Here is a 62,154-nt window from a genome sequence, read left to right on the forward strand (position 1 = left end):
TCACCCAGGAGATTGCAATCACAGAGATAAGAGCACGTTTCCGAGCACAATTCAAAGTGTTGGTGCTGACCTTTAAAGCCCTAAAAGGCCTCGGCCCAGAATACCTGAAGGAGTGTCTCCACCCCCATCATTCAGCCCAGACACTGAGGTCCAGCACCGAGGGCCTTCTGGCGGTTCCCTTCCTGCAAAAAGTGAGGTTACAGGGAACCAGGAAGAGGGCCTTCTCACCAGTGGCACCCGCCCTCCAATCAGATGTCAAAGAAATAAACAACTATCTGACTTTTATAAGACATCTGAAGGCAGTCATGTTTAGAGAAGCTTTTAATGTTTAATGTTTAATTGTGTTTTTAATATTCCATTCGGAGCCACCAACAGAATTACTACTACTACTACTACTACTACTACTACTACTAAGTATACAACTACTGGAATCTCACAGCTGTATTGAGGCAGCACAGGGTGTTGAAATTTTGCACCCCTAAAGATTTTGTACCCAGGGAACTGCACCTGTATTCCCCCACCCCACTCTATGTCACTGGCTGCAAACAATCAGGTCTATGTAGACTGAGGTTTTTTTTTTTTTTTAATGTAACAGGTTCCCCCCAATGTAAAGAACAAATCTGGCTAAAACTCCTAGTGTAGCATGGCCATAGTTTGATTTTAATCAGTTGTTTTTCTTTCTGTTAAAACCATACACAGCCATTCAAGCAGACTGAGAGTTGACAGCTTTACAACAACTTATGGTGAATGTTCCTGCTACAACAAAGGGTGTAGTATCACAAGCTCATCCGAAAAAAAAAGAGTCTGGGAGAGAGAGAGATCCCAGCAGACTTTAGTTAAAGGTAAAGGTACCCCTGACTGTTAGCTCCAGTCGCGGACGACTCTGGGGTTCTGGCGCTCATCTTGCTCTATAGGCCGAGGGAGCTACGAGTGGCTACGAGTGGTCGCCAAAGAAGAAGTATCAACCATATTTTAAAAATGTTACTTGAGGTAGAATTTGGCCATTTTATGGTCACAAAAATTCCTTGGGAAACAGAGTTTGAAGTAATAATCTCTAATGAAAAGCAGAACGCGCTTGTGGGGAGGGAAACATTTCAAAACATTTTTGGTGCAACTAATGGAATCCTCTTTGAAACTCTTACATAGCTGGTCTCTGACCCTTTTCTGTATTTTCCACATGATACCAGGGGTGACATCAATCTTAGTACTGGACATACAGGTGAAACTCGAAAAATTAGAATATCGTTGAAAAGTCCATTTATGTAAGCAATTGTTTTCATTAGCTACTGGAGTTTAATATGTGAGATAGACTCATGACATGCAAAGCGAGATATGTCAAGCCTTTGTTTATTATAATTGTGATGATTATGGCGTCCAGCTGATGAAAACCCCAAAGTTGAGATTGTTAATTTGGGGTTCTCATCAGCTGTACACCATAATCATCACAATTATAACAAATAAAGGCTTGACATATCTCGCTTTGCATGTCATGAGTCTATCTCATATATTAGTTTCACCTTTTAAGTTGAATTACTGAAAGAAATGAACCTTTGCATGATATTCTAATTTTTCGAGTTTCACCTGTATGTAGGGGTTTTGCAAATCTGCTTGTCCATTTTGGAATCTGGTATTTAAAGAACTGAGTTTAATATGCAAAATGAAGCTACCCATCAACTTGCTTTGCTTGGAATAAAGGAAGGGCATGTCTACTCCACCAATTGCTCCTAAAGTACTTTTTATGTTTCCCCTCATAGTGGCACACATGGAAACAGTCATGTGATGGCACACTGCCTTGCGCTTGAACATTAAAGCATGGTATTCTAGAGCTTGGGCAATTGCCATGGCTGAAAATCTGAAGTGCCAGATTGTGAGACCATGGAGAATTCTAACCCTCATCTTTTCTATAATGTGTGACAACCATGTTTTGGATTATATGTGTCAAGGAGGTTGTGTTGTTGTTCAGCGTCTTTATAAATGACTTGGATGAAGGAACTGATGGGATGCTCATCAGATGTGCAAATGGCACCAAACAGGGAGCAGCAGTAGGTAACGCCACTGAAGACAGAATCAGGATTCAAAATGACCTTAACAGATTGGAGAGCTGGGCTCAAGCTAGCAAAATGAGTTTCAATAGGGACAAATGTATGGTCCTGCATTTATCAAATAATTCAGGGTCTCCCTAGGCCAGCATACTCCAAGAATATGCCAGTGTGAGGGGCTACCATTCTACTTATCTCAAATCAAAGCCCATCTATCACTCTAAGCATTGAAATGTATTGTGCTGCAGCAAGCAAAATTCACCAAGAACTGACATTTGACATTCTGGAATTTTCCTCTTTGGAGTTTGTGCTATGATTTAGATGTTTCAAATGTTGATGCCCATTTTATTTCATCCTATGCTGCTTGCATTTACTTTGTTTCACACTTCTTGTATTTATTTTATGTTATTCGTCCCCCGTCCCTGTCCCCCCATTTATTAAACACACCTGGACAATGTGTTCTTAATGCTGATCAATGACCATGATATTATAGATGAAAATGAAGATTTTCCTCCTGGAGAAATTGTTGCCAAAAGGTGCCAAATGAAGAGAGAGCCATATTAGAATAAAGAATGAGCTTTAATGAAAAGGTGGAAAGTATCAAGTTGACAATCTCACAAGAAGAAGAAGGTGAGGAAGGCAAAGGAACACAGAGCACAATGTGGCTCTGAACTCGTTCATGGATTAAATACTTTCAAGGGGGAAAGCAGGAGAAATGAAACATGGCTAGAATTCATGCAAAAGATGTTGGCTTCTATGATGGTCCCAGAAGCTCAGAATTCAGGACAAGACACTGAATAATAATAGATTTGCATCATCTTCACCCATTCAGGGTCATTGCTATAATCATCAGACAGATTTTTTCTTAACAAGTTCAGTAGGCTTAAACGCACACACTACCACGACGTCCCAGCAGGGTTTTCCTTCCAAAGAGCCCACCCCTCCTCAGACCAAAATTGGAACCTCCAAGGAAGCCACCGAAATTGCTTCCAAGGAGACCTGACCCATAGCCATAGCCTCCTACTAGCCCAGAACCACCAACGGCACATGGAGTGTTGCCTCCAACAGCCACAGGCTCACAGCTGGCAGAGAGGATGGGCCCTGGGATGGTTACGACACAGGCAGGTGGCTGGATCACGACCTCTGCTGGTGGGATCTGGTTGATGCATGATGGGGCTACTCCTGACAGGACTCCAAGGTTGGCTGCTCTTTCAGCACCTCCATATCCATAACCGAGACCACCATATCCTTGGCCGAATCCTCCAAATCCAGAGCCGAGTCCTCCAAAACCGTAGCCGAGACCACCATAGCCAAGACCTCCTGCTGAGCCGAACCCAACAGTGGGGGTGGAAGCCCAGGATGGGACAGCACAGGATGGACCACAGTCAACCATTGTTGGATGGAGGTGAGTCTGGAAAAAAAAAAAAAAAAACAAGGGAGAAAATAAGTGTAGGGTACATCTCTTCAATGGGGAGTGCAGGGTTTTTGCCTGATGTATTAGGATATTTCTCCCATTCCCATTTCACCCAATTTAAACCATCTTCCTTGAATGAAAATCAGCTGTCTTGCATTATTCATCAAACATTAACTCCTAATTTATGGATTCTGTATTGTCCTCTATGTCATCACTACAGCCCTTCTCTTCCTTGTGGGTCCTAAATCCGACCCCTCATGGTTCCAGGAAGGTCAGAGCCATGAGGTTTGAGCTCTTTCTTTCTAGGGAAAGGACCGTCACTTTCTGGGGGAAGGACACATGGTTTGCATGCAGAAAGTCTCAGGTTCAGTCCCAGGAATCTCCAGGTTGAGCTGGAAAATGCTCCCTTCTTGAAACTCGGCCTGGAGAGTCACAGCTGGTCATTGCAGACATTACCAAGCTATACAGACCAAGAGTCTGACTAAGTACAAGGCAGCTAAATACTTGATTTCATAAAATACTCAAGATATACTGTACACAATACTGAGTTAGATGGACCAATACCCTGCTTTTTAATCACTGATCTTCCATGAAAATTTGTTGCATGAAAAACACATTAATATTAGTCTGTGCTGCCCTCTGCTGTCAGTCCTCGTGGAGGTTACATGGCTGGTGAAATATGAAAAGCACTGACACATGTACCATATCCAACCATATAGTGCTAGTTTTTGTTGGTTCAGTGAAAAAAGTAGGTATAAAAGGGAATTTCTGAAAATAAATCTTGGACATAAAAACTGTTATACCTTTAAAACATGCCCTTGCAAGTTCTAAAACTCCCCTCCTTGCTGAGCATAGGAAAAGAGCACACGGTTGTTAATATTAAAATTGGTTTACTTACAAACCCTTCAAAGGTCAGTTTCATGTGCTTTTCCACACATCAGTCAGAAAAGTTGCACAGGCAGTACTGGGCTTAATTGCAGCATGATGAAAGTTTCTAAATTATTGGTATGGGAACTCAAGAGTGGCTTGTGAGAGCCATGCGGTGAAGCTGAATCAACCAGCCTAGCTTCTTCGCTTGCTGAACTTCTCAGTTAGACTGGGAGAGAACAAAACCTTGATTATCTAACCTAGGCATAGGCAAACTCGGGCCCTCCAGATGTTTCGGACTACAATTCCTATCATCCCTAGCTAACAGGACCAGTGGTCAGAGGTGATGGGAATTGTAGTCCCAAATATCTGGAGGGTCAGAGTTTGCCTAGGCCTGATCTAACCCCTCTCACGATGAGCTAACCCTGGCAAGACAGCTTACTGTATGGTCTTAAACGCTTCGTGAATTAAAAAGACTTATGAAGCTAGTTATCCGACAGTTTTGCTCATGGTGATGACGAACGCTGGATTTGCACAGTGTGTGGTAGAATGGGACCCAGAATCCCAACTTCCCAAGAAAACAGAGATACCTACTTCTGAAAGCACGTTTCAAATACTATAAGATGGGTGGGGGGGTGGAGAGAGATAGAGGCTGTAGTTAATTGGGAGAACATCTGCTCTGCATGCAGAATGTCATGGGCTGGGTGCAGGTGGGCAAGGAGAGAATCCGATCAGAAATCCTTGATCTTTACTTGTGGCCATTGTAGGTAATACTGAGCTCAACAGGCTAACACTGCAATCTAGGAGAAGGCAACTTCCATTTTTTTCAAAAGACTGTGTACACAAGTACAAACATAAAGAAACCAGCCAATGACATTAAGTAATTTAATTTCTTGGTGCAACATCTACACATCTCACACATTAGGTAATAGAATTTTGGTGTTCTCTTGGAGTTCAGATATCCGAACCACTTGAAAGTGCAAGAATCATTTAAAGATAACATTCTAACATATGTATACACGTAGACTTGACTTACCAAAGTTTCCAAGGAGTAGAAATGGAGAGAAGGGGATCAAGCCAAGGGAAGCTGTTGGGATATCTCAGCCCAAGGAGCCCTTTTATACTCTTTTGGCTGTGTCCCCTAATGGCCCCACAGCTAGCTGGGATACACCCCCTTCACCCCGAGGCTTTAATTAGCAAACTGTTTCTGAAACGTCTCATGCCCCCTAATTACTTTAATAAGAAAGAAAAGCGATGCAAAATAGTTAGCATTTCCTCAGCTCCGCACAATGCGCCTTGCCCTTTCTGACACTTTTGATCTTTGCATTTTCATTCTTCTGCTAAACAAGTTTAATGAAAAAAATAAAATTGCTTGTATGTTCCTTGCTTTCAGACAGATCAGCAGATACCCTGTCCCTATTCAATCTCTCTAAAGTAGCTGAAGTAGCTGGCTATTTTCTCAGCAGCTTATGTTACTGTCAGACATAGGATTTCAGTTGATCATTCCATGCGCAGAACAAAACTCCATTAAATTTTCTGATTTACAATTTAAAGTACTCAGTTTTTACATCCTTAAGGTATCAACGACTTCCATTCTTCTCTTTCCATGGTTCATTTTACATATCATAAATCCCTGCATATTTTACAGAAACTATACCATTCGGTATTCCATTATTGAATCCATCATAACTTATTTACACTGCTGAATTTATCTTAATGCTGCCAGCATTTTCAGCTGTCCACTGTTATTTCCCATATATTCAATAAACGTTTTCCAATCTTCTCTAAACATATGCTCTTCTTGTTCTCTTATTCTATATGTTAAGTCTGCAAGCTGCATGTATTCTGTCAACTTAAGTTGCCATTCTTCTTTGGTTGGGACCTTGCTCGTTTTCCATTTTTGGGCTAACAAAACATGGGCAGCAGTAGTGGCATACACAAATAACCTTTTTTGACACCTGGGAATTTCAGTCTGAATTAACTCTGGTTTTTTTTTGGGGGGGGGAAGTACTTTTAAATATGTTTTTCCATTCACTATGGATCATTTCCCAATACTCTTTTACCCTTTTACAAGCCCACCACATATGAAAGACCGTTTCCTCAACCTCTTTGCATCCCCAGCACTTATCTGATTCAGTCTTATACATCTTAGCCTACTCAGAGTTAAATACTACCTGCAAATCAATTTCAAGTTGTTCTCCTTCAAAGAATAACATGCTGTGGACTTCAAATCACCTTCCCAGAGTTTTTCCCCAGAAGTTAAAATCCTTATTGTGAACAAAACTCTTGTTTTCTACCTCCACTGTAAGAGGAAGGAATGGAGAACAGCAACAACAATAGGCTTCTGTGTGTTTCATACTGATTGATAGGTCAACAGATACCCTGCTCCATTCATTCTCTTAAAAGATGCCGGAGTAGCTGGAAAGAATCTCAGTAGGCTATTTGACTTCCATACTTAGGATTTCAGCTGAACATCCTGTGCACGAAATATTGCAATTGTTTTCTGCTTCCACTGCCAGGGACAACATGCCTCTGTTCACCAGTTGCTGGGAATCAAAGTTGGGGGAGTGCTAGTGAAATCATGACCGTCTTGTGGGCTTCCCAGTTGATTGGCAAGAGTTTGCAAATGTTCACAATTCACCTGAAGTCCCCTCTCCTGAAAATGAGGTAATGAAGGTATTGAAGGCAAGGATGATGAGACTTATGATCCAGAAACATCTAACAATGGAGATTTTAAATAATCAAATAAGGAAAGAAAAGAATATTAAAGGAATTCCTTTGGGGAACAATTGTTATAAACTAAAGGCCTTCGCTGACGATCTTATAATAACTACAGAAGAGCCAATAGAGAGTCTAGTAAAAGCTTTAGAGACCATGCAAGAATTTGGTAGAGTTTCTGGTTTCAAACTGAATCATAATAAAACCAAATTATTAGTTTAAAACATTTCACCAAAGGATAAAGACAAGATTCTGTAACATTTTTTTGTTAACTATTCTGCATATGATAAATAAAAAGACTTAATAATAATAATTTAAAAAAAAATCTGGAGGGCTACAGATTCCACACCAGAAACCCAGACACCTGTCCCAACCAATTAGAGATCACATATCAAATTCACTTACATTACTAGATGCCTGTGATTTTGTGAATTTCTAAACTGCTGTAATGTCAAAGCAGCTAACACAATGCAAGAGTAAGAAAAGCCCTCAATAGTCATCTGTTTCCATATTCAACTTCGAGATCTCCCTATCCTCTGTCCCATCAATATGCAAGAGCAAATGGACACATAAATGAAATGGTGCCTTCAGTAAAGATCTGCAGGTATCCATCTACCTCCCTTGTTATCAATCAATCAGTTTATTTCAGCTTTAAGCTCATAGCAAGACAAGACAAAAAACAACAACGCAGGAACAGCAATTACACTCACACAATTGAATTTAAAAGGAAATTGGCGACAATAAAATTAGCGGCAATAAAAAGACGTAATAAATATACAAAATAATGTGCATGTTACTTCCAAGCAATTTCGATTTCAAATTCCCACCAACAATCCTTTACGTCTCTTGAATGTCAGAACGGAAGTTACATTTTTTGCCATTTGTAAGGTTACAGACTGGTCGGTATCTTGCAATAGAAAAGCAAGAAGAAAGTCAGTCGGGTGCCCAGACAATTTTTGTATCAATGGTAGCACTAAATTCTTCTGGCCAGCCTCATATAGAGGGCAATTAAACACTATATGGAAAAGTGATTCTATCGTTCTGTTATCACAGGAGCATAAAACCGAAATTTGACCCCTAGAAAATCTATGAAGAAGGCAATTTGAAGGGAATACATTAAAACACGCTTTGATAAAAGCAAAACGATGACTGGCGATAGAGAGGGATGATAGATAGGTTGGCACATGAGATGGCGGAGCAATTCCCAACTGTTTAGGGGAACATGTCCCCCCACCAAGCATATAATTATGTTGCCACTCTATATCGTACAATCTTTGATTAATATATTTTTTGGCTGTAGTAAAGTCATAATTCAAGACTTCTATGGGCGAAATTCCAATAGATGGAAGTTTAGCATGAATCATACTGGCCCATGGGCTGGAAAACTCATCTCGCCAAAGGCACTGGGCTAGGTAATAATTAGATAGTCTCAACCAAAGTGTTAGCCAGTAATTGAAGACACGTTTCCACAGCAGAGTCTCTAGGGAAGGCATCCTTATTTCAACACGAATAGCCGCCTTACTCACACAGTTTGGGACTTTCAGAAGACAGCGTAGAAATTGATCTTGAATGACCTCAAGAGAGGAGAGATTTGCCAAGGCAGCCCAAAGTGGGGCTGCAAGTGTGGCCATTGCCCTAGTTTTAAACACCTTCAACCCCGAGGGCACATGCAGAGCGCCATCCGTAAAATAGAATTGAAGAAGTGCATATGATGCGGCTTTCGCTTTAGTAAGGAGATATTCCTCCCTTGATAGATTTTTGCAGAAGTACTACCAGTAGTTATTCCCAACTAAAGTCATACTGATAGTAGACCTGCTGAAAGCAATCAGCAAGTCATTCATCGCAATTGATTTTGATGGATGTAACCTGAGAATGACTTTCTTAGGTAAAACCCACCAACCTGTCACCACCATCCAGCTATGTTTGTGTGTGATTTTCTGCCATTAAATGAATTTGTTTTCAGTTGCAGCCACTGAATACATTTCATGGCTTCCCAATATGAAAGTTTTAATTCCTTTTAAAGGCCACTTTAAAAAAAGAAGAAGAATGTCACCATTTTCTTTTGATTTCAAATCTTTACTGATTTTATATTTTTGGCTGGGGCTTGGTTCCAAGAAGCAAATTTCGTAACAGTGTCTGGGATCTGCAATGGAACCAATTCCCAGAGGAATCTGCCCCTCGCCTCCGCCTGAGCCGGAAATAGCAAAGCGTGCGCCGAGCAGGTTTGCGAGCCCCGCCACCGAGTGTGACCTTTTCCCAGTGTCCGCGGGGCTCGGCTTAGGTGTCGCGCCGGGGGGGGGGCAGCCCAGAGTGTCACCCCCTCCATCCCGGAGCCCGGGGTGACCCGCCCCCCTTTGCTCCCCTTCCTACGCCACTGCAAGTGAAGAAGATAAGTATATAAAGAGCATTGCGGTTGGCTCAAACCCTAGCATCTTGTTTCCTACAGTGGCCAACCAGATGCTTCTTGGTTATCCCAGAAGGAAAGCATGTGGGACATAGCTCTTTCCAAATCTTTCCCTCCAACTGGTGTTGGTGTTGCTGGACTCAGGTCCTGCTTGCTAGCTTTTTGGTAAGGGATCTGGTGGGCAAATGAAAGAAAGGGATGTCGTATTTGATGGGCGTTTTGGCCTTGTTCAGCAAGACTCTTCTGATGTACCTATGGCATTCAAAGACACTGTTCTCCACTGTTACTGGAGATGTCTCAGAATCTTGTATGCATATGCAAAAAGTTTTGATGATGTCCTACAGACCCCTGTGCTGATGAAAGAGCTTTGATGATCTCCATCTTCCTCCCTCTGGGTGTTTATGCTTCAAATCATCAGACAAACTGGAGCTATTTGACTCGAGGTCAGCAAAATTCAAAGGAAGGGAGGGAGAAAAAAATAGGTGTCATAATTATTTATGTTGCTCTGTTACCGCAGTTTAATTTTGTGGCCTCACTCTTTGTGCTTCGTAAACTGATTTTTTTTATTTATTTTTTGCACATGAAAGAACAATGATTAGTTGCAAAGAGGCACCACCTTAGGCACTGGGGAGGCTGGCTGAACTGTATAAAAGCTCAGACTTCCTTCATTTCCTCCAACAACTCCATCTGACTCTTCCATCTTTACTTCATCTTCTCAAAGAAGCAGGTAAGTCTGTTTTCCCAAGGCTTGTCAAAAGATAGGCTAGATGGATTCTCCAGTTAGGACAAAATCAAATAAAAAAATAAAAAATAAAATCCTTCTGGGAGCACCTTAGAGACCCACTAAGTTTGTTCTTGGTATGAACTTTCGTGTGCATGGACACTTCTTCAGATACACACGAAAGCTCATACCAAGAACAAACTTAGTTGGTCTCTAAGGTGCTCCCAGAAGGATTTATTTTTTATTTTTTATTTTGTTTTGACTATGGTAGACCAACACGGCTACCTACCTGTAACCAGTTAGGACAGGGATGGCTATCCTGTGGTCCTTGAGATGTTGCTTACATCATCCCTGACCATTGGGAATGATGCCTGAAATGACTTGGGATATTGAACAAATGGAGGGCCACAGGTTACCCAACCCTACATTACCCTCTGTAAGTACTGTATATTTAATATGTGATCCCTGGCTGGTTGGGACACGTGTCTAGGGGGAAAGAGGAGAAAGTGGGGTCTTCCACATGTTGTTGAGCCGTAAGTCCCACCATCCTTCACCATTTGACATGCTGGCTGAGGTGGATGGGAGTTGGAGGCTGGCTCCGCCATCTTACATTTAGGAAGCCTGGGGTGGGAAATGCATATTAATGAACTCTAAATTTGTTCGGGAGAATTGTGATATTTGGAAGGCACCATCAGCTTTCCATTCTCTCCCTGAATGTAATTTAGACACAGTCAGGGATAAATAGACAGGTGCTCACATGCACACAGGCACACATCTCTATTTTATGGCACAAAACACCTGCATTTAACTGATAAGTAAGCACTGTTGTGTTCACAGATGCCAGTGTGGTGTAGTGGTTAAGAGCGGTAGACTCGTAATCCGGGGAACCAGGTTCAATTCTCCGTTCCTCCACATGCAGCTGCTGGGTGACCTTGGGCTAGTCACACTTCTTTGAAGTCTCTCAGCCCCACTCACCTCACTGAGTGTTTGTTGTGGGGGAAGAAGGGAAAGGAGAATGTTAGCAGCTTTGAGAGTCCTTCGGGTAGTGATAAAGCGGGATATCAAATCCAAAGCCTCCTCCTCTTCCTCCTCCTCCTCCTCCTTCATCCAAGGTAAATAGATAAAGGATTGCAGCTTTCCTTCCTTCCTTCCTTCCTTCCTTCCTTCCTTCCTTCCTTCCTTCCTTCCTTCCTTCCTTCCTTCCTTCCTCCCTCCCTCCCTCCCTCCCTCCCTCCCTCCCTCCCTCCCTCCTCCTCCTCCTCCTCTCTCTCTCTCTCTCTCTCTCTCTCTCTCTCTCTCTCTTCCTTACTTTTCTCATTCCTACCTTGCTAGAAAATGAATTATTGTGGTCCAGCCTGTTAAAGAATTGTTTTTGATAGTATTGTAGACATAGCATGCTTTAAAAATAAATAAATTCAGAGCACCATCACTGAATCATCCTGCTAATGTATATGAGTATTTTCTTGTTTTTCTACAGCGTCTACCACAGGGATGTAGTTCTCACTCAGTAGTTATAGTTCCTATAGTTCCTCAGTAGTCTATAGTTCCTATAGTCTCGTAACCCTTCTCTGTTGTTCATGCTGGCTGGGTCTGATGGGAGTTGAAGCAACATCAGAAAAGACTACACACTGACTCCCCCTGATGTACCTTATATTTGAGCTTTTATAATTATTTGGTCCTCTTTGGTTTTCATGCTCCATATTCAACTCAGTTCTTCAATTGTATACTTTAGATTCTTCTTCAGCCATGGTTGGCTGTGGCCCATCCCCATTGAAGTGATGTACCCTGTGCTGATTCTGTCCCTTGGTGTTTTTGGTTTCAGACTCACCTCCATCCAACAATGGTTGACTGTGGTCCATCCTGTGCTGTCCCATCCTGGGCTTCCACCCCCACTGTTGGGTTTGGCTCAGCAGGAGGTCTTGGCTATGGTGGTCTCGGCTACGGTTTTGGAGGACTCGGCTCTGGATTTGGAGGATTTGGACAAGGATATGGTGGTCTTGGCTATGGATATGGAGGTGCTGAAAGAGCAGCCAACCTTGGAGTCCTGTCAGGAGTAGCCCCATCATGTATCAACCAGATCCCACCAGCAGAGGTTGTGATCCAGCCACCTGCCTCTGTCCTGACCATCCCAGGGCCCATCCTCTCTGCCAGCTGTGAGCCTGTGGCTGTTGGAGGCAACACTCCATGTGCTGTTGGTGGCTCTGGGATTGTAGGAGGCTTGGGCTATGGGTCTGGCCTCCTTGGAAGCTCTGGGGGCTTGGGCTTTGGTTTGGGCTACGGGAAGGGAGCACTCCTTGGAAGGAGATTTGGGCGTCGTGGTAGCATCTGTTTGTAGGCCAATTAAACCCAAGAAGCATATCCTGAACTGATATCCAGGGAGCTTGATACAGATCATTTGAGGTTGCTTCAGAAGAGCTGAATCTAAATAACCATCGCTGAAAAATCACCCGCCCCCCTTTATTTTAAACTATAGAAGAATAAGATTATTCCACACTGTGTGTCTTCCTTGCTTCTTGTACAACTTCTTGTGCTATTTCCTTGAACTTTTAATTAAAGCTTCTTCGTTCTTATAATGTCTCTGTGTGTGTTGGTTTTTGAACACCTAGCCTCAGTTCCTCATCGCAAGCTGCTCGGGACCTCTGGTATGTGAAGCACCCTTTGGCCATATTAAAACTGGGGGGGGGGACGACTGTGTTTGGGGGAAGCCCTCCACTCTAGCACCCTCAATGCTTTACTTATATGGGTAAATAAATCAAGATAAATTCATCTTGATAAAATTCACATTTCCCACTTTTTCAACATGAGTGCAGTGTCTTCCTTTAGTGTCATGAATGGTTATTAATTCAGGGAAAGAACTTGCCTTGAAACTGGGGCTGAATGCAAGTTTTGCTAACTGTTAAGGGACCAAGAATGAGCTTTAAATTTGCCTGTGGGCCAGCTTGATACAAGAAAAAACCCCTCATTACTCTGTGCTGTCATTTTGGGGAGGTGGGTTATAATTAGTGTGTCTGATTAGGTAGCGAGATTACTCATAACATCCGGACAGGTCCTATGGTTCAGGAAGAGTAATTGGCAATGCAATTTTTTCGGCAATAAATTTTACTGGGATTTTTATGAGTGCAATACAAAGGCTGACTAGAGTCCAGAAACTTCAGGGGAGACAAAGCTTCCACACCCCAGACCTAGAAGCATGGATGGGATTTACAAATATTGTCCTAATGGCTGCAAGACCTATTGGCATAGGGGGCATTTAAATAGCCATGTTGGATCTAGAGAAAGGTCTATTTAGTCCAACATCCTGTTCTCACAGTGGCTAGCCTTTTGCCTATGGGATGCCTGCAAACAAGGCATGAGTCTAATATCATTCTCCCACTTGTTATGTCCAGCAACAGGAATTCAGAGTCATGCCACCTCTGGTATGAAATGTAATATCTAGCCTTTGTAGGTTGTTGCCACTGGTAGCCTTGTCCTCCATGTTGTTGTTGTTGTTCAGTCGTTCAGTCGTGTCCAGCTCTTCGTGACCCCATGGACCAGAGCACGCCAGGCACGCCTATCTTTCATTGCCTCCCGCAGTGTGGCCAAACTCATGCTAGCAGCTAGTCGCTTCGAGAACAATGTCCAACCATCTCATCCTCTGTCATCCCCTTCTCCTTGTGCCCTCCATCTTTCCCAACATCAGTGTTTTTTTTCTAGGGAGTCTTCTCTTCTCATGAGGTGGCCAAAGTACTGGAGCCTCAACTTCAGGATCTGTCCTTCCAGTGAGCACTCAGGGCTGATTTCTTTAAGGATGGATAAGTTTGATCTTCTTGCAGTCCATTTGACTCTCAAGAGTCTCCTTCAGCACCACTTGTCCTCCATAAATCCATCTAATTCTCCTTTAAAGAAAACAAAACCTGGAGAGTGTAATCCCTGACCAAACACTAAATATAATAGAATGAAGTAACAGTTCAAATGCACTTCTTCTTCTTCTTCTTCTTCTTCTTCTTCTTCTTCTTCTTCTTCTTCTTCTTCTTCTTTCTACACATGTATGAAAGAATTTTAAATTATCTCAAAACAGAATCTCTGGCTGATAGGCGATATGATATGCAATAATATGTGAATGGGTTTACATTTCCATATATCCACAGTGTAGATTTTGTAATTATTGTGCTGCAAGCTTCGGACAATAATATTTTTGCTCATGTTACATAATGCACTGTGAATGTATGGGAATGTTAAACTATACCATATTATCTAGCAATGGTGGCATTTAATGTTGGCTACCAGACAGAGATTGCATTTTTCATATAGATCAATGATGTCTGTCAGCACTTAGCAAAGAAAGCTATGATTACTATGACCCAGCGCAGGTTTCTCAAAAACAAGCCATGCCAGGTGAATATCATTATTTTTATATATAGAGAGTCTTACAAGTTTGGCAGACCAGGGGAATGCAGTGGACATAGTGTATCTTGATTTCAGTAAGGCTTTTCATCATCATCATCATCATCAACCTTTTATTGGCATCAAACAAACAAACATACATACAAAACAGAAGCGGATTAATACTTTCACAGTTGCACAAACTATGTTAGAAGAGAAAAGAGACAAGACTCCGCTATCCACGATCACATCTCTGGGACTCCTGATAAGGCTTTTCACAAAGTCCCCCATTTGATTTCCTTGTGAGGAAGCTGGTAAAATGTGGGCTGAACAAGGTAATTGTTAGGTGGATTTGTAGGCTGCTGACTGACTGAACCCAAAGAATACTCATTAATGATTCCTCATCATCCTGGGGGGGGGAAGTTACAAGTGGGGTGCCACAGGGTTCAATCCTGGGCCCATTGTTGTTCAACATCTTTATAAATGACTTGGATGAAGTGAATGAACAGACTGGCAGGAATGTCTAATGCTGCAGAAGACAGAATTAGGATTCAAAATGACCTTAACAGATTGGAGAACTGGGTCCAAACTAACAAAATGAATTTTATTTGGGACAAATGTAAGTTTCTGCACTTAGGTAGGAAGAACTAGCTGCACAAATATAAGACGGGGGACATCTGGCTTAGTAGTAGAACAGTGGTATCTCTGGTTACAAAAACTACGGGTTACAGCCTCCACTAACCCAGAAATAGTACCTTGGGTTAAGAACTTTGCCCCAGGAAGAGAACAGAAATAGCGCAGTGGAGGCGCGGCAGCAGCGGGAGGCCCTATTAGCTAAAGTGGTACCTCAGGTTAAGAACGGTTTCAGGTTAGAAAATTATAGACTTCATGGAACTTGCCGAGATGACAGCGAGACTGCGTGACCAGAGGGAGGAGACGGTGCAGGAAGATTGGAACAAATTTAAAGTTTATTTAAATAAATATTGTAATGTTTGATACTGCTGAAATTCCAGGGAAGTTCTTAGAGGTTCCTAGCAGAAATACAGAAGAGGTAGGGGGAAGTCCACCCCACAAAGTTTATGGAAAAAGTGAAAACGATATAAGAATTGTGTGTATTTTGTTTGTTCTTTTGTATGTGTTTTATGTTTGTATTTTTTAAAAATGATATATATATATATATATATATATATATATATATATATATATATATATATAGTTGTTGTTGTTCAGTCGTTCAGTCGTGTCCGACTCTTTGCAACCCCATGGACCAGAGCTCACAGGAAGGACAGATGCTGAAGCTGAGGCTCCAATACTTTGGCCACCTCATGAGAAGAGAAGACTCCCTGGAAAAGACCCTGATGTTGGGGAAGATGGAGGGCACAAGGAGAAGGGGACGACAGAGGATGAGATGGTTGGACAGTGTTCTTGAAGCTACCAACATGAGTCTGACCAAATTGCGGGAGGCAGTGGAAGACAGGAGTGCCTGGCGTGCTCTGGTCCATGGGGTCACGAAGAGTTGGACACGACTAAACGACACTGTTGCAGCCAATAAGCCTCTGAATACCGGTGACTGAGAATCACAAATGAGGAGAGGTGTGGGTGTACATATTCATAAAATTATAGAGTTGTAGAGTTGGAAGTCAGAAGTGGAACTGAAAGGATTACCAAATAAGGAGGAATGGTTTATGAAACTGATGCAATGTGCTGAAATGGCAAAATCAGCTGCCAAATTAAGAGGACATTTCAAGTGGTTAAGGAGGAATGGAGACCACCGATGGTTTATCTATCAAATTATCACCAATACAAGAAGTTGTGGGCAGAATTTGAAATATAATCAGTGGATTACTGAAAGATTTAGTGGTAGAGGGGTTTAGATAATAATAATAAAAATATGTGTTATAAAACAGCTAATAAAAATGAGGGGGGGGGAAACAAACATCAGGAAATGAGAGGTGGGAATTCAAGAAGAAACTTTGTTTATTAAAAATGTATATGATGTATATGATGTAAATGCTATATATGTTAAATGTTGAGTTGGAAGAGTGGTGGACTCATAATCTGGTGAACCGGGTTCACTTCCCTGCTCCTCCACATGCAGCTGCTGTGTGACCTTGGGCTACTCATACTTCTCCATACTCTCTTAGCCTCACACACCTCACAGAGTGTTTATTGTGGAAGAGGAATGGAAAGGAGATTGTTAGCCACTTTGAGACTCCTTAAGGGGAGTGGAAGGCAGGATATCAAGTCCTCCTCCTCCTCCTCCTTCTCCTCCTCCTCCTCCTCCTCCTCTTCTTCTTCTTCTTCTTTTCATCATCTCCTGCAATGCAGGAATCTCAGCTAAAGCATCCATCGCAGGTGGCCATCCAACCTCTGCTTACAAACCTCCAAGGAAGGAGAGTTCAATAACCTCCCAAAGGAGTCCACTCCACAGTTGAACAGCTTTTACTGTCAGATCCCTCCCCCCTTCAATGTTTAGTCAGAATCTCCTTTCTTGTAACTTGAAGCCATTGGTCCCTACTTCTGGACTTCCCAATGGGACAACTCGTTGGGTACTGTGAGAGCAGAGTCTTTGAGCAAATGGACCTTTGGCTTATCCAGAAGGGCTGCTCTAATGTCATGGTAAGGGCAGTGCCCCCAAATTCAACATGTGAATAAGTGTGTGCTTGTGTAGATAAAAAGGCAGTAGCTGCTATCTGTTTAAATTCCATCAAGCCACACCTTTAAGAAGTCAAGAGAGACCAAATTGAGTCATTGAGAGCCAGTGTGGTGTAGTGGTTAAGATCGGTAAACTCGTAATCTGGTGAACCGGGTTCGCGTCTCCGCTCCTCCACATGCAGCTGCTGGGTGACCTTGGGCTAGTCACACTTCTTTGAAGTCTCTCAGCCCCACTCACCTCACAGAGTGTTTGTTGTGGGGGAGGAAGGGAAAGGAGAATGTTAGCTGTTTTGAGACTCCTTCGGGTAGTGAAAAGCGGGATATCAAATCCAAACTCCTCCTCTTCTTCTTCTTCTTCTTCTTCTTCTTCTTCTTCTTCTTCTTCTTCTTCTTCTTCTTCTTCCTCACCCACAACCACCACCACAAAGCCCAGTACAGGTATGTAATCTAGATGTATAACCCAGAGATGTTCCAAAGGGAATGAATGCCAGATATTGGAAGACTCGGCACAGACAAAAGGATAGATTTATTTGTGGAATTCTACCACAGTAGAGGCAGTGATGGCCACCAGTTTGAATGGCTTTAAAAAAGGAATAGAGGAATTCATGGAGGAGAAATGTTATCAGTGGAACATGTGAAACTCTTGATGGTCTGACTCAGTATAAAGCAGAATCCTATATTCCCACTCCTCAATATTTTAAAAAATATCTATTTGACCAAAATTAACGGTCTTTTCTAGGCCAGGTTACACACTGAGCATCTCACTTTAAAAATGTTCAACCTAGTCCTAGTAACACTTTAAGAAATAGTGATTATGAGGTCTGAAACAAAGTATACCTAATAGCAGGTATGGTGGGGTTTTCCCCACTTTTGTTTTCCCACTTTTGCACTGCTTTCTGAACCTATTAAGTGCCCTTTAGGTTCTCAGTCAGCTCAGGGTCTTCTAGACCTACATATCGCAGGATTCTTCAAACATGGGAGATTAGCCTGGTATTCTCTTTTCGATGAATTTTCACCATAAGATGCCAAATCAAACAAGAGAGATAGGGAGAGTAGAATACAGAATGATCTTTAATGCAAATGTGGACAGTGTCAAGTAGGCAAGTGTACAGATAGCAGAAATGAACAGGGCAAAGGCACATACTGTATAGTACAATGTAGCTCTGAACTCATTCATAGATTAAATACTTTCAAGGGAGAAAGAAGGAGGAAGGAAAAACGGCTGGAATTTATGCAATAGATGTTGGCTTTTATCATGGTCCTCGAGGCTTAAATTTTCAGAATCCAGGAGAAGACGCTGCATCACCTTCACCCATTCAGGGTCATTCCTGTCAGCATCACACATAGGTTCTTCAAGAGTTCAATATATCTAAAGGCAAACACTACCACGATGTTGGATTCTATGATGGTCCCAGAAGCTCAGAATTCAGGACAAGACACAGAATAATAATAGATTTGCATCATCTTCACCCATTCAGGGTCATTGCTATCATCATCAGACAGATTTTTTTTTCGTAACAAGTTCAGTAGGCTTAAACGCACACACTACCACGACGTCCCAGCAGGGTTTTCCTTCCAAAGAGCTCACCCCTCCTCAGACCAAAATTGGAACCTCCAAGGAAGCCACCGAAATTGCTTCCAAGGAGACCTGACCCATAGCCATAGCCTCCTACCAGCCCAGAACCACCAACGGCACATGGAGTGTTGCCTCCAACAGCCACAGGCTCACAGCTGGCAGAGAGGATGGGCCCTGGGATGGTCAGGACAGAGGCAGGTGGCTGGATCACGACCTCTGCTGGTGGGATTTGGTTGATGCATGATGGGACAACTCCTGACAGGACTCCAAGGTTGGCTGCTCTTTCAGCACCTCCATATCCATAACCGAGACCACCATATCCTTGGCCGAATCCTCCAAATCCAGAGCCGAGACCTCCCAATCCATAGCCGAGACCACCATAGCCAAGACCTCCTGCTGAGCCGAACCCAACAGTGGGGGTGGAAGCCCAGGATGGGACAGCACAGGATGGACCACAGTCAACCATTGTTGGATGGAGGTGAGTCTGGAAAACAAAAAAACAAGGGAGAAAATAAGTGTAGGGTACATCTCTTCAATGGGGAGTGCAAGGTTTTTGCCTGATGTATTAGGATATTTCCCCCATTCCCATTTCACCCAATTTAAACCATCTTCCTTGAATGAAAATCAGCTGTCTTCCATTATTCATCAAACATTAACTCCTAATTTATGGATTCTGTATTGTCCTCTATGTCATCACTACAGCCCTTCTCTTCCTTGTGGGTCCTAAATCCGATCCCTCATGGTTCCAGGAAGGTGAGGGGATGTCCCTTGCCTGAAGTCCTGCTTCTAGTCAGTGTAAACAATACTGAAGTAGGGGTCCAGTGGTCTGACATGGTACAGGTCAACTCCATATGCTTCCACTTAAGTCAGCGCTTTAGACAGAGCCTTGAAGTCTAGGCTTTTCCCTTTTTTCTATGGGAAGCGTCATAGGGTCATTGCTCAGTGGCAGGATGTGTGGTTTGCATGCAGAAATTCCCAGGTTCAGTCCCAGGAATCTGCAGGTTGAGCTGGTTAATGTTCCCTCCTTGAAGCTTTGGAGAGTCACAGCTGGTCATTGTAGATGATGCCAATTTGGATGGGCCAAGAGTCTAACTCAGTATAGGACAGCTAAATACATGATTTCATGAGATAGATACAGAAAAGAAGCCAGCCAGCAACAAGAAGGGTTGAGATTCCTGGTTGTTGGTCCCTTTGGCGCACCCATAAAATATTTGAGTGTGCTGTCATCCCCCCCCCCCAAGCTGATAAGCATCGCCATTCAAATGGTGTTGGCATGTCACATTTTGTGATTAATTACCTGCCCCCATATTTTATTCAATTTGGCACCCCTGGGGGGGATCTATCCATCTCACAGAATAATAGAGCTGGAATTCAGTTAGTTGAACCAACTGATCAGTGCAAGAATCATGCAAATACAAGATCCCAGCGTAGGCTCATAGAATGGTAGAGTTGAAAGGGACCAAGAGGGTAATCTAGCTCAACCAATACAGGAATCTTTTTGCCCAGTGTGGGGCTCGAATCCATGACCCTGAGGTTAAGAGCCTCACGCTCTACCGAGTGAACATGTGACTTACCAAAGTCTCGGAGGAGTCGAAATGGAGAGAAGGAGATCAAGTCCAGGGAAGCTGTTGAAATATCTCAGCCAAGGGAAACCCTTTTATACTCATTTGACTGGATCCCCTGATGGCCCCACAGCTGGCTTGGATACACCCCCTGTTCCTCTGAAGCTTGAATTAGCAAATAATTTGAGATATGCCTCGGGCCCCCTAATTATTTTAATAAGAACGAAAAATGAGAAAAAAAGTGTTAGCATTTCCTCAACTTCCCACAATGCGTCTCTCCCACTCTGACACTTTTGATCTTGGCTTCTTAATTCTACTGCAAAACAAAGTTAAAAGAAATGATTGTATGTTCCTTTTCTGTCAGACAGATCAACAGATATGTTGTCCCCATTTTTTCCTCTTCAAAATAGCTAAAGTAGCTGTGGGTGTTCAGAGTGGGCTACTTGACTTTCATATCCAGGATTTCAGTTGATCTTTCCAGCCACAACACATTGCCACCGTTCTAAGCCTCCACTGCAGTGGGAACCATTGGAAAGAGGGGTATCGAAACCCCATCCTTCTTGTGGGCTTTTCATTGAATCTGGCTGGGCACAGTGAGAATAGGATGCTGGACGAGATGCGGTTTTTCTTTTTATTTCTTTTTCTGATTTATTTTTTTTAAAAAACAAACAATCCTCTTGTACCCCCACCCTCCAAGAAACATCCCACTTATTAGCAATGCAAACAGTGCTGTTAAATATTAAGCAGGTTAGTCTTATCGTTTAGAGTTGGTTTTTATCGCTTGTGTCTTCCACTTTGCCTTAACTGATTGTTCCAGAATCAGTTCCTTAACTGATTGTATCTGAAGAAGTGTGCATGCACACAAAAGCTCATACCAAGAACAAACTTAGTTGGTCTCTAAGGTGCTACTGGAAAGAAATTTTTATTTTGTTTTGATTGTTCCAGAGTGAGCAATGAGCGGCTGGTGGTGAGGAAACAACATTGTTCTTTCCACTGTGTTGTGTAAACATATACCATACAGTTTCAAAATGATCTTTGGTCTTTGTGTTTCTTGGTGCTCTGAAATGCTTCACTGGTTTCTCCACAAGAGCTACGTTCCATAGTCATCATGCTTCTGAAGCTAAACTAGTTGCTGTTTTCAATATTGTGTTTATGGATTTCAAGCTGCAGACAAAAAGACTGCTACTGTATAAAGGTAAAGGTAGAGGGACCCCTGACCATTAGGTCCAGTCGTGTCCGACTCTGGGGTTGCAGCTCTCATCTTTACTGGCTGAGGGAGCCGGTGTACAGCTTCCGGGTCATGTGGCCAGCATGATTAAGCCGCTTCTGGCGAACCAGAGCAGCACACGGAAACACCGTTTACCTTCCGGCTGGAGCGGTACCTATTTATCTACTTGCACTTTGATGTGCTTTCGAACTGCTAGGTGGGCAGGAGCTGGGACCGAGCAATGGGAGCTCAACCCGTCACAAGGATTTGAACCGCTGACCTTCTGATCAGCAAGCCCTAGGCTCTGTGGTTTGACCCACAGCGCCACCCGCCTATATCTGTATACTGTATATCCTTCCACATTTAATTTTTATGGCCATCTCTTAACAAATTAAGTAAAGCTAGCTTTTAATCAAGTTACCTTCCAGCGGGAAGGTAAACGGTCTTTCCATGCGCTGCTCTGGTTCGCCAGAAGTGGCTTAGTCATGCTGGCCACATGATCCAGAAGCTGTACACCGGCTCCCTCAGCCAGTAAAGCCAGATGAGCACCACAACCCCAGAGTCGTCCGCAACTGGACCTAATGGTCAGGGGTCCCTTTACCTAATATTCATTGACACAAGGTTATCATATATACAGGTGCCCAATAAAGCAACATTATTCGACAGCGTTAGTGAGAAAACATTTTTTTTTTTAGGGGGGAGAATAGGTTTGATGTAGCCAGTGATGTAGAATAGGTTTGATGTAGTCAGTGATGTAGTTGTGATCCAGCAAAACATCTGGAGAACTGCAGATTTAGCAGCCCTGTACTAGAAAACGGTGCCAGTAAATAAGGGATCAAATATTAAACTCACTTATTATATTAGCCATCCCGGATTACATGAATTTCCAGTCTCTTGGTAACTCATAATGTCAAAGTTGCCAAAAAATGCAAGATTTTATAAAAATTTTGTTATAAAACAAAAGATGTTACAAAAATCCCCGAATAGCCACCTGTTTCATTCTTATATTCATTCTTATAGAAGCACCAGAAAGTCTATCCTCTGTCCCATCAGTATGCAAGATTGCATGGGGCAGATAGAAGAGATGGCAGCTTTTTGGTGATCTGTTGTTTATCCATACTGAGAGTAGACCTATTGAAAGCAATGAACAAGCCAGCCATCACCCTTGATTTTGATGGATGCAACCTAAGGATGACATCCACCATCACAATCATTTCAGCTATCTGTTTTTGTGATTTGTTGCTAATAAATGAAAATGTTTAGATGGTTTCTGAAAAGGGGATTGCTAATTGCTTGTTTAAGTGTGTGTGTGTGTGTGTGTGTGTGTGTGTGTATGGAAGTTTTTAATGTTTGATGTTTTGTCATGTTTTTAATATTCTGCTAGGAGCTGCCCAGAGCGACTGGGGAAGAAGAAGAAGAAGAAGAAGAAGAAGAAGAAGAAGAAGAAGAAGAAGAAGAAGAAGAAGAAGAAGAAGAAGAAGAACAACAACAACAACAACAACAACAACAACAACAACAACATTCTTTTTGGGTGTTTGGGGTGTTAAGGGAGGGATATATTACCTCAGTTTGGGGACACAACATGCTCCTTTTGGGATCATTTGCCAATCTTTGGTCCCCACCCTGCACTCAAATCTCACCTGTGGCTCCTACTGTAGAAGCTGGCAGCATGCGACATTGGCCACACCCCAGGAGCAGCTCCGACTGCCCAGCTAAACCAGGTGAGGGTAGCCAATGGGCCTCAAACCCTTGGAGAGTTAACGAGACCAATAGTGGGTCCAGCAATCAAGAAGGTGGTTTCTGCATGAGCTGTATAGGGAAGTACGGGGCAGATGGTGCTTGTCAACCTGGGAAGGAGAAGGAAAACTCTGGTCCTAAACCTCTGCTGCCTTGCAGGGTATCTTCAGATGAAGAAATAGCTAACAAGTACAGTGGTACCTCGGGTTACAGACACTTCGGGTTACAGACGCTTCAGGTTATAGACTCCGCTAACCCAGAAATAGTACCTCGGGTTAAGAACTTTGCTTCAGGGTGAGAACAGTAATCGTGTGGCAGCAGGAGGCCCCATTAGCTAAAGTGGTACCTCAGGTTAAGAACAGTTTCAGGTTAAGAACGGACCTCCAGAATGAATTAAGTTCTTAACCAGAGGTGCCACTGTAAACACTACACAAATCTGGGGTACAGACCCCAAGACGGTTGGATGGTTCCTTGTAAGCTGACTTCCAGCAACTCATGCAGCCAAGCTGGTGCCAAACGTATTGGTCTACTTTCATTTGGCCGCTGGCCAGGACCTCCATTCCTACTGCCCAGGCTTGTGCCCCAGGGAGGTCACTTCAGTGCTGCTAACAGTGGCTTGACCTAACACCTCTAGGCACACTCCATTGTCTCTCAAGACAAAAAGATGCCAACAACAGTGTCTTCCTTTGGTTTCAGATTTTTAAAATGTATTGTATTTATTTTATATACCAGGGGTGGCCAACTCCGAAGAGACTGCGATCTACTCACAGAGCTAAAAACTGTCAGTGATCTACCCTCTTTTTAGGGGTTCAGGTCAAAGTTGTTGAGATTTTTTTTAGGAAGGAGGAAGGCCCAATTTTTAGGGCTTCAGGTCAGAGTTGTTGAGCTTTTCTGAGGTGGGAGGAAAACCCTGTTTTGGGGGGGTGAAGGGCTAAAATGTTGAGGAGTTTTTAGGGGAGTAGTTGAGCTTCTTTGGGGGAAGCCAACGATCTACCAGTGATCTACCACAGAGGTCCAGTGATCTACTGGTAGATCACGATCTACCTGTTGGACGTGCCTGTTATATACCGTGGAACCTTGGTTCTCGAACGGCTTAGTTGACGAACAAATTGGAACCCGAATGCCGCAAACCCGGAAGTAAATGCTTTGGTTTGCGAACTGTTCCCGGAAGCCGAATGTCCCACGCAGTTGCCGCCTATTGTTTCCGGGGTGCCTGCGCCAATCAGAAGCTCAGCCTTTGTTTTCGAACGTTTCGGAAGTTAAATTGACTTCCAGAATGGATTACGTTTGAGAACCAAGGTGCCACTGTTTATTTGCATGGAGTTTATAGTTCTAGTTTGCTTGCTTATTATATATATATATATATATATATATATATATATATATATATATATATATATATATATATATATATATATAGAACAAAGGCATAATCTTTTTCACAGTGGCCAACCAGATGCTTCTCGGTTATTCCACAAGTAGAACATTGGGGCCATAGTGCTTTCCTGCTACTGTTCTCAGGCCCTGTTTGTGACATCTGTCTGGCCGCTACCAAAACAGGGGGCTGGATTAGATGGGTCTTTTTCCTGATGCTTTTACACCATTTTAAGACTCCGCCTTCCTCTAATATTGGTGGTGTCCTAAATTCCCATATGCAAAATGCTTCGATAATGACTGAGAGTCCCCAGCGCTGATGAAGGAGCCTTAATCTCCCATCTTCACCCACTGGGTGTTTCTGGTTAAAAGCAACAGATAAATCAGAGCAATTTGACTTGAGGCCAGCAACATTAAAAGAATGAGTGAGGGAAAAACATGGTGTCAAGGCTATTTGTGTTGCATTATTATAACCACTTATTGTAATTCTGTGACCTCCCTCTTTTGTGCTTAGCAAAGTAATTTTGCATATTGCATTGTTGACAGCTAAGTAAAATTTTTGCAGGAAATAGGCGGTTTCTGAGTCAAAGGGGCAGCCGGCAGAACTATATAAAAGCTCAGAGTTCTCTCACTTCCTCCAACAGCTTCATCTGACTCTTCTGTCGTCACTACATCTTCTCAAAGAAGCAGGTAAGACCGATTTCTTGGGGAAATATTTCGGAATTTATCAGAAGTTTATGACAGTGGAAGGCTAGACTGATATTCCCACTAGAGCAAGGATGAGCATTATTTGGTCCTTGACCTTTGGTCACTCTTGACCCTTGGGCTTGCTGGCTGAGGGGACTAGAGTCCAGTGACAACCGGAGGACTACAGTTCATTATACCTACTTCATACTTGTGTTAACTGCTGCATACCCACACTTTGCTTAGGGTTAGACTTGTGGCAAATGGGTTGCTCTCTGAGAGGGGAGTCTGACAGGGATTCCTCCTAGCACCCTTTCTTTTCAATTTGTATATAAATGATATGGTTCAAGAACTAAGAGGCCTAGAATATTTTCCTGTTTCCATTCAGGATGTCAAACTCTCAGTTCTTCTGTATGCCAACAATACTGTTTTGATTTCTGCTACCTTAATTGGGATGCGGAGACTTTTGAGGAAGTTGAATGTCTTTTGCACAAAAGAGCAGTTAACAGTCAACCATTCTAAAATTAAAGTGGTAATTTTTGGGAAGAAGAGAAAACCTCACAGACTGAGTTTGGACAATAAACCTATAATATGTGATCCCTAATTGGTTGGGACATGTCGGACAGGAGAGAATAAGTACTGGTCTTCTAATTGTTGTTGAACTATAATTGACATGATCCTTGACCATAGGACATGCTGTCTACATATTATGGGAGTCGAAGCATGCAACACTGGGCCTCCTTCATATACATTATATCTGACAATTTATGATTCTCTGTTGTTTTTTTGGTTTTCATGCTCCATGTTCTGCTCAGTTCTGCAATCTTATTTTTTAGATTCATCTTCAGTCATGGTTTGCTGGGGCCCATCCTGTGCCGTCCCATCCTGGGCTTCCACCCCCACTGTTGGATTTGGATCTGCAGGAGGTCTTGGCTATGGTGGTCTCGGCTATGGATTGGGAGGTCTCGGCTATGGATTTGGAGGATTCGGCCATGGATATGGTGGTCTCAGCTATGGATATGGAGGTGCTGAAAGAGCAGCCAACCTTGGAGTCCTGTCAGGAGTTGTCCCATCATGCATCAACCAGATCCCACCAGCAGAGGTCGTGATCCAGCCACCTGCCTGTGTCGTAACCATCCCAGGGCCCATCCTCTCTGCCAGCTGTGAGCCTGTGGCTGTTGGAGGCAACACTCCATGTGCCGTTGGTGGCTCCGGGATCGTAGGAGGCTATGGCTATGGTGGGTGGGGCTATGGGTCTGGCCTCCTTGGAAGCTCTGGGGGCTGGGGCTATGGTTTGGGCTACGGGAAGGGAGCACTCCTTGGAAGAAGGTTTGGGCGTCGTGGTAGCATCTGTTCATAGGGCAATTACACCTGAGAAGCATATTATGAACTGATAATCAGAGAGCTTGATACAGATCCATTGGGTGTGGTTCAAAAGAGCTAAATCCAAGGAATAACTGCTGAAGTTGAACCCTCTTCACCCCCCACCTCTTTGCTTTGAAGTCCAGCAAACTAAGATGCTTATATGCTAAATTTCTTCTGCATTTCTCATACAGCTTATCAATGTCATTTCTTGAATCTTTTCAATAAAGCTTTTGGAGCATTACGGTTACCCGTGTTTGTTGGTTTTTGTAACACTTGGCCTCAGTTCCTTACAGCAAACTGTCCAGCTGACTGAAGTGTCTTTTCATCTAAATTAAAACTGGAATGTGTCTCAAGGCATGTTTCCCAACAAAAAAATTGACAGATGTTTGGAGGTTTTATAATCCAACTTTAAGGGATTATACATTTCACTTGCAAGCTCATAGATCCCACTGAATGTGATATTTTAAAATATATGCTAATTTGGTCACTAGAGTGAAATCTATTCCAATGTTACTAATGATTTATGCAGATCATGCACTAATAAAATTTAACATCAAAAGGTCAAATAATTGTAATAATAAACTCTAGAGAATGAATAACAGTATATCAGTAAGAGGAGATAGAAAGACACAAATAGAACAATATTTAGATTGTTTTTTAAAGTGCATAAACACCATGGCCATATATGGGATGCAACAGAATCTTATATCAGAGGTGTTCTGACAGAACAAAAATAGCAGCAGCTATTCTCTCAAACAGAAAAAAATGGTTCAAAATATTAAGAAAATACACATTAGCATAAGCAAACATGGTGCATGAAGTTAAGACATTCAAAATATCCAAGCCAAAAAACTGGAATGCTTTACCAACTGTAAAAAATAATAATCAAAGATGGTTGAAATACAGCAATAAACCATCTAAATCACTTTCAAAACATCTGAAAGACAAACAGATCCAAATGTTTATCCCATCAACTAAATATAAGAATAAAGATGAGAGAAATTGCAAAAAAACCTTTTACCAGGAGATGTATACTTAGCAGAAAAAGCATATATTGAAACTATAGAATCCGGGGGTTGGGAAAATATTGTTTAGCAGGAAGTAAAACAGCTGGGTATTATCTTGGAGTGAATATTTTGAATCATTTCTGTTATGTAACTGGCAGACGGAAAATTGGAAGTCCTTTTCTCTTTCTTCTTTCTTTCCTTTTTTCTTCTCTTTATATTCTTTCTTGGCTCGCTCCCCCCTTTTTTGTCTTCCTTAGTGTCCTCAGCTCTGGGCCATTATTGGGATCCAAGGATTACACACACATTAAAGTGATGGATTGTTGGTGAAGGACCCAGAGTGAGAGGCAGGGAAGGGGGAGACCGAGAGAACAAAGGAAAGCAGCCAGGCACTGGCACCAAATCTAGGGGGCCTTGGGGGGCCAGGGTACCCCCCCAAAATTGGTGTGCTTGCTCAGCACCTGCACCGCAAGGCCTCTGACATGACTTGCAAGTCCTCACGAAGCACTGGAAGTCGTGTCATGTCAAGGCTCTGCCAAGGCTTCAAAATTGGAAAGATGAGGAAGTTCCAAGCTGCCATTTTGACTGCAGCAACTTGTCAGAGAAGAGTTATTGTTGGCCATCAAGGAGGTGGTGGTGGTGGGGAAATGTTAAAGGTTATGAGGAGTCAGGAGAAGAATGGGGAGTTGGAGAACTGCCAGCAGAGATGTCCTTGGAAAGCACAGGATCTCCACCATCCTCACATACTCGCCGCTCAATGAGAATTCAAGAGCCAAGGGCTCAGCAACATTTGACTCCTGAGGCCCCCAGTAGAGCCACAGGCTGTTGCTGGGAAAGGAAGGAAAGAAGCTCAGAGTGAGTAACGTCCATATGGAGTTAAGGACTGGAATTCTTTGCCTTTCACTACGATGACTGAATAAAACCATAAATACGAACGTTCTTGTTCCTTCCTTGATGCTACCAGGAGAGGAAAAAATCCCTCAAGCCTGACATTATATGTCCTCATTGAACTTAAGGCTCTCTCTCTCTCTCTCTCTCTCTCTCTCTCTCTCTCTCTCTCTCCATAGATAGGCACTTTTACACTGCAATGATGTGATAACACGGTTATTCCTATCTGATTATACAGAAACATATTTCTGAATAAATAAGAGGGGGAAAGTAAATTATTTAGCACTTGTTGAAAAATATCAAATGCATTTAGACCTTGGGATTACAAGTGGGAGAGGGATATTGGGTTAATGTCTTGTGTGCAGGTTTGCCATAGGCAACTGATCGGCTACTATGAGAACAGGATGTTGGACTAGAAGGGCATTTGACTTGACCTAGCAGGGCTCCCTCTTCTTCTCTTCTTCTCTTCTTTACATGTCCATAGTTCTCACCATTGGGACAAGACTTGTGACTCCCACTTCATACTTATAGGGATGGGATGGGATAGGATGGGATGGGTAAGCTCTGGCTCTGCAGAAGTTGTTGGACTCTAACTTGCACCAGATCCACCAATCCTGACCCAAGGACAGGGATGACAGGAACTGGAGTCCAGTAATGTCTAGACCATGGGTAGGCAAACTAGGGGCCGGATCCAGCCCAATCACCTGCTAAATCCAGCCCACGGGTGGTCGGGGAATCAGCGTGTTTTTACATGAGTAGAATGTGTCCTTTTATTTAAAATGCATCTCTTGGTTATTTGTGGGGCCGGCCTGGTGTTTTTACATGAGTAGAATGTGTGCTTTTATTTAAAATGCATCTTTGGGTTATTTGTGGGGCATAGGAATTCGTTCATCCCCCCCCCCAAAAAAAAATAGTCTGGTCTGAGGCACAGTGGACTGCCCCTCTGCTGAAAAAGTTTGCTGACGCCTGGACTCTAGAGGGTCACTTGATAAGTACTCCCAATCAAGGTGCACCAATGACTCTTCTTGAACCTTATAACCTGCCCTGTTGTTATGAGAAATCTATTTCCCCAGTCATATGATTTAATTATGACCCACTTCCCCCAAATGACAGCAAAGAGGAATCAGGAGAAGGGGCACAACAGTTTCCTTGCACCTATTTAACCCATCCTTCCTGGTCCTCTAGCGCAGTGTTTTTCAACCTTTTTGGGGCAAAGGCACACTTGTTTCATGAAAAAAATCACGAGGCACACCACCATTAGAAAATGTTAAAAAAAATTACTCTGTGCCTATATTGACTATATATAAAGTAATTCTCTTGAATAGGAATCAAATAAACAAATTTTTCCCACGGCACACCAGGCAACATCTCGCGGCACACTAGTGTGCCGCGGAACAGTGGTTGAAAAACACTGAACTAGCGATCAGCAAAAGTTGCACTTGGCCCCTGACTATGAGTTGTTTGTCTGAATGAATAACCAGTCAGGGTGCCCTGGAGAGAGATCTTGTACTCATGTTGAATAAGAGGAGAATGGTAACTTCTAGAGGAATATAACATACTTTTTCCACACTCAATGCAAACCATTCAGGGTGCAAGAAAGAAAGATAGCCCCCAACACTCCAATTTTAATTTGGACAAAAAGGGGTTTAAGACTTTGGACACCTTGTTATGAGAAACTGGAGGTGGAGTTTTAAAAGCAAAGACACACAGGTTATCAGAATGCAGAACAAGCTTTATTGAAAAGGTCAAAGAAAAAGAAAAGATAGTTGTACAATAGGCAAAAAAGGTGCATATTGTAGAAGGTTCTTGGTATTCTCAACTTCATAATATTGAGGGGGGAATTAAGAGGGTTCAACTTCAGCAGTGATTGTTTGGATTCAGGTCTTCTGAACCTTAGTGAATGGATCTTTATCAAGCTCCCTGGATATCTGTTCAGGATATGCTTCTTAGGTTTAATTGGCCTACCAACAGAAGCTACCACGACGCCCACACCTCCTTCCGAGGAGTGCCCCCTTCCCGTAGCCCAAACCATAGCCCCAGCCTCCAGAGCTTCCAAGGAGGCCAGACCCATAGCCCCACCCACCATAGCCATAGCCTCCTACGATCCCGGAACATTCAAGGGTTCTGATGATCTCAAGGTGGCAAGTTCTGGAAATACTTGCTGCACTGTTAACAGGATGGTGGATGTTTGAAATAATCCAAGAAGATATTCGTTATGTTCTTAAGGTTGTAATCCTGAACCGGCTTACTTTAGAGTTAGTTGCATTGAAAGGAACTTATTTCTTGGTAGACATTGTGCTGCCACATAAAACAAAACCAGAAAGCCAGTGCTATGATGCAGGAAAAGTTTTATTGGGAATTTCAAACAGTAAAAGTATTCGAGTGAATACTAAGCACACTGGAAGGCAATAAAGCAAAAAGAACACATTTTAGTGAACAGCTTCTCCTTTAGAATTATTTTTTTCAGGCTGGAGGAAGAGTAGGGGGATCTACATTTATAGAACATTCTTTACATCTTCCTTTACATGAAGTCCCAATTACACATATTTACACCTGTGTTCTAATTTCATAGATGTAGTGAATGGATCTTGTGCTTTTCTTCCTGATGGGAATTGGTGTGTTTCAAAGAGATGTAGGAAAATAAATATCACAGTAACTAGCAGGGGAAAGTGAGATAAAATTAAACTGGAAACAGCTGCATGTTCTAGATGGGCCTGATTAAAAGGGATGCAAAACACTCTCCCAGCTCCCATTGGGATTGCCTAGGGAGTTAGGGTGCTCAACATATCTAAAATCAGACCGAAATAGTCCACCACAGATCTCTTTATGTTTCCTCCAGGTTGACAGACCGTGAGAGCTTAGCAGGGGGAATAGCAGATGCTGCCTCTACGCCCCACAAACCCATAACGGCTACGGCCCCCCCAAGCCCCAGAGCTGGACCCCAGAAGACCTGCACCACCATAGAGCCCTCTGCCAAATCCGCTGCCAAATCCAGACCCATAACCACCAGCAGCACACGGGGTGTTGCCTCCGACAGACACAGGCTCGCAACTGGCAGAGAGGATGGGTCCTGGGATGGTCAGGACAGTGGGAGGTGGCTGGATGACGACCTCTGCTGGTGGGATCTGGTTGACACATGAAGGGATGACTCCGCCCAGGACACCGAGATTGGCTGCTCTTTCAGCACCTCCATAACCGTAGCCGAGACCTCCATAGCCGTAGCCCAGACCTCCGTATCCGTAGCCAAGACTTCCGCGTCTACCAAGAGCTGCAGATCCAAACCCAACAGTGGGGGTGGAAGCACAGGATGGGATGGCACAGGATGGGCCACAGTCAACCATGGCTGAAGATGAATCTAAAAAATAAAATTGCAAGTGTACAGCTGAAAACTCTGGCAGCATGAATATAAATTCAACATAGCAAATAATTTTTGATGGATGCAAGGGAAACTGATCCCTTCCCCTCGCGGCAGGCTGCCAGCAATAGATAGACAAGAAGTTCTTACGAAGGGATATTTTTCAATGCTTATAGAGAGAGACTTAGAAACGTATCCTCTTGGGTTAATGACATTTCTCTGAGTGAAGCCCCACCCCCAATCTCTCTCCTATTATACATCATCCCTATGTTGGCTGATCAGTGCTTTCTGCCTCTGAGCTTTCTCTTGTCTTATTTCAATCCTGCCGGGTCCTGGGAGGGGGCGGGTCTGGAATGCTTTCTAAAGACAGTCTGTCAGCTGCCTCTCCCCTGCTTCTTTATCTTCTTCCTCCTGCTCCTCTCCCAATATTTCCCAGCTTCTCGCCTCTGCAGCCTCTGAGCTATGACAACAAACCACTGTTGCGATTCTAGACTGTCTCCCTCTTCTCTGGAACTTTCAGGGGGAAAGGGGGGGGGTCTCCACCATTCCTGACAGGAAGTCACTGACATTTTAAGTACGTAAAATCTTTATCTGAAATTGTGAAACAGAAAATGTAATTATTAAATAGTGGGTGGACATAGCAGACGACACAGTGATTCTCCAAGCAGCTCTCTTTATTCTCAGGCTGGAACAGAACTGGACTGAAGGGCCTGCTTATATAGTACTCAGTAACACGCAACAGTAACAACTCTCTCTCTAGCTACCCAACCCGTGAGCGGCACTCTCAATCCTTCATTTGCATGTGCGGACCTGAGTGAGAACTGCAGCCACGGTAGGCAGAGTGAAACTATATACACAACACCCCTAGTGGCCTAGAGTGAGAACTTCAATACATAACAGTAATAAAAAAAAATTATATCCAAAACAAAACAAAACATAAAATTGCAGAACTGAGTTGAACATGGGTCATGAAAGGCAAAAAATGAAAAAGTTTCAGATATGGTGCAGATCAAGGGGATGCCTGTCCTGATATCGTGGACTTCAACCCCCATGAGACTCAGCTAACATGAACAACAGTTCAGGGTGATGAGAACAAGATTAGCTGCCATATACTAAATGAGGTATTTGTGGTCAATATTGTTTACAATGATTGTCAATGACTCTCCTGGGTTCCAGACAAGGGACCCCTGACCATTAGGTCCAGTCGTGAACGACTCTGGGGTTGCGGCTCTCATCTCATGTTACTGGCCGAGGGAGCCGGCATACAGCTTCCAGGTCATGTGGCCAGCATGACAAAGCTGCTTCTGGTGAACCAGAGCAGCGCATGGAAACACCATTTACCTTCCCGCCGGAGCAGTACATATTTATCTACTTGCACTTTGACGTGCTTTTGAACTGCTAGGTGGGCAGGAGCTGGGACCGAGCAACGGGAGCTCACCCCATCACAGGGATTTGAACCACCGATCTTCTGATCAGCAAGCCCTAGTCTCTGTGGTTTATCCACAGTATACCATTGTCTAGCAAGTTGGGGATGAGCTTGAAAAAATTAAGACAGCCACCCTTTATATTTTTACCAGAGAATAAGCGCAACACAATCAGGTTTACTTCTGAGTGAAATGCAGAGTTTTGTGCTGTAAAAGACAGAAGCGTGTATGTTTGTCTAAATATCATTTAGGAAGGAAGGGAAGAAGATGGAGAGCTGGTGGCACCTTCCAGCTGTCCTTAAAAATGCTAAATTAGAGTTTCTTCTAGCAATATCATATTAAATGCACTTACAAAGTGTGAAGCTGGAAAATCCACCTAGTGTTAATTTGATGTGAATTTTTGATAAATTCAGAAACATTCGCCCAAGAAAATGGACTTACCTGCTTCTTTGAGAAGATGTAATGAAGACAAGAGAGTCAGATGAAGCTGTTGGAGGAACTGGGAGAAGTTTCTGTTTTTATACAGTTCTGTCAGCCACTCCTGTGACCAAGAGACCGCCTCTTTCCAGCTAACATTTTATTTAGTTGTCAACAAATTCATGTGCAAATGTACTTTACTAAGCACAAAAGAGTGAGGTCACAAAATTAAGCGGTTGCAAGAATGCAACACAAATAGTCTTGACACCAGTTTGTTTCCCTCTTCCTTCCTTTTAATTTTGCTGACCTCAAGTCAAATTGCTCTAGTTTATCTGATGTTTTAAATCAGAAACACCCAGAGGGAGGAGATGGAGATCATCAAAGCTCTTTCATCAGCGTAGGGGACTCTAGGGCATGATCAAAGCTTTTTGCATACACCTTCTGAGACATCTCCGGTATCAGATGAAATCGGTGTCCTTGAATGCCTTGAGCACACCAGAAAAGACCTGCTGGGTGAGGCCAAAGGACCATCTAATTCAGCATCTTGTATTCATAGCGCAGAACCAGATGCCTCAATGGGGAACTCACAATTGGAACCTGAGAGCACCAATGCCACCTGGAAGAGAACAACAGTGAGAAAGAGCTATGGTCCCTATGTTCTACTTGTGCATCTGGTTGACCACTGCTGGAAATGGGATGCTGGGCAACATGGGTCTTTGGTTTGATCCAGTTTCAGGGCTCATTATATGTTATCTTCTTCACTTGTCCTGGGAGGCCAGAGATGTTTCCTTCAGCCTGGCAAGAATCTAGAGTTAATCTGGAGTGGTCTTCTGGGTGGCAGCGGTGGGAAGGGGCTGCCCTGACTTCAATAGAAGATGGTGTCTGTGTACATGTGTGGTTAAAAAGAATAAAACCCAACCAAAAATATGTTAAGCATCTAAACCAGATATATAAAATCAGTACCAAATTGAAACCAAAAAGAAAACACTACTCTTTTTTTTTCTTTTTAAAAAGGCAGCTTAAAAAAGCAATTAAAACTTGAATATTGGGAAGCCTAGAAAATGTATGAAATGTATTCCAAATCTGTAGTTTAGAACATGTTAATTTAAGAGTGACAAGCCACACACAAACATAGCTGAAATTATGATGGGTTGCATCCAATAAACTCATTCTCAGGTAAGTTCCATCAAAATGCATGGTTTTGACTGACTTGTCCATGGCTTTCTTCTTTTTTTTACAAAGTAATAATCATAAATAAATAAGAATAAAAATGTGCACCCCACCACTGAGCCATCCCAAAATTTCAACACCTCTTGCAATGGTTTGACCCCTTTCCGTTTTAACAGAACAAATTCTACAAACACCCTCCATATCTCCTCAAAATAATTTATCCTGCGTATTCCCCGTCTTACCTTAATGGCACATGTTAATTTATCTTTAACAGCTATATCCCACACCCCTTTAGACCATTCTTCCATTTTATATTCTGCTTGTCCCTTCCACTTCCTAGCTATAATAATTCGTGCAGCTATCAATAAATTTGTGAGCAAGTCCTTCATAGTCTGCGAACCTTTCACTCCATTGTAAATTGATAATAATGCTACCTCTAGACTTTCGGTCAGCTTTAATGCAGTGATTTCTGTTCTCTCCTTAAATACCCTTTGCCATAATAATAATAATAATAATAATAATAATAATAATAATAATAATAATAGTACATATTTACACTCCCACCACATGTGAACATAATTCCCTGTTTCCTGGCATCCCCTGTGCATTGCTTTCAATAGGTCTAACATGAGCTAGTTGAAAACCTTAGCATTTCAGTAAATGTCTAACAGTGGAGATAGATGGATACCAACAGACCTCATCCCATCACCATGAAGGCACCAACTCTTCGATCTGCCCACCTGATCTTGCATATTGATGGAACAGTGGATAGGATTTCCCATGCTGACCTCAAAGATGAAGATGGAAACAGGAGGCTATTGAGGGATTTTTTAAAAACATCATTATTAAATTTTATCCTTGCTTTGTGTTAGCCACGTTGACATTACAAGTGGGCTAGAAATTCAGGAAATTAGGGGTGACTCCTTTACTTATCTGGCATTGTTGAGAAATATTTCCATTTATAATTAATTTAGCTTGTTTGTTTTGAGTATATTGCTTCAATTCCTTTTAAATATTGCTCTCCAAATTCCATATAGTTTAAGACTCCATTCATAAATGTCCACGACACTCTGTCGAAGGCTAATATGTGATCCCTGATTGGTTGGGACATGTGTCTACTACAGCGGTGGGGAAAGTGGTGTCTAGTACATGTGTCTAGTACAGTGGTGGTCCTCCAGATGTTTTGCATCATCCCTGCCTACATTATCCTTTTATATCTTCAATCATTTTATTTGGGGGCAGGCTTCAAATAATTGTGAATTTTTGCCAACTTTTCAAAATCATTTCACTTTACTGGGTACACTTAATCATACATGTGTACAGTGGCATACAGAGCCGCTTTGCCGCCCAGAGCGGCAAACGTGGGGGCATCCCCCCAGGGGCGGGGTGCCGCTCTGTAGCGTGTGTGTGTTGTGATGTCATGACGCATGCGTGCTACGGAGCACAGTCCATCCGGGCTGTCAGGTGCAAGCAGCTGCTGCACAGACAGGCTGCAGCAGTCCGTCCGTGTGGTGGCTGCTCACACGGCAACTCGCAAGGCTGCTGGGCATAGGCAGTCCCACACATGCACAGTCCATGTGGGATTCCTCACTTGCACAGTCCGTCCCGGATGCCGGGCGCGAGCGGCACCCCGTCCGTGTGGCAACTCGTAAGGCTGCAGCGCGTGAGCAGAGAGTTGCCGCTCGAGCAGCCACTGCATGGAAGTGGTGCCGGGCGGCGGCTTGGGAGTCACAGGGGGGGTGGCACCAAGTGTCACCCCCCTCCAGGCTGGAACTGGGGGCGTACCGCTCTCAACGCCCCCACCTTCCTACGCCACTGCATGTGTATATGAATCCTTGCGTCAATGAACACTAGAGCATTAGGAAGATTCTGTTTTCATAGTGGTCAACGAGATGCCAATAGGAATCCCATAAGAAGGACAGGAATTCAGTGTCCCATTCCCCAATTCTGATTCCCAGCAACTGTTATTCAGAGGCATGCTACCTCTGACAGTGGAGGAAGAGAACCCTGGCTATGTTCTGTGAACGGAATGATAAGCTGAACTCTTGGATTTGAAAGTCGAGTAGGCTACTGATAAAATCTCCAGCCATTCCAGCTGCTATAATTCTCTTCAAAGACATAGCACCTGTTGATCTGTCCGAAATGAACATACAAAGGCATCTTTACATTTTCTTAATTTTTTATAATTAACTTCTTTTGTGGAAGGAGGAGAATGCAAAGATCAAAAGGGTGAGAATGGGAAAGAAGCGTTGTGGGGAGCAGAGGAAATGCGAACTCTTTTGCCCCGTTTTTCTTTCTTATTAAAACAATTAGAGGGCATGATGTAATTCATAAATTGCTTGCTAGTTAAAGCCTCAGGGAAAGGGGGTGTATCCCAGCTAACTGTGGGGCCATCAGGGGATACAGTCAAAAGAGTATAAAACGGCTCCGTGGGCTGAGATATCCCAACAGCTTTCCTTGACTTGATCTCCTTCTCTCCATTTCTACTCCTCAGAGACTTTGGTAAGTCAAATGTGTGTATGTATGTTGGGATCTTTGCGCTACTCAGAGGGTTCAGCTAACCAAATTCCAAGCGAACTCTAAAATTCCATTATGTTGTGGGGTATGTTGCTATGCCACCAGGAATCCTACATCCTCCATGTTGTTGGCTGGCTTATTTACTATGTATTTCTTCTGAACACAAACGTTTAGGAAGTTGCCTTGCACTGAGACCAGAGTGTTCATCCATCAAGCACTGTAATGTTTGACTGGATGCAGTTCTCCAGGGATTCAAGGAAGGTTTTTCTTCCAAACCTAACCTGGAGATGCTGGGGAGTGAAGTCGGGACCTTCTGCATGCAAAGCAGATGCTCTAACAATTCACTGTAGCCCTTCCTTTCTTACATCTTATAGCATTATTTCAAAATTAGACATTTCTGTTTTCCTGGGTGGTGAGAGAGTCTTATTCTATCACAAGTTGTGCAAATCCAGCTTTCCTCATTGTAAAGTACAAATTTAGCATTCATGACTCTCCACGCATTGGGCTTGAGACACAAGACAGCGTTCCGCAGAATGTTTCTCAGATTTCCCCAACAATGTAACCTTAGCGAAAATTCAGTCAGGAAGATAAAAAACAGAAGTCAGCATAAGGGAAGTATTTATTGCATAGGCTAATATACATTTGTCCTTCATGGAAGATTTGGCAGATGAAGAAAGTAATAATATAGAAAACTGCCTTAAAATTGATCCATCTAGTTCAGTATTGTCTTCTCTGACCGTATGAAGCTCTTCAGGGTTTCAGATGAGAGATTCTTTCCCAGCCCAACCTGCAGATTCCAGGGATCAAATGCAAAACATATGTTCTGCCAGTGAGTAATGGTCCTTCCTCTAGGAAAGAAAAAAAGATTCCTGCATTCATTGTTCCAGCTAAAGGTCTGGTTTAAATAGAAACTTAGGGAGCTGCTTTTTACCAAGACAGACCATTGGACTTCCTAGTTCACTATTGTCCTCACTGACTGGAAACTATTCTCCAGAGTTTCAGATAGATGACATTCTCAGACATTCCTGGAGCTGCCAGTATTTGGATTTGGGACCCACAATGAAGAGAAGGGCTGTGGTGGGGAAAAAGGAAAGACAACAAAGAATCCAAGCATTAGGGCATAATGTTAGAACTGTCAAAGGCAGCTGATTTAAATGTCCACTGTGTTCACCATTGAAGTGGCATTCCATATGTTCATTTTGTCCCATGGTCTTCTTGGTTTCAGACTCACCTCTACCCAACAATGGTTGACTGTGGTCCATCCTGCGCTGTCCCATCCTGTGCTTCCACTCCCACTGTTGGATTTGGATCAGCAGGAGGTCTTGGTTATGGGTATGGAGGTCTCGGCTACGGATATGGAGGTCTCGGCTACGGTTATGGAGGTGCTGAAAGAGCAACCAACCTCGGAGTCCTGGCAGGAGTTGCTCCATCATGCGTCAACCAGATCCCACCAGCAGAGATTGTGATCCAGCCACCTCCTTCCGTCCTGACCATTCCAGGGCCCATCCTCTCTGCCAGCTGTGAGCCCGTGTCTGTTGGAGGCAACACTCCATGTGCTGTTGGTGGTTCTGGGTTGGTAGGAGGCTATGGTTATGGCGGGTGGGGCCATGGAGATGGCTTCCTTGGAAGCTCTTGGGGCTATGGTCTGAGGAGGGGTGGCCTCTTTGGAAGGAGGGCTCTGCAGGGGCGTCGTGGCAGCGTGTGCTATTAGGCCTATTGAACTTGTGAAGAAAATCTGTGTGATGATGATTTGAATGACCCTGAATGGGTGAAGACCATGCCTATCCATTATTGAGTGTCTCACCATGGATTCTGGAAAATCTGAGTTTCTGGGACCGTCATCTAAGCCAACAGCATTTGCATGAGTCTCTGCCATCTTTCCTTTCTCCTGCTCTCCCACTATATCCCCTGAAAGCCTCCAGATCAAGAAGAAGTTCAGAGCTGCTTTGTATACTGTCTGCCTTTGCCTTGTTCCTGTCCTGCTACTTTTACAATTGCCTGCTTGACACTTTTCATATTTCCATTAAAGTTCATTCTGAATTGACTTTCTTGGTTTGGCACCTCATTGCGACATTATCTTTTTTTATCAGTGCAAGCATACACTTTGTCTGGAGGCGTTTGGAGGGTGGATGGCGGTTAACAGATTGGGGCTGAATCCTGACAAGACAGAAGTACTGTTTCTGGGGGATAGGGGGCGGGTGGGTGTGGGGGACTCCCTGGTCCTGAATGGGGTAACTGTGCCCCTGAAGGACCAGGTGCGCAGCCTGGGAGTCATTCTGGACTCGCAGCTGTCCACGGAGGCGCAGGTTAATTCTGTATCGAGGGCAGCAATCTACCAGCTCCATCTGGTACGCAGGTTGAGACCCTACCTGCCCGTGGACTGTCTCGCCAGAGTGGTGCATGCTCTAGTTATCTCTTGCCCGGATTACTGCAATGCGCTCTATGTGGGGCTACCTTTGAAGGTGACCCGGAAACTACAACTAATCAAGAATGCGGCAGCTAGACTGGTGACTGGGAGTGGCTGCTGAGACCACATAACACCGGTCTTGAAAGACCTACATTGGCTCCCAGTATGTTTCTGAGCACAATTCAAAGTGTTGGTGCTGACCTTTAAAGCCCTAAATGGCTTTGGTCCAGTATACCTGAAGGAGCATCTCCACCCCCATCATTCTGCCCAGACACTGAGGTCCAGTGCCGAGGGCCTTCTGGCAGTTCCCTCACTATGAGAAGCCAAGTTACAGAGAACCAGGCAGAGGGCCTTCTCGGTAGTGGCACCCGCCCTGTGGAATGCCCTCCCACCAGATGTCAAAGAAAAAAAACATCTACCAGACATTTAGAAGACACCTGAATGCAGCCCTGTTTAGGGAGGCTTTTAATGTTTAATAGATTATTGCATATTGTTGGAAGCCACCCAGATGGGCGGGGTATAAATTATTATTATTATTATTATTATTATTATTATTATTATTATTATTCGCGCAAGTTGCACTTGGGGGCACATGTCTTGCAAGGAGATAAGGGCAGGCCTGCTGGATCAGATCAAACGCCCATCTAGTCAGTGACCCTGTTCTCACACAGGCCAAACAGTTGACCCAATGGGAAGCTCACAAGCATGTCATAAGTGCAACAGCAACATTTCCCACTTGTGATTCCAAGCAGCTGGTATTCAGAGATATGCTACCCCAACAGTGGAAAGAGGACATAAACAGATGGCTTTATCAACCATGAATTTGTCTAATCCTGTCTTAGAGCCATCCAATTTACTGGCCATCTCTTAACCATTGTGTGAAAGAATTGCCCTATTTGAAGAAGTCATTGTTTTTTTTCTGTTCTGGATCTTCTGACATTCAGCTTCATCAGATGGCCTCAAGTTCTAGTGTTATGAAAGGAAATAAGCAAAGTGGCTTACATGCCAGAAAATACAATTTAAAACAAACATATCAAGCTACCATATGAGAGAAGCTCAATAATTATTTAAAGCAGATAAGAGACACACACAAAAATTGACATGCATTCCAGCAAATAAAAGTTAGTCATTTTAAAACAACTTACCAGTTAAATGAACCAGCCTTAAATGACCTCAGTTAGAAAATTAAGAAACTGCCTTGTACAAAGCCAGGCCATTGGTCTACCTAACTCAGTATGGTTTACATTGGCTGTAGCATCTCTCAGGGTTTGAGACAGGGTTTCCTAGCACTCCCAAGAGATGATAGGGATTGAACCTGGGGCCTTTTGCATGCAGAGCAGATGTTCTACAACTAAGCTACAGCCCCTTCTTCAAGGAAAAGCTGGAATGTGTGCAGAGGAGGGCAACCAAGATGATCAAGGGTCTGGAAACCAAGCTTTATGAAAAATGGTTGAAGGAGCTGGGCATGGTTAGCTTGGAAAAGAGGAGACAGAGGAGATATGATAGCCCTCTTCAAATATCTCAAGGGCTTCCACTTAGAAGATGGAGCAAGCTTGTTTTTCTCCTGCTCTTGAGGGTAGGGCTTGAACCAATGGCTTCAAGTTACAAGAAAGGAGATTCCAACTAAACACCAGGAAGTACTTTCTGACGTTAGGAGCTGTTTGACTGTGAAATGGTCTCCCTCAGGAGGTTGTGGACTCCCTTTCCTTGGAGGTTTTGAAGCAGACATTAGACGGCCATCCGTCATGGATGCTTTAGCTGAGAGATCCCTCTATTTCAGGGGGTTGCACTAGAGGACCCTTGGGAACTTTTCCAACTCTACAATTCTATGATTCTGTGAAAAGGTAACTCAAAACAATACCAATTAAATCCTGCTTTATTTTTTTAAAGAATGCACAGCTGAGACAATACTCATTTCATAGAAAAGGCCTTACCTCTTTGGCCCATAAACCAATTTGACCTGAAGGATGATGGTACAGGTAGAACCTCTGTAACAGTCTCCTTTGAGTGTAGCTGGTTTTGTCTAAGGCAGGGATCAGGTGCCTACAGGTGCCAGAAGCCAACTAGATGTCATTTGACTACAGCTCCCATCAGCCTCAGACCAACAGTCATGTTTGCTAGGACTGGTGGGTACTATAGTACTGTAGTTCTTCCATAACTGGAGGACCGCAGGTTTCACATCCTTTGTCTAAGATCAGGATCAGCGTTGATCTAAATTATATTAATCAATTAATCATCTGGTATTCAGGCTGAGACCCTACCTGCCCTCAGACTGTCTCGCCAGAGTGGTACATGCTCTAGTTATCTCCCACTTGGACTACTGCAATGCGCTCTATGTGGGGCTACCTTTGAAGGTGACCCGGAAACTACAACTAATCCAGAATGCTGCAGCTAGACTGGTGACTGGGAGCAGCTGCCGAGACCACGTAACACTGGTCCTGAGAGATCTACATTGGCTCCCAGTACGTTTCCGAGCACAATTCAAAGTGTTGGTACTGACCTTTATAGCCCTAAACGGCCTCGGCCCAGTATACCTGAAGGAGCGTCTCCACCCCCATCGTTCAGCCCAGACACTGAGATCCAGCACCAAGGGCCTTCTGGCGGTTCCCTCACTGCGAGAAGCAAAACTACAGGGAACCAGGCAGAGGGCCTTCTCGGTAGTGGCGCCTGCCCTGTGGAACACCCTCCCATCAGAGGTCAAGGAGATAAACAACTACCTGACATTCAGAAAATACCTGAAGGCAGCCCTGTTTAGGGAAGTTTTTAATATGTGATATTCTAATGTATTTTAGTATTTGTTGGAAGCTGCCCAGAGTGGCTGGGGAGACCCAGCCGGATGGGTGGGGTACAAATAATAAATTGTTGTTGTTGTTGTTGTTGTTGTTGTTGTTGTTGTTATTATAGCACAGCACTAACCAAACAAATCTAAGTCCTATTGAATTCAATGGGGCTTTCTTCCAGATAAGCAGGTTATCATTGCAGCCTCAGGCAAGTAAGGGAGAGGTTGGATAGGTGGTTCCAGCCTTGACCAGTTCTCACACAGGCTACAGTACACTTTCATATATTCTAAAGTTGCATCCCTAGCAAGCCAAACACAAACATCCCATCTCTTTGTTCTAAGTGTTAGAATTACGAACTTGCCAGGCTAAAGCAATAACTCCCAAAGTGAGTGGAATCACCCCAAGGGAGCCAGTGGGGTAATCCAGGGAGGTGCTAAAAGGCAAGCGGGTAGCAGAGGGGCATTGGAGATGTAATTATCAGGTTGTAAAAAGCTGGTATCCCTGGATCAAGTTCATAAATGTTGTTGAATTAATTAAACTAAATAGTTTTAATAGGATTTTGAAAGGCTGTTGTCTTGCCAAAGGCAAGGTGGTTCTTTTAAAGTGAGATTCAGAAGCAATGCAAACTACACAAGTGAGTGAGAAGATTAAAAGATTTCATTCTAAAATAGCAAGCAAGCACTTCAATCTGCCACTTGGAAGCCCTCAAGAAGTGGTGAAGTGACTCCCCCAGGTAGCCTCAGTTTGCACGGCCCTGCGACCAATCAGTCCATGCACGAGCTTCAAAAAAATTCTGCCCAAACCATCCAATTTTATAGATAGCCACCCCCTCCCAATGCGTAACTTCCTCAAAACAATGTCCAACATCAAATAAGGTACCCAGCATCATCCTCCCAACTGATTAAGGCAGCTGGGGGGGTCACCTACTCCCAATGTTCTCAGGACATTAAAGACTGTTCTCACACCATCAAAAAACTCAACAAGAGCAAGGGAGGGGAAGGAATAGAGGCAGGAAGGGCTCCGTGTTAGATCTCTAGCTCCTCGACACGTTTTGTCTTCCAGATGCATTTCCCATACAGCTGTGTAATTAATAGTTTCTGTTTTGAATTTCATTGTGTCATTATCTTCCTTCATGTGTCATGAAAACTGCTGTTCTGAATAACGCTTGTCTAAGGACTCAGCTACACTGGCAAAGAAAAAACACTTTATATGAGTTGTTTGTGCATCCTAGCACTGTGGCACCAGATGGCGCTGTGGAGTTCTGTTTTTGCCAACCCGGTTTCTCATGCAAAGTTTGCAACGCGTTTAACTGAAACGCTTCTTTGATGTGTCTAGATCCGGCCTAAGTTAAGCGTGAGTGGCACTGTTCAGCAGTGGTTCTTGTCCTACTTGGATTTCCAGTGGGTGATGCTTGGGGAGTGCTCTTTTTGCTCTGTGAGGCCCATGAAATGTTTGATTTTATCCCTCATGCTGTTTAACATCTACATGAAACTGCTGAGTTTGGGGTTATCTGGAGCTTTGGAGTACAGTATGTCGTCTGCAATAAGCTGATGACACACAGCTCTACTTCTCTTTTATATCTCAAGGTTTGTCAGTGGATGTGCTGGGCAGTTTTCTTCCCTTGGTAATGGACTGGATGAGAGCCAATAAACCAGCCTTTCTCAACCTTGGGTCCCAAGATGTTTTTGGCCTACAACTCCCATCATCCCTAGGTAGCAGGACCAGTGGTCAGGGATGAAGGGAGTTGTAGACCAAAAACATCTGGGGACCCAAGGTTGAGACAGGCTGCAATAAATTGAAGCTCAGTCCACTTAAGACTGAGGTACAGTTAGTGAGTGGTTCCATAGACTGGATAGAAGGGAGGCGGCCTGCTCTTGATGGGGTTACATAGCCCCTGAAGGAACAGACATGTAGCTTGCGGGGTCCTTCTGGTTCCATTGTTGTCACTTAAGGTTCAGTTGGCCTCGGTGGCATGGAGTGCCTTCCATCAGATTTGGAAGTGGATAGCCTAACCCAGTGATGGCCAAACTTGACCCTCCAGCTGTTTTGGGACTACAACTCCCATGATCCCTAGATAACAGGACCAGTGGTCAGGGATGATGGGAATTGTAGTCCCAAACACCTGGAGGGTCAAGTTTGGCCATCATTGGCCTAACCTCTGTTACCTCTACCACTAGATTAGATTACTGCAATGTACAGTATGCGAAGCTGCCTCTGAAAACAATTCAGAAAAATCAGCTGGTGCAGAATTTGGTGACTGGGTTGCTCACTGGGGCAGGACAGTTTGAGCATATAACACCAATCCTGGCCTGACTCCACTGGCTGCTAATTAGTTTCCTGGACCAATAAAGCCTTAAATGTCTCAGGACTGCAATATCTCAAGGATCACCTCTGCCCATATGAACTGATTCAGTCCCTGTGATCACCATCTGAGACCCTTCTTCAGGTAGCTCCTCCAAGAGAGGTTTGAAGGACAGCAACAAGGAAATGGACATTTCCTTTTTTTTTTTTAATGCTCTCCACAAGGAGGTTCAACTGATGCCTTCATTACAAATCTTTAGGTGCCAGGCAAGAACGTTCCTCTTCTCTCAGGCCTTTGGCAGCCTTCCAATCATCTAAGACACCGGAGGTACTAGAACAATTGGTTAAATCCTTTGAGACTAAAAAGCCAGTGGTCAGTTTTTTTACAGATATTTGCTATCCGTAAATCAATTTGATCTACAGAATCTAAGAAATGAATGGAATGTTCATTAAATGTTCCTCTAATTCAAATTTGAAGTTTCCCCACTTTGCTGAGCAGACCATCTTAAAACAACAGTGATACCTTCCTCTGGATTTCTTGGTTCTATGCCTTATCAATATTCTCTGTATCTCTTCCACCTCCTCCAACATTCAAGGGTTCTGATGATCTCAAGGTGGCAAGTTCTGGAAATACTTGCTGCACTGTTAACAGGATGGTGGATGTTTGAACCAATCCAAGAAGATATTTGTTATGTTCTTAAGGTTGTGATCCTGAACCGGCTTACTTTTGAGTAAGTTGCATTGAAAGGAACTTATTTCTTGGTAGACATTGTGCTGCCACATAAAACAAAACCAGAAAGCCAGTGCTATGATGCAGGAAAAGTTTTATTGGGAATTTCAAACAGTAAAAGTATTCGAGTGAATACTAAGCACACTGGAAGGCAATAAAGCAAAAAGAACACATTTTAGTGAACAGCTTCTCCTTTAGAATTATTTTTTTCAGGCTGGAGGAAGAGTAGGGGCTTCTACATTTATAGAACATTCTTTACATCTTCCTTTACATGAAGTCCCAATTACACATATTTACACTTGTGTTCTAATTCCATAGACATAGTGAATGGATCTTGTGTTTTTCTTCCTGATGGGAATTGGTGTGTTTCAAAGAGATGTAGGAAAATAAATATCACAGTAACTAGCAGGGGAAAGTGAGATAAAATTTAACTGGAAACAGCTGCATGTTCTAGATGGACCTGATTACAAGGGATGCAGAACACTCTCCCAGCTCCCATTGGGATTGCCTAGGGAGTTAGGGTGCTCAGCATATCTAAAATCAGACCGAAATAGTCCACCACAGATATCTTTATGTTTCCTCCTAGTTGACAGACCGTGAGAGCTTAGCAGGGGGTATAGCAGATGCTGCCTCTACGCCCCACAAACCCATAACGACTACGGCCCCCCAAAGCCCCAGAGCTGGACCCCAGAAGACCTGCACCACCATAGAGCCCTCTGCCAAATCCGCTGCCAAATCCGCTGCCAAATCCGGATCCATAACCACCAGCAGCACATGGGGTGTTGCCTCCGACAGACACAGGCTCGCAACTGGCAGAGAGGATGGGTCCTGGGATGGTCACGACGACGGGAGGTGGCTGGATGACGACCTCTGCTGGTGGGATCTGGTTGACGCATGAAGGCTGGACTCCGGAAAGAATACCAAGACTAGCAGAAGGGACGCCGGATCCAACCAGGGCACCGGAGCCAAAGCCAGAACCATAGCCAAATCCACCGCCAAAACCACTGCCAATTCCACCACCAATGCCACCGCCAAAACCACCGCCAAGACCACCGGCTGATCCAAAACCAACGACTGGGGTGGAAGCACAAGATGGGACGGCACAGGATGGTCCACAGGAAGCCATGGTTGAGTCTGGAAAGACATAGGCAGGCACATATTATAGCCAAGAAACATTGTGATTCACAACCGCAATGAAAACTATGGGTTGCATCCAACTACCAGTCTAAGCAGACATACCAAACTTAATGGACCTTTTTGTTATCCATGGATTTAAATGGGTCTACATGGAAAAACATTGAATACATGGAGAAACATGGAATACAGTCCTGTGCATTCCCAGTAACGCAGTATATCAAGAGAGGGAAAGACCAAAGCAAATGATGAGCATCTTCATTTCCTCCCCTTGTTAGTTCAGAAGCTGGTGTTGCCACTCTTTTGAGGCCAGTAGGGACATTTTATTCTTGACAATAGTTCCCATGGAGGGAGGGGAATGATAGGGTGGCCTAGCAGAAATTGACTGCCGTATCTGAAGGACCAGGAAAAGAGGCAGGGACGTAATTTTAGTTCAACAACACCTGTGGACTCAAGGTTGAAACAATGGTGCAGGGAGTTCTGAGCTAGATGATTTAATGGCCAATCCCTTGATGGCTATGCTCTCTCTCACCAGTTACAAGCAGCATGCTTCTGAAAACCAGCTGCTGGAAAGTCCAGAAGGGGAGAGTGCCATTGCATGTGGGCCTTATGGATGGGTTTTCAACAGGCATCTGATTGGCCTGTGTGAGAATAGGATGCTGAACTAGATGGGCCATTTGCCTGATGCAACAAGCTCTTCTTAAAGCTTGCAACATACACAAGAGACAGACTACTTATTGAGGAGTTTCAGTGAGGATAGTGGTGAAAACACAGCAAAGAATGGAGTTTCATGCTATGTAAAAGGTTAATTAAGTTGTATTAACTGGCCTCAGTATCATTGGCAACCTCCCTTACAATAGTCTAGGGTAGGAATGGAAAGTCCATCTGCCTGCAAATCAGATGATCTACCACTGAGCTATAGCCCTCACTGAGGTTTCAGAAAGGGTGGTATTCCCATCCCTACCTGGAGATGCCAGGGATTGAACGGGGAACCTTCTGCTTGCACAGCGGATGCTGTGCCCTAGATCTACATCCCTTCCCTTAAGGATGACTTACCTGTCTCTTGGAGGAGCTGGGGATGAATGAGAAGGTTTGTCAGGTGAAGCTGTAGAGAGAACACGGAATGGCAGGAGCTTTTATACCATTTTTCTAGAAGCAGTGTCAGTTAGGAAACGCCCCATGACTCTCAGAGGCTTTAATCAGTGGCAAACAAATTTCTTTTTATGCATCATGAAGTCTCGTTAAAGTTATTACTCACAACATGTGAGGGAAATAATTAACAACTTGTCAGTGTTTTTTCCCCCCCTTCCAGAATGGCTTATGGGCATTTCTAGTACACTTTTTCCTTCTCTCCCCCCCCCCCCTCCATCATCTGATCCTCCTGGGGAATGTTATGAAATGATTATGTAACTTCATCAATCAACATTGGTGTCCCACTATTCCAGGTGTCATAGTTCAGTGGCAGAGCACCTGCTCTGCATGCAGAAGGTTGCCAGGTTCAATCCCTGGCATCTCCAGGTAGGGATGGGAATGTCCATTGCATGTCAATATCCCGATCCCTCCCGTGAATAAAGACACAAGACACCGTAGATAAGGTTAAAGTGGAGAATGAAAGGCCACAACTTTATTGGTTCCGGATGTTGAGCGGTATTGGCTTTAGGCATTGGATCTAACTAGACTATATCTGACTCCAGTACGACGTGCTGGCAGTCCAGGAAGGGATAACCACTGTTGAGTGAGCCCTTGCTGCTGCACATCAGCTAAGGACTCACCCTGTGATCACCGATCTGGGGCGTGCCTTAGGCCCTCACCACCCACGGCTCCGGACACGGACACGCCCCCCGGACTCCTTTACGAAGTACCCTTCAGCACTTGGGGGGAGGTGTTGGCCCGTCCTCCCCCCCCCCACCTCCTAACCTTCCTGACCTTATCCAATGCCTAACCGCCAAACCAAAGTTGTGACGAGTTGCTACGAGGTAGGCGAAAAAACCCACAAGGCGGAGCCAATTTGCCAGGTGGAAAAATTCCTACCCGGCCCCTCAACGGCGACCAACCGTGGTCCATAGCAAGGTCAAGGAAAACCTAACCTAGAGGGAGGGTGGGAAGGGAAAAGCTGAAACGATCAGGAGCCCAGGGAAAAGAGGGTGAGCTCTGGCTGCGGACCCACTTAAGTGCAGTGGGCACGCCCTGGCCGGCAGCGCCAGTTGGCCAGCCGGCTGGGCACCGCACCCAGAGCTCCCCCAATAGCGCCAGGGGATGCAAGCATCCCCTGTGCACGTGGAGGGCTCGTGCTCCACTGCAACCCCCCCTCCTTTCTAAGGGCGGAAGGGGCTTTCTGAAACCCTTGACAGTTGCTCCCGGTCAGTGTAGACCAGGGGTGGGGAAATCTCAGGCTCAGGGTCCAAATGCAACCATCTCAGCCTCTCTATTTGGCTGCCAGAACTCTCCCTATTTGGTGCCATCTTTCAGCACCAATGCCAAGTACATCCCTTGAATGCAGAAGCTCTCAGATTCAACCCCTAACTTTTCCAGGTAAGGCTGAGAGAAACCACCATTCAGAACTCTGAAGTACCACTGCCAATAAGCACAGACAATACTGAGCTAGAATCAATGGCCTGACTTGATCTAAGGCAGCTGCCTATATTTCTATAAACATTTTTTTTTTGAAACTTTGAGACTGTGGGAACAGTCTGCCTAAGGACCCCTTGCTTAGGAATGTATGCATTAACTCACGTTTTACAGGTATTTCTCATTTTGTATGCATTACTTAGCTGGAGAACAGCACTGCAGAATTCAGAGAAGTGCAAATTTCGGAGTATGCTTTGCTTATTGTTTCAGCAATGTGATTTAGGTAGGCTTCCCTTTAAATGTGATCTGTGCCAATTTTCTCTCCCATCCCTAGAAGGGACTCATCGTTTTTTTTAATAAAATAAAATAAAAATAAACAACCTCAATTTGCATTGTGGAGGTGGGAGATCTTGAGGGGCACATCTACTAGGGGAGAAAGCACACACACAAAATATTTTGCCTCTTCATTCATTTCCTTTTCTCATTCTCAGCAAAAAAAAAAAAAAAAAAAAAAATCAAACCTAGGCAATCCACATGTTTGGGGGTGCCCTGGAGCTTAAACATGGTGACATACCTGCTGTTTAATTTACTTGTTTCTGTCAAACTAATTTTGAGAGATCAGAACCCCAATTAAGGGAATGAGCACTCTAATTATACTGGTAAGAAACCTGTCCTGCCCAAAATCTAAAATGGTTAATGTTAATTTCCCCAAATCGGTGCATCAGCAGACTGCCTTGATGTGTTTGTGTGTGTGTGCATGTGCGAAAGAGAGAGAGAAGAGACTTGATCTTTATCACTTGATCTTTATCACTTACAACTTAGCTGTCAAGGCAGCATCAAGTTAATGACAGTGTCTCTCTTTCTCTCCTCTCTCTCTCTCTCTCTCTCTCTCTCTCTCTCTCTCTCTCTCTCTCGTCAGAAGAGGGTAGCTTGGATGGAGTAGGTTACCGGTACCCTCTTTTACATAATTATGGTTCTCCAACCCCAGCATTTTCTTCACAAATGTAAGAAAAGGCCTGCTAGCTCAGACCAAAGGCCCATCTAGTCCCGTGGCATACCCTCCAACATTTCTCAGAAGAACATTGGTACATTCTATTCTACACCAGGAAGCCTCTCCCATGTTTGATCTCCCAACCACATATGTGTCATATACACATATACACCTTCCACTTTGATCCAATTACAACCTCTCCGCCAAATCTACCTCGCGAGATTTTTGAAAAGGGAAAAAAAAATGTGTGAGGGAAGGAATTGTGAAACACCTTCAACAGATAAATGGAACAGAATAAAATTGTAGCTGTGAGCTGCATCGAGTCCTTGTCATGGGGAAAAGACATAACAACAACAACAACAACAACAACAACAACAACCACCACCACCAACAACAGAAACTTTGAGAATGACCAGGAACATACAGTACCAGAGAGCAAATCCTATTGAACTTAGTTCTTTAAATACACACACACACACACACACACACACACACACACACACCCATCAATACAGACACTGGAAACACAAGAACATCGTATTAAGTTTATGGTGTTGTTTTACATGATCTTAAAACACTGGTAGTCCATATAGGTTTTCCACAGACAGGTTTGTGAGCCTGATGAAAGAGCTTTACTTTCTTTTCCCCTTACATATAAAGAGGGGGAGACCAGGTTTCATCAAAGGCATTTCCCTTTATAGCACCATATGCAACTCTTCTAAGCCCAGCTAGTCATTCTGAACTAGCTACATCCCAAATCTCATTGAACCTTGTCTCAAGAGGTACCTCCACCCGAGATTTCCAGTGACATGCTATCATTAAATGTACGGCTACCAGTAGAAAGAGAATAAAATCTTTATACTCGATAGTAGGGTTGGAATAGTTAAAGCTATGGTTTTCCCAGTAGTGATGTACAGAAGTGAGAGCTGGACCATAAAGAAGGCTGATCGCCAAAGAATTGATGCTTTTGAATTATGGAAACCAGGCAGAGGGCCTTCTTGGTAGTGGCACCCGCCCTGTGGAACGCCCTCCCACTAGATGTCAAAAAGAAAAACAACTACCAGACTTTTAGAAGACATCTGAAGGCAGCCCTGTTTAGGGAAGCTTTTGATGTTTAATAGATTATTGTATTTTAACATTCTGTTGGAAGCCGCCAAGAGTGGCTGGGGAAATCCAGCCAGATGGGCAGGGTATAAATAAATTATTATTATTATTATTATTATTATTATTATTATTATTATTATTATTTGGTGCTGGTATTGATAAAGGGAAGTAATATTATCACTGTATTCTGCCTTGGTCAGACCACAACTGGAATACTATGTCCAGTTCTGGGGGCCACCATTTAAGATACATATTGAGAAGCTAGAATGTGTGCAGAGGAGGGTGACCAAGATGACAGAGGGTCTTGAAACCAAGCCTTAAAAGGAAAGGTTGAAGGAGCTGGGCATGTTTAGACTGGAAAAGAGGAGACTGAGAGGATATATGATAGCCATCTTCAAATATGGAGCAAACTTGTTCTCTCCTGTTCCAGAGGGTAGGACATGAATGAATGGCTCCAAGTTACAAGAAATGAAATTCCAGCGAAACATCAAGAAGAACCTTCTGACCATAAGAGCTGTTCGACAGTGGAACCATCTTCCTCAGGAGTGGTGGACTCTACTTCCTTGGAGGTTTTAAAGCAGAGGTTGGATGGCCACCTGTCAGGGATGTTCCAGCTGAGCTTCCTTCATTGTTGGGAGTAGGACAAGATGACCCTTTGGTGGTCCTTTCCAATGCTATGATTCTATGATTCCCCTGCTAGACATGGGAGGGGCCCCTTTCTGGATCCTCCCATCCACCTGGAAGTTTGGCTTTGCATCAGCTCCTCTCTTCAGGTGATGCCAATGGAAAGCTGCGTCACACCACCAGGTGTATGTGAGGGAGATCTCCCCTCCCTGCCTGGCAGCAAAGCAGGGTGGCAGAATGCCTCTGCTCTCTCACTCAGCAGGAGGGGAGATGTTCCACAGAGTTTTGACACCAGTCCTGCTCTGTCCGTAGACTATAGGCTGGGAAGACCAGTGGCCAAGCTGTGTGAGCTCTGCTTGTTTACATTGGATTGCATATACGACAGGCCCTTTTCTGTGTAATTTTTGTTTGCTCCTTGTAGAAAATATAACCTTGGGAATTGTGTAACTCACAAATCCGAAATATTTGTTAAGAAAAGTCAAGGAGGAATGATTAAGTAAAACCTGTGCCGGGGCACCCTTCCCATTGGGCTGAGTGGTGCGGTGCACCACGGCGCCCGCCCAGCAGGGGGCGCATCGAGGAGGCACATGGAGCCGCCTGCATGTCCGCCTCGCCCGCTTCGCTCCTTTCCCGGCAGCGGTGGCTGAAGCGAGGTGGCAGCAGCAGCGGCAGAGGCAAGGAGGTGATCGGCAGCAAGCCGGGCACACAGCGATCAGCCTCAATCCCTCCCTTCCTCCATCTGTCCCTCTCTAGCTGCGCGCCCCACCCAGGAGGTGGCCGCGATCCCCGGTAGCCACCCCTCCTCTCGGTGCCGCAATTGGTTGCTAGAGCGCTTCTCCAGCCTGCCACTGCGCAGGACTGGAGGAGGGTGTGGGGTGGCTGGGAAGGAGCCCGAGGGACCGGTGCTGGTGACGGCGGCAGCGGTGGTGGTGCTGGAGATGGGCCCGGGGACAGCGGGCGGCAGAGGAGGCAGAGGCGCTGCTACCAAGCCAGAGGAGGCCGAGGCGGGCGGCAGGCTCGAGAGGCTTCCTCTGCCAACCAGGCCCCCAATGAGTTGTGCCATCATGGAGCGCACCCTGCCCAACATGCTGCAGAAGCCGCTGCCGGGTGCCGTGGGCTCGGAGTGGCGAGAGAGGGAGGCGTGCTGCCAGGCTCCGCTCCCCGTCTCTGCCCATTCGGCTTGGGCTGTGCTGCTCTTGCCCACCTCTTCTTGGGCTGTGGACGTGGGGAAGCCGCCGGGGAGCCTCCCATTGGCACTGCAGCCAGGGCTCCCTGGACGGCAGCGCTGCACCGGCACTTCGGCCGAGCAGGTGGAGGTGGAGGCAGAGCACAGCTGGTAGTGTCCCCACCTGCCCCTCTGCACCCTCCAGCTCCCTGCTGTGCCTGGCCCTGCCCGGCGGAGTGTGAGGGGCACCGGAGGGATCTTCACACCACGGTGCCAGATACACTTAAGACGGCCTTGACCTGTGCAAACTTTAAGCTTGTCTTGCATGGAAAAAAATATTCAATTTGAATTATAAACTGAAAATTTTAACAAGCACACACTACAATTTTCTTAATGGGCAAATAATTACAAGCTGGGCAGAGCGGCCCAATTAATGCTGGAATGCAGGATTACATGGGGTCATGTCATGGCACTTAACTTGCTTTGTTGGTTTCTTCTGATCTTGTCAACAATTTTGGAAAGCCAACAAGAATCCTCTAGCAGGAAACCCAAACAGCCAACACCTGACACCTGACACCAGCAGAAGGCATCAAAGGATGGAGATGTTCCTCTAGCCACAAGGTTGCTTGTGGGTTTTTCTCCTGTTAAGATTGCTGACTCTGGAATTGCCCTGTGAGGTTCACACAATTCAGCTGATCAGGCATCACCAGTGCCAGATTTACGTATATGCTAAACAAGCTATAGCTTAGGGCCCCACTCTCTTGGGGGTCCCCCCAAAAATGAAAGGAAAGAAACCTGGATGAACATTTCCAAAATATAAGATAAAAAACAAATAAGGTCTGCTGTCCCAATGAACAGTGTAGACTACTATGGTGATACTGATATTATATAAAAATGAATTGTATTAACTACAATTTTATAGGTTATAACACTTAATTTCATATTAATAAAGCTATTTATAATTATAAGTAGTTTGCATCATATATTTACACCTATTATTATAATGGAAGATCAAATCTATCCATTCTCAAGGAAATCGGCCCTGAGTGCTCACTAGAAGGACAGATCCTGAAGTTGAGGCTCCAGTACTTTGGCCACCTCATGAGAAGAGAAGACTCCCTAGAAAAGACCCTGATGTTGGGAAAGATGGAGGGCACAAGGAGAAGGGGACGACAGAGGATGAGATGGTTGGACAGTGTTCTTGAAGCTACTAACATGAGTTTGGCCAAACTGCGAGAGGCAGTGAAGGATAGGGGTGCCTGGCGTGCTCTGGTCCATGGGGTCACGAAGAGTCGGACACGACTGAACGACTGAACAACAACAACAAATTATTTCATAGCAAAATAAAAAATAATAAAAAATCCTTCCAGTAGCACCTTAGAGACCAACTAAGTTTGTTCTTGGTATGATCTTTCGTGTGCATGCACATTTCTTCAGCTCATACCAAGAACAAACTTAGTTGGTCTCTAAGGTGCTACTGGAAGGATTTTTTTTATTTTTTATTTTGTTTTGACTATGGCAGACCAACACGGCTACCTACCTGTAACTAGAACTATTAGTTCATGTTATAGCAAGTTTCTAGAGACTAAATTATGAGTCTTTGTAAATTTTGTTTCTAAAGGAACTTTTGTTATTGTCAAATGCCAATGTGTTTGCATTATTAAGTTTGTTATGAATAAAAAATCATTTTAAGTTAGAGCTTAATAATTATTTCACTATTAATATACCTCTTCCTAATTGTATTCCACTATTAATATACTTCTTAATTGTATTTCACTTCAACAATTACTTTGATAAAATACATATTTTGTTATGTGCAAATGGCTTTAGATACCTATTAGGTCCATAAATTACCATAAAGCATATATTCAACACAAATAACAGTAACAACTTGTTGTTGACAAAGGACAGCTGGACACATATAGGGCCCCATTACCTTCAACAGCTTAGGGCCTCATCAAAACCTAAATCCGGCTCTGGGCACCACCGACAATATCCATTTAACACAATCACCATGGCTTCCCCCAATGAGTCCTGGGAACGGTGGAATGGAAGACTATGAATTTCAATCTCTCTCAGTTTCACATATCCCCCATCTTAAGTTCAATTCATCTGGATCAGTTACAGGTGGGTAGCCGTGTTGGTCTGCCATAGTCAAAACAAAATAAAATACAGAAATTCTTTCCAGTAGCACCTTAGAGACCAACTAAGTTTGTTCTTGGTATGAGCTTTCGTGTGCATGCACACTTCTTCAGATACATACCAAGAAAAAACTTAGTTGGTCTCTAAGGTGCTACTGGAAAGAATTTTTTTATTTTATTTTATTTTATTTTCATCTGAATCAGTCTTCATTTAAAAATAAAAATAAAAAGATATAGACCCATCTCATCTATATATATAGGTGAAGTATCATTGTTGTTGTTGTTGTTGTTGTTGTTGTTGTTGTTCAGTCGTTCAGTCGTGTCCGACTCTTCGTGACCCCATGGACCAGAGCATGCCTCTCGTAGTTTGGCCAAACTCATGTTGGTAGCTTCGAGAACACTGTCCAAACATCTCATCCTCTGTTGTCCCCTTCTCCTTGTGCCCTCCATCTTTCCCAACATCAGGGTCTTTTCCAGGGAGTCTTCCCTTCTCATGAGGTGGCCAAAGTACTGGAGCCTCAACTTCAGGATCTGTCCTTCTAGTGAGCACTCAGGGCTGATTTCTTTAAGAATGGATAGGTTTGATCTTCTTGCAGTCCATGGGACTCTCAAGAGTCTCCTCCACCACCATTAGGCTGCTTTAAATAGTCATGGATATGTAAAGTCCCCAAAGAATGGGAGCTGCAATTTGTTTAGGGGAGGAGTTGTTAGGGGGCCCCTATTCCCAGCACAGAATTACAATTCCCAGGGTGCTTTAACAATCAAGTCCTTAACAAACAAGGGAACTCTGGAAATTGTGGCTTTGAAAAGGTGAATAACTGCAGCTTCCAGAAAAATATACAAGGTCCCCAGCACACTCATGTCTGATTTCGCAGAAATTGCTTTGAGGGGACCTGCACATCTTTTCCTAGAATTTTATTTCCGAAATGGCTAGAGATTCTGGTTTGCCCCAGCTACTCGGAGCGGCTTCTAACATATATAAAAACATAATACAACATTAGACATTTAAAAACGTCCCTATCAGATGTCTTCTAAAGGTTGTATAATTACTTATCTCCTAGGCTCAGGGGAATTCATATCTCCATACCCTCCAACATTTCTCCAATGAAAATTGGGACATCCTAAGGAAAAGTGGGACATTCTGGGACCAAATCAGAAACCGGGTGAGCTTCTGTAAGTCCGGGACTGTCCCTGGAAAATAGGGACACTTGGAGGCTCTGTTGTAGTTGCTGTTTCTTTGTATTTTCATTTGTTTAAAAATGCTGTATATTTAAAAACAGAACGAAAAGGAAATAAGGCCTACTTTTCCGCCCCAACGAGACTCCTTCCCAAGCCAACGGAACACAGTGAACAATCCCCGGAGGGAAGAAATGGGAGGGGGAAAATGAACATGTTGTGTAATAAGCTGATTGCAGAGTTGGCATCCTGGCAACGTTTGTCTTATTAAAGCAATTTTAGACTATGATGGAAGCAGCAGATTTTGATCGTGGATAATTGAGACATTAAGTGTGAAGGGGCGTCTCCTAACCATTAGGGATGCTATAAAAGCTCTCCTTCTTCCACGGCTCACCAACAGCTTCACCTCTCATCGTCTCTCAACTTCCCACTCATCAAAACAACACAGGTAAGCTTGGCTTGTCCAAGTCCTTGCATAGATCAAATGGGTAAAAGCTAGAGGAAGGTCAATTTTGGTTGGATATAGCATAGTTTGTAGGAAAACAGGGAGCATAGGAAGCTGCCTTATATCGAGATAGATGATTGGTATACCTAGCTCAGTATTGTCTACACCAGGAGTGGGAAACCTTTGGTCCTCCAGAGGTTGCTGAACTATAGCTCCCGTCATCCTTAGCAAACATGGCCAATGGCTAGGGAAGGTGGATGTAGTAGTTCAGCAGTCCCTGGAGGGTAAAGGATCCCCCACAACTAGTCTATATTGGGTTCCACACTGGGTGTATCTGCCAACCCTACCTGAAGATGCTGGGGATTGAACCAGGGCCTTCTGCATACAAAGCTGATGCTTTAAGCAGAGCCAGAATCCTTCCCCCAAAGAAACCGATTGGTTTGATGAAGGAAGCGATTGACTAGAGAGTTGGGTAGTCAATGTCTCCTGCACTGGAGGTCTGGATTGCCTGCATCAAAAGCAGGGAGATAGGAATTGATGGTGTAAAAAGCTACAGTTTGTGATTCTATGAAATACTACTTTATGGAGAGCTTCTAGAATAGTTAACACTGAGTCATCTCAGAAGAAGCTCCAGTTTGCTCCCATTTACTTATACCTGCCAAAGTAGGACTTGACTCGGAGATTTAAAATAGTAATGCACATTTATACTAAATCTTCATGGTGCATTTGTGCTACCTGGTTCCTTTGAAGTATATCTCTTAGACTTCCACACACATATCTTGCAGCTCTTTTGAATTTCCAACACCTTTCAACAGTTAGCTGGGGATTTAGAATGCCACATGCTCGGCATGTTTTATCCTATATGCTTGGAGAGTCTACCTATGATAGAAACCTAAAACTGATTTAACATTTCTTCTCTCTTTGGAAACAGAGATGTAATTCTGTGTGTGAGGGGGCAGAGATTTCTTCCAGGATCCACATCTAAATAGTAGTATTGGGAGCTGCTGTTGGATCGGGCAAACGGCCCATCTAGTTCAGCATCCTGTTCTCACACAGGCCAATCAGATGCCTGTTGAAAACCCATCCATAAGGCCCACATGCAATGGCACTCTCCCCTTCTGGACTTTCCAGCTGCTGGTATTCAGAAGCATGCTGCTTGTAACTGGTGAGGGACAACATAACCATGATGAGATTGGCCGTTAGATCATCTAGCTCAGAACTCCCTGCACCAATATTTCAATCTGGAGTCCACAGGTGTTGTTGAACTAAAATTACACCCATGCCTCTTTTCCCGGTTCTTCAGATACGGCAGCCGATTTCTGATAGGCCACCTCCCACCCACCCCCATAACTATTTTCAAGAATAAAATGTTTCCGCTGCTCCCAAAAGACTGGTATAATTTAGGTATAATTATAAATGATATCCCTGGCAATCAAAGGAAAGTATTCCTCTATGCAACAACAGCTGCCAGGATACTCATAGCAAAAAAACTGGAAAGGGGGGAGGGCGAGAAATCCCATCAATAAAAGAATGGCAAATTAAACTTTGTGAATATATAAATTTGGCAAGATTTACAGCATCTGAAGGGGACAATCAGACCAAAAAAAGAGCAAATGAATGGAATTGTGTTAAAGAATATATGAAGGAACATTGTTCTGGAGTAAGTATATCTGTATGTAACGAAGGAAGCTTTGCAGGGTTAAAGAAATTGAAAAACGGTGCAAAAAGGTATAAAGATAGAGGTAATTTACATTAGACACAACAATTCAGAAAGATTAAAAATGTTAAGGTCTCAAAACAGAGGTAGGAAGTCAATATGTGTATATGTACGTAAAGATTATTATGATGCATGGTTCTCTTTGTAGGCATTTTTGGGGGCGGGGGTTGTTTAGCTTTCTTTTTCTTTTCTTTTCTTGGATTTTATGTTTGAATTTTTTTTGGTAATTTTCCATTTAAATTAAAATTAAAATTAAGACTGGCAACATTTGATTTTGATTTACAAGGGGGCAAATGAAGATGGTCTTCCTTTGCCTTGATATACTGTGCCACTGGGAATACAGAGGCTTGGTTCCCATGCTTGTCGTAATTTAAGCAGACCCATTTAAATCAATGGACATGTCTACTCAGACTGATAGTTGGAGGCAGCCCATAGTTTTCATTGCTGCTGCGAATCACAATGTTTCTTGGCTATAATATGTGCCTGCCTATGTCTTTCCAGACTCAACCATGGCTTCCTGTGGACCATCCTGTGCCGTCCCCTCTTGTGCTTCCACCCCAGTCGTTGGTTTTGGATCAGCCGGTGGTCTTGGCGGTGGTCTTGGCGGCGGTTTCGGCGGTGGCCTTGGCAGTGGTTTTGGCGGTGGATTTGGCTATGGTTCTGGCTTTGGCTCCAGTGCCCTGGTTGGATCCGGCGTCCCTTCTGCTAGTCTCGGTATTCTTTCCGGAGTCCAGCCTTCATGCGTCAACCAAATCCCACCAGCAGAGGTCGTCATCCAGCCACCTCCCGTCGTCGTGACCATCCCAGGACCCATCCTCTCTGCCAGTTGCGAGCCTGTGTCTGTCGGAGGCAACACCCCATGTGCTGCTGGTGGTTATGGATCCGGATTTGGCAGCGGATTTGGCAGAGGGCTCTATGGTGGTGCAGGTCTTCTGGGGTCCAGCTCTGGGGCTTGGGGGGGCCGTAGCCGTTATGGGCTAGTGGGGCGTAGAGGCAGCATCTGCTATTCCCCCTGCTAAGCTCTCACGGTCTGTCAACTAGGAGGAAACATAAAGAGATCTGTGGTGGACTATTTCGGTCTGATTTTAGATATGCTGAGCACCCTAACTCCCTAGGCAATCCCAATGGGAGCTGGGAGAGTGTTCTGCATCCCTTGTAATCAGGCCCATCTAGAACATGCAGCTGTTTCCAGTTTAATTTTATCTCACTTCCCCCTGCTAGTTACTGTGATATTTACTTGCCTACATGTCTTTGAAACACACCAATTCCCATCAGGAAGAAAAGCACAAGATCTATTCACTATGTCTATGAAATTAGAACACAGGTGTAAATATGTGTAATTGGGACTTCATGTAAAGGAAGATGTAAAGAATGTTCTATAAATGTAGATCCCCCTACTCTTCCTCCAGCCTGAAAAAAATAATTCTAAAGGAGAAGCTGTTCACTAAAATGTGTTCTTCTTGCTTTATTGCCTTCCAGTATGCTTAGTATTCACTCGAATACTTTTACTGTTTGAAATTCCCAATAAAACTTTTCCTGCATCATAGCACTGGCTTTCTGGTTTTGTTTTATGTGGCAGCACAATGTCTACCAAGAAATAAGTTCCTTTCAATGCAACTCACTCAAAAGTATGCTGGTTCAGGATTACAACCTTAAGAACATAACGAATATCTTCTTGGATTGGTTCAAACATCCACAATCCTGTTAACAGTGCAGCAAGTATTTCCAGAACTTGCCACCTTGAGATCATCAGAACACTTGAATGTTGGAGGAGGTGGAAGAGATATCATGGGAGTACTTACCAACAGAGAATATTGATAAGGCATAGAACCAAGAAATCAAGAGAGATGTATCACTGTTGTTTTAAGATGGTCTGCTCAGCAAAGTGGGGAAACTTCAAATTTGAATTAGAGGAACATTTAATGAACATTCCATTCATTTCTTAGATTCTGTAGATCATTGATTTACGGATAGCGAATATCTGTAAAAACTGACCACTGGCTTTTTAGTCTCAAAGGACTTAACCAATTTTTCTAGTACCTCTGGTGCCTTTGATGCTGGGAAGGCTGTCAAAGGCCTGAGAGAAGAGGAATAGAAGAGAAGATATTGCGGAGGTCTCCATGTTGGTGCAGATCTTCTGTTTTGTTTTGTTTTTAAAATACAATTTATTAATTTTATAATGACAAAAAAGAAAAAACACACACACATCACAAACAAATCTTAAATCTCAACTCAATTGAATTCCCTCCACTCCCTCTCTTGGTTCCATTGTTTTGTGCTTATTCATAACACATCCATAAAACCTTATACAGTGGTTCCTCAGGTTACAAACGCTCCGGGTTACAAACACTTTGGGTTACAAATTCCACTAACCTGGAAGTAGTACTTGAGAACTTTGCCCCAGGATGAGAACGGTAGTCACGCGCCAGTGTTGCGGCATCAGCAGGAGGCCCCATTAGCGAAAGCGTGCCTCAGGTTAAGAACGGTTTCGGGTTAAGCTCATAACCCAAGGTACCACTTTATTCTTAACAATCCAATGTTAAAGCCTTATTCATCTTAATACAAGTAGTTTTTGTAAGTTTTACTAATGTGGAAGTCTATAAACAACACTTGAAAAATATGTATTAAACGTTTCCCTTTTGTAATATCATGGCTTCCTTTTTTATAACAAAAATCATTTCCAACATTGTCTTCAAGTCTTTATATCTCATTCCCCAGGCGTTTTTTTGATAACTTTACATCACCACCACTTATAAGTAGCCTTTCATTCAATTTGCCCTGCCTTCCTGTTTTATCCTTATCACAGTCAGAGCCTCCCAAATTAATTCACATGGGGTGCCATTTTTATCTTGGACCACCCTTACTTTCCCTTGAATATCGCTCCTCCACTATTCCCACCCTAGTGGTTTGTACATTCCCCTCTTTAAATTGTCCCACCGCCTCTGAAAGTAAATTAGTTGCGTGTTGAGGTGCCCAATAACTCAGACTAGAGACGTAATATTTGTTTGGGTTTTTGGCAATAATTTAGGCCACAACTGTCCGCCGGGACAGAGCTGACTTTCGGTCAGCGTTGGGAAAATGCCACCTGGGGAGCGCTAAGGAGGCCGGGAGGAGCAGTGCCCTCCCTCTCCCCAGGGGTCCCAGGGGCTCTTGCGTGGCCCTGTCCCCCTACTGGGGGTTCGGACAAAAGCATGTCGAGCCCCTGGATTCCTTTAACGGAATTCCCTGCACCATCATCATTCTGGACGGGGGGGGGGGGCACCCTTCCAGTAACCAACACAAGAACCAATGCCTAACCGCCAACCTTACAAGTTGTGACTAGTTGCTACTGCAGTAGGAGAGAACCAAATGGCAACAGCCAATCAGCCAAATGGACAAAATTCCTACTGGGCCCCTGCCCCAAAAGCAGAC

At 43.8% G+C, this 62,154-nt stretch overlaps 8 protein-coding genes across 8 annotated transcripts; 4 read left to right on the forward strand and 4 right to left on the reverse strand.

Moving 5' to 3' along the window:
* Nucleotides 1-2,831: 2,831 nt before the first annotated feature.
* LOC117039022 (claw keratin-like) lies at nucleotides 2,832-5,402 on the reverse strand. The gene is made up of 2 exons (XM_033136054.1): nucleotides 5,357-5,402; nucleotides 2,832-3,450 (listed from the first exon to the last, which is right to left on the reverse strand). Exon 2 carries the CDS (start codon nucleotides 3,430-3,432, stop codon nucleotides 2,923-2,925), a length of 510 nt encoding a protein of 169 aa, XP_032991945.1. The 5' UTR covers nucleotides 3,433-3,450; nucleotides 5,357-5,402; the 3' UTR covers nucleotides 2,832-2,922.
* A 4,693-nt stretch (nucleotides 5,403-10,095) lies between these two features.
* LOC117061812 (claw keratin-like) lies at nucleotides 10,096-12,559 on the forward strand. The gene is made up of 2 exons (XM_033174788.1): nucleotides 10,096-10,169; nucleotides 11,986-12,559. Exon 2 carries the CDS (start codon nucleotides 12,004-12,006, stop codon nucleotides 12,496-12,498), a length of 495 nt encoding a protein of 164 aa, XP_033030679.1. The 5' UTR covers nucleotides 10,096-10,169; nucleotides 11,986-12,003; the 3' UTR covers nucleotides 12,499-12,559.
* Nucleotides 12,560-18,665: 6,106 nt separating this feature from the next.
* On the reverse strand, nucleotides 18,666-20,376 carry LOC117039192 (claw keratin-like). Its single transcript, XM_033136261.1, has 2 exons — nucleotides 20,331-20,376; nucleotides 18,666-19,240 (listed from the first exon to the last, which is right to left on the reverse strand). Exon 2 carries the CDS (start codon nucleotides 19,220-19,222, stop codon nucleotides 18,713-18,715), a length of 510 nt encoding a protein of 169 aa, XP_032992152.1. The 5' UTR covers nucleotides 19,223-19,240; nucleotides 20,331-20,376; the 3' UTR covers nucleotides 18,666-18,712.
* A 5,794-nt stretch (nucleotides 20,377-26,170) lies between these two features.
* On the forward strand, nucleotides 26,171-26,791 carry LOC117039193 (cuticle protein 64-like). Its single transcript, XM_033136263.1, has one exon. The coding sequence runs from the start codon at nucleotides 26,171-26,173 to the stop codon at nucleotides 26,678-26,680; it is 510 nt and encodes a 169-aa protein (XP_032992154.1). The 3' UTR covers nucleotides 26,681-26,791.
* Nucleotides 26,792-31,389: 4,598 nt separating this feature from the next.
* LOC117039194 (claw keratin-like) lies at nucleotides 31,390-33,881 on the reverse strand. The gene is made up of 2 exons (XM_033136264.1): nucleotides 33,798-33,881; nucleotides 31,390-31,932 (listed from the first exon to the last, which is right to left on the reverse strand). The coding sequence occupies exon 2, from the start codon at nucleotides 31,916-31,918 to the stop codon at nucleotides 31,436-31,438; it is 483 nt and encodes a 160-aa protein (XP_032992155.1). The 5' UTR covers nucleotides 31,919-31,932; nucleotides 33,798-33,881; the 3' UTR covers nucleotides 31,390-31,435.
* Nucleotides 33,882-37,377: 3,496 nt separating this feature from the next.
* On the forward strand, nucleotides 37,378-39,347 carry LOC117061885 (cuticle protein 65-like). The gene is made up of 2 exons (XM_033174873.1): nucleotides 37,378-37,445; nucleotides 38,686-39,347. Exon 2 carries the CDS (start codon nucleotides 38,704-38,706, stop codon nucleotides 39,169-39,171), a length of 468 nt encoding a protein of 155 aa, XP_033030764.1. The 5' UTR covers nucleotides 37,378-37,445; nucleotides 38,686-38,703; the 3' UTR covers nucleotides 39,172-39,347.
* A 6,650-nt stretch (nucleotides 39,348-45,997) lies between these two features.
* Nucleotides 45,998-47,947, reverse strand: LOC117061806 (glycine-rich protein 5-like). The gene is made up of 2 exons (XM_033174776.1): nucleotides 47,869-47,947; nucleotides 45,998-46,812 (listed from the first exon to the last, which is right to left on the reverse strand). Exon 2 carries the CDS (start codon nucleotides 46,802-46,804, stop codon nucleotides 46,283-46,285), a length of 522 nt encoding a protein of 173 aa, XP_033030667.1. The 5' UTR covers nucleotides 46,805-46,812; nucleotides 47,869-47,947; the 3' UTR covers nucleotides 45,998-46,282.
* A 9,010-nt stretch (nucleotides 47,948-56,957) lies between these two features.
* Nucleotides 56,958-59,791, forward strand: LOC117061807 (glycine-rich cell wall structural protein 1-like). Its single transcript, XM_033174777.1, has 2 exons — nucleotides 56,958-57,029; nucleotides 59,245-59,791. Exon 2 carries the CDS (start codon nucleotides 59,253-59,255, stop codon nucleotides 59,760-59,762), a length of 510 nt encoding a protein of 169 aa, XP_033030668.1. The 5' UTR covers nucleotides 56,958-57,029; nucleotides 59,245-59,252; the 3' UTR covers nucleotides 59,763-59,791.
* Nucleotides 59,792-62,154: the final 2,363 nt, after the last annotated feature.

The sequence above is a fragment of the Lacerta agilis genome, chromosome 17 (assembly GCF_009819535.1).
Source record: "Lacerta agilis isolate rLacAgi1 chromosome 17, rLacAgi1.pri, whole genome shotgun sequence".
Classification (NCBI taxonomy): Eukaryota; Metazoa; Chordata; class Lepidosauria; order Squamata; family Lacertidae; genus Lacerta; species Lacerta agilis.

Coding starts and splice junctions, on each gene's coding strand:
- LOC117039022 (XM_033136054.1), bottom strand. CDS start 3,432: ATGGTTGACTGTGGTCCATCCTGTGCTGTCCCATCCTGGGCTTCCACC.
- LOC117061812 (XM_033174788.1), top strand. CDS start 12,004: ATGGTTGACTGTGGTCCATCCTGTGCTGTCCCATCCTGGGCTTCCACC.
- LOC117039192 (XM_033136261.1), bottom strand. CDS start 19,222: ATGGTTGACTGTGGTCCATCCTGTGCTGTCCCATCCTGGGCTTCCACC.
- LOC117039193 (XM_033136263.1), top strand. CDS start 26,171: ATGGTTTGCTGGGGCCCATCCTGTGCCGTCCCATCCTGGGCTTCCACC.
- LOC117039194 (XM_033136264.1), bottom strand. CDS start 31,918: ATGGTTGACTGTGGCCCATCCTGTGCCATCCCATCCTGTGCTTCCACC.
- LOC117061885 (XM_033174873.1), top strand. CDS start 38,704: ATGGTTGACTGTGGTCCATCCTGCGCTGTCCCATCCTGTGCTTCCACT.
- LOC117061806 (XM_033174776.1), bottom strand. CDS start 46,804: ATGGCTTCCTGTGGACCATCCTGTGCCGTCCCATCTTGTGCTTCCACC.
- LOC117061807 (XM_033174777.1), top strand. CDS start 59,253: ATGGCTTCCTGTGGACCATCCTGTGCCGTCCCCTCTTGTGCTTCCACC.